Source organism: Delphinus delphis, chromosome 13 (assembly GCF_949987515.2).
Source record: "Delphinus delphis chromosome 13, mDelDel1.2, whole genome shotgun sequence".
NCBI classification, from domain to species: domain Eukaryota; kingdom Metazoa; phylum Chordata; class Mammalia; order Artiodactyla; family Delphinidae; genus Delphinus; species Delphinus delphis.
The window spans coordinates 18,178,029-18,242,278 of NC_082695.1; the positions used below are offsets into that span (position 1 = coordinate 18,178,029).

General features: G+C 48.3%; 3 protein-coding genes across 7 annotated transcripts; 1 reads left to right on the forward strand and 2 right to left on the reverse strand.

Annotated features, from left to right (window-relative positions):
- Nucleotides 1-9,971: 9,971 nt before the first annotated feature.
- ISCU (iron-sulfur cluster assembly enzyme) lies at nucleotides 9,972-16,196 on the reverse strand. Its single transcript, XM_060028252.1, has 5 exons — nucleotides 16,018-16,196; nucleotides 14,377-14,490; nucleotides 13,383-13,493; nucleotides 11,754-11,832; nucleotides 9,972-10,237 (listed from the first exon to the last, which is right to left on the reverse strand). The coding sequence occupies exons 1-5, from the start codon at nucleotides 16,129-16,131 to the stop codon at nucleotides 10,152-10,154; spliced, it is 504 nt and encodes a 167-aa protein (XP_059884235.1). The 5' UTR covers nucleotides 16,132-16,196; the 3' UTR covers nucleotides 9,972-10,151.
- Nucleotides 16,197-17,325: 1,129 nt separating this feature from the next.
- On the forward strand, nucleotides 17,326-51,277 carry SART3 (spliceosome associated factor 3, U4/U6 recycling protein). Of its 2 annotated transcripts, none has more exons than XM_060028254.1 (19): nucleotides 17,326-17,892; nucleotides 26,129-26,255; nucleotides 27,717-27,821; nucleotides 29,795-29,979; nucleotides 31,236-31,341; nucleotides 32,850-32,974; nucleotides 37,504-37,659; nucleotides 38,356-38,494; nucleotides 38,979-39,086; nucleotides 39,776-39,853; nucleotides 39,972-40,030; nucleotides 40,980-41,089; nucleotides 43,912-44,024; nucleotides 44,945-45,021; nucleotides 45,633-45,801; nucleotides 47,428-47,888; nucleotides 48,412-48,564; nucleotides 49,399-49,589; nucleotides 50,242-51,277. In XM_060028254.1, the coding sequence occupies exons 1-19, from the start codon at nucleotides 17,581-17,583 to the stop codon at nucleotides 50,402-50,404; spliced, it is 2,937 nt and encodes a 978-aa protein (XP_059884237.1). In that variant the 5' UTR covers nucleotides 17,326-17,580; the 3' UTR covers nucleotides 50,405-51,277. The 2 variants fall into 2 exon arrangements, with proteins under 2 accessions (XP_059884237.1, XP_059884238.1); XM_060028255.1 differs by having other exon boundaries at nucleotides 17,327-17,892; nucleotides 31,290-31,341.
- Nucleotides 51,278-51,455: 178 nt separating this feature from the next.
- Nucleotides 51,456-57,520, reverse strand: FICD (FIC domain protein adenylyltransferase). 4 transcript variants are annotated; one of them, XR_009521688.1, is made up of 6 exons: nucleotides 57,459-57,520; nucleotides 56,890-56,982; nucleotides 55,702-56,048; nucleotides 53,324-54,909; nucleotides 52,075-52,205; nucleotides 51,456-51,982 (listed from the first exon to the last, which is right to left on the reverse strand). XR_009521688.1 is itself a non-coding variant. In XM_060028256.1 (4 exons), the coding sequence occupies exons 3-4, from the start codon at nucleotides 56,000-56,002 to the stop codon at nucleotides 53,834-53,836; spliced, it is 1,377 nt and encodes a 458-aa protein (XP_059884239.1). In that variant the 5' UTR covers nucleotides 56,003-56,048; nucleotides 56,890-56,982; nucleotides 57,459-57,520; the 3' UTR covers nucleotides 52,198-53,833. The 4 variants fall into 4 exon arrangements, 1 of the variants encoding a protein (XP_059884239.1); XR_009521689.1 differs by having other exon boundaries at nucleotides 52,070-52,205; XR_009521687.1 differs by having other exon boundaries at nucleotides 51,456-52,205.
- Nucleotides 57,521-64,250: the final 6,730 nt, after the last annotated feature.

Below are 64,250 nucleotides of genomic sequence, written 5' to 3' on the forward strand. Positions count from 1 at the left end.
CAGCTCATCCTCCTTGCGGTTCTATCTTACGTTAGGGGAAAGGGCGGCCCTGGCGTAGGGGACTCACACCTGGGAGTCACCTGTTTGAAGTGTGAGCCCAGACTTCTGCTACCCGGGCTCCAGGTATCCCTAGAACAGAGCCAGTTCAGGGTGCCTCTGGGTCAGGTGTCGGGCAGAGTGGGACCTGGGCGAGCTGGAGAACAGGGATCACAGGCGGCAGAGCTGGACGGCCCTTGAGTCGTCACATGGTTCCCAGGCCATCCTGCACGTGGGTGTCTTTGCAGACGCCAGGTCCTACTGGGGGGCTTGCCGAGGCAAAGGGTACCAGCATTGCGTTTTCAGAGTTGTTGCCAAAAGACTTTTCCAAGATGCGTCACCAATTTCCATCCCTGTCTTGGTCTAAGGGTGGTTCCGTTTCCCCATACCCTTGACGACACTGTGAGTTTCCAGTCAAAGAGATGAGAAGTGGTATTCCATTGTTGTTTTCGTTACGGTTCTCTGATTACAGGTAAGAGAGGAGCTTTTAACCTCACGGAGTTCCTCTCCTATGAATTACCTGTTTCTCTCCTTAGTTTCCACGTGTATTGGTGGGGTACCCACTAATTTTCAGCTTTTTGAGCTGCAGAATCCTGTGTTTGAACAAACTCTTCCCAGGAATCCTAAGTTAAATGAAAGCAGAGCTGCATCCTGGAAGGGGGGGTTGGGATACCCAGAGGGCACCTGTTTGCCCCCTTTTCCGCCTCTGCAGGGGCCCCTAGGGCTCAGTGGAGCAGAGTTTGCAAACAATTGGTATAGTCCTACCACTCCAGCTACAAATGGGGAAACAGACCCAAAGCCACCCAGAAAGGTAACGGCCGAGTCTGGTCTCCAGCGCAGATCACCTGACTCTGTCAGTGTTCATTCAAGAACGATCTCTAGGTAGATGATCCAGCCATGAGTGACAGTTTCCTCACTTCCTGTCTATGCCCTTCACTTGTTTTTTGTGTGATGCTGGTGGTAGATGTGGAAATGATGGCGGTGGGGATGGGGTGGTGGAGGTGATGGTGATAAGGTGGTCATGATGTTGGTGGGCGTGGGTGGAGATGGCGGTGGTGGAGGTGGCGGAGATGCTGGTGGAGGTGATGGTGGAGGTGGCGGAGGTGATGGTGGAGGTGATGGTGGTGGTGAACATCCTTGCCTTGTCCCTGTCTTCATGGGAGTGCTTCCAAAGTTTTCCCGTGAGCATGATGTTTGCTGTAGTTTTCTGGTAAATGTCCTCTTTTCAAGTTAGGGAAATTCCTTTCTATTCTTAGATTGCCAGGATTTTTGAGTTGCAGATGGGTATTGAAGTTTATCAAATGCTTTCCAGTCTCTACAACGATGAGACAGTTCTTTTCTCTTGACGTGGGGCACTGGATGGAGACACCCCTGGGACAATCTGGGTGAACTGATTTTGCCTCAAGCCCGGAACCTCGCTCGCTCTCGTCCACGTTCCCTGTCCCTTCTTTCTCTCTCCCTAAACACAGACACTTTTCCAGGCCCGAGGAGCCTGACGGTAGAGGAGGGTGAGGCATCAGAATAGAAATGATCTCCCCGTGCTGGGTCAGCGCTTTCCGCCTGCCTGACTTCTGCTGCCGTTTCCTGTGCTAATCCCAGGGGGGACCAGCCCCCCTCCCCATCTGGTTCCAGACATAGCTCGAGACATTCTGAGGGTGCATTAAAATGCTGGTGGCAGACAGACAGGGGAGGATCTTGAAGCCCCGCATTCCTCTCTGGGGTGCCGGAGGAGGGGTGGGCGCGGGGCGGGTGTGTGGTGAGGCAGGAATTTGTCTTGGTTGGGGGCGGGGTTGGTCCGGGGTGTGGGGAGAAGGGCCGGGTTGCTAGGCAAAAGCGGCAGAGATGAATCATGTTCTGGCGTGAGCTGGTTATGGGCTAAAATGAGAAGTTATCCAAGGATGTGGAATCTTTTTGTTTGAGCTGGAAGGGAATATGGAGGCATTGGGTTCAGCCCCCTGGTTTTGCAGACAGAGGAACCGCAGATACAGAGAGGGAGAAAGGTTTGCCCAGAGAGTAAGGAACGGGCGTCTTGCCTCCTAGCTTTTTCCAGGGACTGTGGCCAGAATAAGGCTTTGGCACCAACTCCTGTATTGTACGCGGTTACCGTTCTAGGCATCCGAGCTTTCATGAATCCTCAGGCATGCTTTCCCTGAGGAAGAGAAATCCTGAGCGATACGCTCTGGGACGGCTATGAACAGTGTGATGCCAGGGTGGGTGGGGGAGGCCTGTCCGGGGAGGTGGCATTTGAAGTGAGACCTGGATGCAGGCAGCAGCCCTGGGAAGCTCTGGGAAGAGGGCTGCAGGCAGAGGGACCAGCCAGTGCAAAGGCCCTGCGGTGGGAATGAGTTTGAGGGACAGCAGGGAGGCCAGTGGGCTGAGGGAGGCAAAAGCGGGGACAGGCAGGGCCTTGGAGGCCAGAGAGAGGCTTGATGGGAAGCTGCTGCCTGACATTAATCAGGGGGAGAGATCCCCCTCGTGATTCCTTCTCCTGCCCTGTGTTGCCTGCTAAGGGCCTGTCCTGTGGATTAATGAGCATTTAATAAGCACCTACTGTGTGCCCGGCTGTCCTGGGCACTTCGCCTGTATGGTCTCATTTCACCCTGCAACGGCCCCTCCCAGGCTGACCGTCGGAGGGGGACAAATGGGAGAGGCCCACACTTGCCCATAGCCGCTCTGCGCAGGCCTCGCGGACCCAGGCTCTGTCCCTTGAGGCCCTCTGCTCAGCCAGAAAAGGACTGGCCTGCACGAGCAGCTTGTCCTTTGGTTCAGCTTCTTAGGAAAAAGAGTGGGAAAGGTCGAGAGGAGACTCAGATCCCGGCGGCCGCCCTAGAAGACTTGCCAGGAAGCAGGGCCACGCTGGCCCGAGCCTTCGGGGTTGGAAGGGATGAGCACCCACTTGAAGGGAGATGGTCCCCAGGGGCCTGCTGTGGTGGGAAAGTGAGTGAGAATCCGGGGCTGAAGGGCAAATGAGACAGTGTGAGAAACTCCCCCAAAGCTCCTTTGCCGCCAGATGGTAAGCCCAGCCGATGCCTGGGATTCCACCATTAATGGTTTACACTAAGCCTGGCTTTTCGCTGGTCTTCTTGTAAGATGCAAATCTCCTTTGGAAGAAAGAGTGAGAAGATGAAGTCTCAGACCCAATATTGTGATGAAATTCAGAGATTGTAAGTGGTAGGGGCCTGGACGACGCCGAGGGGCCATCAGATTTAGAGCTCCCCACGGGGTCAGCGGAGACTTTTGGTGGGGCTGCCCTGCTGCCCACCTTCTCCCTCTGCCCACTCCTGCTTTCCAAACCAGGCTTCCACAAGTGTTGATCCCAGGAACACTCCTGGATGAACACCCTGCATGTTAACTCCATCTAAGAGTCAACTTTCTGGGGAATCTGACCTGTAACAGTGAAGGTGATCATGGTGTTTATAAAGTTGATACTGATGATAATGACCGTGATAACGATGGTGTTGATGACGTTGGTGATAAATGTTGATACTGATGAGGATGACGATGGGGATGATGATGGTGATGGTGGATGAATCAGCCTGCTCGGGCTGCCATAACAAGATACCACAGATGACGCGGCTTAAACAGTAGGAATTTCTTTTCTCACAGTTCTAGAGGCTGGAAAGTCCAAGGTCGAGGTTCTGACAGGGCTCAGTTTCTGGTGCGAGCTCTCTTCCTGGCCCGTAGATGGCCGCTTTGTCCTCACGTGGCCTCTGAGTGCGTGTGGAGAGACCTCTGCTTTTAAGGTCTCACGCTTATGACCTCATTTAACCTTAATTACCTCCTACAGACCCTATCTTCAAATATAGTCACAGTGAGGTTTGAGCTTCAATATATGAATTTGGGGGAGGGGGGTGCAATGGAGTCCATAGCAGTGATGTTGGTGACAATGATGATGGCAGTGACCGCGATGGTGACAGTGTTGCCGCCGCTGATGTTGGTGATGATGATGTTGCTAATGATGATGGCGATGGTGGTGGTGATGATAATGACAGTGACAACTGTGATAGTATTGAGGATGGTTATGGTGACGATGATGGGGGTGGTGTTGATGATGGGGGTGATGGTGGTGATGACAGGGACGATGATGATGGTGATGATAGCTAACATTTATTGAGTGCTTATTACATGCCTGGCACTGTGCTTTTTTTACTTTACATGGGATCATTCTTTTAATCCTTACAACAAACCTCTGACTTAGGAGCTAGTATCCTGCTGATTTTTCAGGAAGGGAAATCAAGGCTCAAAGAGGTTAGGTACCTGCCTACAGTCCCATAGAGAGCTCATGACAGAGCTGGGATTAGAACCCATGTCCCTAGGTCCCCGTCCAAGGTTGTACCTTCATATCCTGTGGTTCGGTTCAAAGGGGCCGTGTGTGATGGGAGGTGTTTGGGGGGGTCCAGCCTGATTTCCCCACTGGGGCTCCCTCTGATCCATCAGCCTGAGGCCCCGGGGGGCAAGATGGAGTTCCCTGGAACCTCTTTTGCACCAGCAGCTCTGGGGCATTAAGGGTTGTCCTCAGCTGTGGGGCCTGGGCCTTCTGGAGTTATTCCGGGATCTGGGCTTCTCTGAGATGAGGCCAGGGGCTGGAGTGTCTAACACGACATTTCCAAAGATAGCTGGGCGGGGAGGGTGCTGGTGGTATTTGAGGCTGTGCCCTGTGTCTGACCAAGCACTGTGGAGTGAGCTTGCCCATCAAGCCACGTGTGACAGAAGTCACGTCTGTGTGTCCCCTGCACAGGGGCAGCCAGAGGACGACTTTCTGTACTTTTGGAGGCCTTGCTGGGAGGGTGCGTCTCAAGGCAAAGACATCATAGATTGGAAGCCTGGAAGTTATAGTATTTTACTTTACATTTATTTTATTGTATTGTGTTAATTTCATTTAATTTTTAATTTAATTTAATTTTGTCATGCTGCGTGACTTGCGGAATCTCAGTTCCTGACCAGGGATTGAACCTGGGCCCCGGCAGTGAAAGTACCAAGTCCTAACCACCGAATCGCCAGGGAATTCCCTATAGTATTTTAAAAACAGTAATAGTAGCAGTAGTAGTGACAATAGTAGTAATAGTAACAGTTGCTATGAGGAATAATAAGACCAATGCTAACAATAATAACGATAACAGCAGTAGAGAGAATAGACCAGTCGCAAGCTGAGAGCTTGGGCTGGAATCCTGCTGCAGCCACTTCCTGGCTCTGTGATCTTGGACACATCCCTCTACCTTTTAGTTTCTTCATCTGTAAAATGGGATAATCATAGAATTTTAGGATTTTTGTGCAGAATAAATGAGCCTAATCTATATAAAACACCCAGCAACTGTGTCTGGTATGTAGCTAGGGCTGAAGAGTCATGCGTAATCATGACAATCACAGTAACGTCTATGAACTCTTCTTTTTTTTAAATTTGTTTATTTATTTTGTTTGTGGCTGCGTTGGGTCTTTGTTGCGGTGTGCGGGCTTCTCATTGTAGTGGCTTCTCTTGTTGCGGAGCACAGGCTCTAGGCGCCTGGGCTTCAGTAGTTGCGGCACGTGGGCTCAGTAGTTGTGGCTCGCAGGCTCTAGAGCGCAGGCTCAGTAGTTGTGGCACATGGGCTTAGTTGCTCCGCGGCATGTGGGATCTTCCCGGACCAGGGCTCGAACCCGTGTCCCCTGCATTGGCAGGTGGATTAACCACTGCACCACCAGGGAAGCCCTGCACTCTTATTTATTTATTTATTTATTTTTCAATTTTTTTTTTTTTTTGCGGTTCACGGGGCTTTCACTGTTGTGGCCTCTCCCATTGTGGAGCACAGGCTCCGGATGCGCAGGCTCAGCGGCCATGGCTCACGGGCTCAGCCGCTCCGCGGCATGTGGGATCTTCCCAGACCGGGGCACGAACCCGTGTCCCCTGCATCGGCAGGCGGACTCTCAACCACTGCACCACCAGGGAAGCCCTGCACTCTTTTTTATATGCCACATGCTTTACATGCTTCATCTCATCTAATGGTCATGTCAACCAGACCAGGTAGGTACTATTATCATCCCATTTTGCAGATGAATACACGGAGATTTGGGGTGGTTGAAGTCTCTTGTTCAAGGTCACATGGGGTAGGCGCCGTTTGAACCCACCGGCTCTGACACCAGCGCGCCGAGCTCACTCTGCTGTGCCCTGCTGCTGGGCAGAAACAGTCTTCTCTGGGGAGGTTGGCTGATATCATCTTGAGGGATGGAGGAAACAAGTGGACAGGCCCCAAAGCCACCAATGAGAGATGTGCTCCACATCCATCTTCCGGTTGGGGCTGGGGCTCATCTGCGGGGTCCCCCTAACTCTGCCAAGACACAGTGGGACCCGAAAGTCTTCTGTCCCATCACGAGGATGGACACAGAGTCTACTCTCTTGTCTCAAGTTCAAGGGGCCTTAGTCATCAAAAGTCACCCCTCATTTGCTTGGCCTTTTAAGAAGATGCCATGATAGAGACAGCTAGTTTTGACAGGACAGTTCTTAATGGGAAGCTGTGAAAGTGCATTTTGATGTGGTCCCAAGTGGCCAGAATCCAGGAATAACATCTAGGAAAGGTTAAATTAGAGATGTGGTCATAGCCATGGTGGGGGTGGGAGGTGGGCAGAGGACCTCAGCTGGAGCTCTAACCTACCACTTCCTTGCTGTGTCATCTGAGGCAAGCCGTTTCACCTCTCTGAGCCTCTGTTTCTCCATCCAGCCATCCTCCCACCCACTCACCCATCCATCTACCCACCCATCCATCCACTCACATACCCTCCATCCATCCATCATCCATCCACTCAGTAAGCATTCATGGAGCCCCAGTAAGTCAAGAGCTGTACCAGAAGCTGGGTCCCGTAATTGAATTGCTGTCATCAGTAGAAGACTAAATTATGAACCATCATACATGGAATGCTGGGTAGCTATTAATAAGAATGAGGCAGGTCTACAGGAACTGATATGGAGAAATACAGCTAAGAGGAAAACAGAAAGATATAGAAGTATATGTAGTGTGCTACCATTTGTGTAAAAAACAGGGTCTATTTAAACACATGTATAGTTGGATATGCCTAGAAAATTTCCAGAAGGACACCTAAGAAACAAGTACCAGAGATTGCCGCTGAGGAGGGAGATTGGGGAATTAGTAGGGGTGGCAAGGAAACTTACGTATCATCCTGTTCCCTTTCAGGCTGTTTGAATTTTTGAAAATAGTATATTATCTGTTTAAAATTGAAAAAAAATTATTAAAAAAAAAAAGAGTCTCTGAGTAATGATGTAGAAAGATAAGAAAAGAGCAAAGTACAAAACCCATCCATGATATTTACGGGCTCAGGGAAGGACAAGAGACTGTAGGAACAGAGAGGGCACCTAGCTCAGCCTGGGGGAATCAGGGGAGACTTCCCGGGGGAGGTGGGATCTGAGATGAGGCTCCTAGGCTGAGTGGAGGTTAAGGGAAGATGCCCGGCGAGGGCATTCGGGCGGGGGGTGCAGCATAGGGCCTGAAGGGAAGGTTCAGTGTGGCTGGAGCTAAGTGATCGATGTGGTAGGAGGTTTGGAATTTGTCAGAAGGACAACGGGCAGCCATGGACAGGTTTCAAAAAGAGGAGGGACAGGGTCAGAGTGGGGAATGGATCCCAGCAGTGAGGCTGGAGGCAGGGAGGCCAATGCGGAGGCTAGGAGAGAGACGATGGAGGCCCAGACTACGGCAGATGTGTGGGGTGGGAGGGGCAGAGAGGGAGGTTGGAGATGGGAAGTGACACCTTCTCCCAGGACCTTGAGTCCCCACGGAAATCATTTCAGCAAACTGCTTTGCAGAGTGCAGAGCACTTCACAGTGGTTCTCACTCAAGGCTGCACCCTGGAAACTCCTGGGGAGCTTTGAAAAAATGCCAGTGCCCAAGCCCCACCCACACAGCGTCAGATTTAATCAGGCGTTGGAGTTAAACTGGGCTCCTGGATGACTGAGGCGCAGGGCCGTGGCGCGTGGAGGTGGGTTGGCCAAATGAATGGATCCGGGCTCACCCGGCGTGGGCGTTCACCTTCCCGCCAATGCTCAAGGCACAGGTGAGCCCCGGACGGTGTTGAGTTCTGCCAGAAGGAAATGAGGCAGAAGCATGGCCTTTGGGTCACCTAGCCCAAGCCCAACCTCGTGGCTTGGGAGTTGCTGACCCCCTGAGCCAGCTTCCTTGTTTGAAATAATGCCCACCCCAGGGGGCCATCCCGAGAATGGACGGGATTACAAATATGAGTCTGGCTCAGAGCACGGGTGTGCGAGCCTGCTGTGAGTTACACGGCGGGGTCCCCCGTGGAAGAGTTTATGTGGAGGTGCTGAGGTCCACAGGATGCCAAGATCTCTAGACCTGAGCTCACCCAAGGAAGGGGCACGGTGCCCTCACGTGGTTGAAGCTAGCTGTGTTCTTAATGGAACTTCAAACAGAATATTCATTGCTTTTAGCTGCACGACCACGTATTTTGAGGTTTGGGCTATTCTGGTGATAGTGCCGTGGCTGTTTACAAGCAGCTTCTGATGTGTAGAGTTTAGCCTCAGCTCTCAGAGGATGTAACCCGGACAAAAATGTCTCATTTAAAAAAGTCACAAAGAACAGCGGTGGGGAATTGCAGGGCGGCCACATATAATAAAGAGAGAAGCACAGCCTTAGAGGGACTGTGAATTAAACAGTAGAACACGCCACATGGGACAATGTGACATGGCTCCACCCAGCAGCTCTAATTTGAGATTCTGATGAAGGCCCTGCTCTGTGGGCTTCCCCGCAGGCTGGGGGGTGGGGTGGGGGAAGGGCCTTTGAAGTTCAGTGTCCTTCCCCAGAACCCAGAGTTTTTTTTTTAAACAAAGAAGGTATATTTAAGAGAAGAGGCAGCCAGCCTATGCCTGAACATCGGGAAAAACAAAAGCATCTTACTTTTGAAGTTGGAGATTTGAGCCTTAGCTGGCATTTTGAGATCATGTTTCACTAGAAAATTGGGCCTTTAGTGGGGCTTTTAGCTGGTGCGTGACTGTGGGCGCCTCAGCATGGCACCCCCTGCCTGTCCACCCTGGGGCCAGATGGGTAGGAGGAACAGTGGTTAGAACAGCTGTTACTTGTCCCTGAGCCAGGGACGTATGTTTTTAAACTTGAGGTCACTGTACTCGTAGACAGTTCACAGTGAACTATTTGTCACAGCTGTGCAGGTGTGGACAAAAGAAGGTTCTTCCCAGGGACCTCGCTCACCCACCTCCACCCAGAACCACCCAGGAGGTTCTCAAGAGTCGGGTATTGGAACTACTTGACCAGACCTGCAGCAGAGCCCTGGGCCTAGGAGTCGGCATCTAAACCTCACCCCTCAGGCCTCTGTGGATTTGGTCCACAGCTTTAGGGTAGCGTCCAAGCCATTGCTGCTCAGATTTCAGGATTTCACAAACTAGTGAAATTACAGACAGAATCTTCTGGACTGACTTTGAGTTGTCAGCCTGTTATATTGTAAAGAATGAAAAGTGATGGCCATCTCCTTTCATCTTCCGCCTTGTTTCAGAAAACATTATCGACATCTGGCTTTGTTAAAATCTCCATGCCTGGTCTTTACTGCCCAGTTTGCTGGGAAAGGTGCACGAGTCATCACCGTCCAGCATCTGTGAACAAACCCCAAGGGGCCGAGGGCAGCCCTGTGAGGTGAGTGAGGGACCCAAGAGACAAGGCTTACCAGAGGCAAACACTGCCTTATATTCCTTTATTTATTATATATATGCAAATCTGTTTTATGTACAATATTTGGTCCTACCAAATAATCTTAACCAAGGCATTCTACTGGTAATCTTCCCCAAAATAGATTCCGGTAAAATCAGGTATCTGTGCACTTCACGACTACCCAAACCTACTGATTTCAGTTTGGGGGCCATATGCATAATTCAAAATAGACATACGCTAGATTAAGGCGATGAAAGTGAGCTGCAGGAAACCACAGGATTCAGAACAACTAGACTGTGTATTTTGCTTGCATTAGAGTCACAACGTGAACAGCAAATGCTGTGCGGATCTCATAGTGCTTTTATTGTAGTGCGAGGGCTTCTGAACACCTACGTGACTGCACGGCGTGGGGGTGGGGGTAAGCAGCCCACGTGACCTGCGAGAAGCTTCGCCGGGAGCTCATTTCTTTTCCGCCTCTCCTTTCTTGGGTTCTTGTTTCAGTTTGAAATCAGCCAGGGCGGCCTTGATGGCATCTTCGGCCAGCACTGGAAGTAAGAGAACGAAAGAGAGCCTAAGTTTCTAGAATCTGCAGGAACAGTCTTAGGAAGAGAATCTTTAAGAGCTGAGGTAGTGGTGCTGGGACAGGCTTAACAGAGTCACCTCACCAGGGTGCTGGGCGAGGAGCAGGCCTGCAGGCCGATGGCTGTTTCCTGAGCCGGATCCCTCCTGCGGGGCGGCTCTGGGGACAGACGGTGCGGCAAATACCCGAGATTCTAGGGTAGTTCCTTAGCCTCTTGGACGATCATGTTTTCTTGCTGGGATAGGGTGAGGGCTTTATACATAAGTGTCTGATGCACAGGAGAGACACAACAAATGTTGGTTCTCAGCTGCTCTCAGGGAAGTCAGGATAAATGCGGTGGGTGCTGGTGGCGCTGGATGGCATTACTTAGGTCGTGCCAGTTTGTGCCTGGGATGGCATTTGCCGGCACTCTCTAGTGATCCCAAGTGTGGAAACTTTTATTTTGGAGTCGATATTAAAAGGGAGGCTTTGGGGAAAATAAACATTGAGAGAGCTGGAATGACAGCAGAGAGCGTTGGCTAAAGGTTTCAGTATCCGAGAAGGCCTAATGAAAAGGCGGGGGGTTCCTCTGAAACCATGTGAAAATGTTTACAAGCTATGGCCTTTATTCACGGCTATTTGAAATCCCAGCGCAAGTGGAAAGAACTCGGGTCTCAGCAGACCTCCATCCCTGCTGCGGCACTCAGTTCTTCTCTTGTGAGTCCTACCCTGGCAGGAGGCCTGGCCCTCTGCTGATTTTTAACTAATTTGGTCAGTAAATCTCCATCAATAAGTTTAGGCTACTGTTTCCCATAACCTCCTTGCCCTAGAAGGCTGAGATTTGAAAAGTTTTAGACTGAAATGGAAAGCCAAGTACAAGCCTTAAGGCATCTGGACTTTCTCTCAGGGAGAGTGCAGAGGGGGACATTGCACAACTGGGCTTAGTCACTGCATATACACAGATGCAGACCCCGACAGCGATGGCATCTGGAAAGGAAGTGAGGAAATGCACAACAAACAGGATTATGGTAAAAGCGGCATTTTCTCCTTTACTGGTCCCAACTTCACCACAGCCGGGTGAACAGCACAGATTCTGGAATCAAAGACTGGGGTTTAGACTCTGGCCCTGCCACTGAGGAGCTGTGCGACTGGAGGGCTTTAACCTGAGCCCTCGTTTCCTCCTCTGTGTGGGGAGAGGTAATGACACCTCTGGGGACTGGAGGATGTTCCTGAGGGTTAGAAGTGAGGCCACAACGTGCTCGGCACGATGCTTGGCCCACACCACCCCCGCAGGACTCCCCTGGAGGCCGCAGTGAGACCCTGGGCTCTAACCCTCTGGAGACTGTGAGAACGGACTCCATCAGCTGTAACCCTTGGAGGCTGTAAAGGTGGACTCCACGACCCGAAAGGACTCGCCATTCCCCTGTCACAAATCAAGTGGATGCCATTACAAAACTGCCCTAACTGTCCAAGCCCATCGCCATCCTGGAGGGGACACTTACTGGAGCAGTGCAGTTTCACAGGCGGGAGGCACAGCTCCTTGGCGATGTCCGTGTTTTTGATGGTCAAGGCTTCCTCCACCTGAGAGGCAGATGGGACAGACAGGAAGTTTTAGTGATGCTCTATCTGGTGGGACAGAAAATAGAAAGGGCCAAAGAGGCCCCCACGACAGGGTAGTGGTGGGGGACGATTTCCATTTAATAACCCCAGACAGAGGACTCCCACTTCCACGTCCAGGCTGCAGCTGGGCTCCTCAAGTACGAAGTATACGCACCGGCATTGCTCAGCTGGGGTGAGCCAGGCCCGCAGAGATGCTGCCACGAGCCAGGAGTGGACCCCGGGAGGAGTCTCTGAGGGATCTGCTTGAGGCCAGCAACTTGAGCCTTTTTTAAAAGGCAGTGATGTTCTACGCTGGTTTTGTGACTCTCAGCTTCTCTGGTGTCCCTATACTAAATGTTCAGAATAAATCCCGTCAACCCTAAGTGCTAGATGGCGTCAGGGAGGCAGGAGGGGTGGCACCCAGGCTGGCAGCACCTGGGCCAAGGGCACAGACAGCTCCTGGAAGGAGAGCTCTTGGGGCTCATCCCCTGCCCCAAGGAGAACCTTTCTCCTCTAGGCGGACTAAAAAGGATGCCTGGGGTTTGTCGAGAGCCCAGGGGCATAACAGGAGGCAGGCCTACATGGAACGGAGCCCCGCTGCCTTAAGGAAAGCGATTTCCCCCCCTGCCCCCCAATCTCCCAAGTCCACTAACTCCACTGAATTATGCTTCAACTTCTGTTGCTGGAAACTCAGATGGGAGTCTCTCAGGGTCAGAGAAAGGCCCTGTCCCCACTTTCTGATCACATTCACGGGGCCAGGCCCTGGGAGCACAGGTGCCCTGTCTCCTCATTTCCTCTTTCCCTGAGGATAGTTCTGGACAAATCACTTCACAGCCACCTCTGGCCAGAACAGGTTAGGTCTCTGCTTCCCCGGCCCTGAGGACCTTGCCGGCCAGGAGGCCCTGAGCCACAGGGAGCCGGCGGCATGTGGCCTGGCACACACCTCTGTGACTCAGCTCCCAGAACCTGGGCCCTTGGGGCTGCAAAGGTGAGCACCTGCAGTTTGGTTTTTCTGAGAGGTTTTAATGGCGACAGGATTTTAGAAAGGCTAGTTTGTTATTTCATGAATCCTTGTAAGCCACCTGCACTCCCTCCTGAAGCACAATGGGAGGAAACAAACAAAACAAACCACAACGGAACTGCCCCAGAGCAGACTTAGACTTCTAAGAAATGGTAACAGCGGTGACGCTGGAGAAAGCCGAAGATTTCTTTTCACTTCTATTGTGTTAGAGGGGGAAGTGAGGATCTTTTTTCGATTTAGTTAAAAACAAACCACCAAAACCCCCAAATAAAAATGATCAACAACAAAAAACCCCAAACTAAAAAACACTTAAAATTATCTGTAATTCCCAACGTGGAGAAGAATTTAATAAAAACCTCGGTAAGCAAAATTAAAAAGAAAATTCTTAGCATATTTAGAAAAAAAAAATCTTAGGTTTTTGGTTTGTTTGTTTACACTCACTAGACCCTTCCCTTAACCGAGAGCCAGGTTTGTGGAGAATGTGACTTAATTCTAGTTTGCAGGAACCTACCGTCTTCCCCTTTACCCATTCGGTGGCTAGCGAGCTGGAGGCGATCGCAGAACCACAGCCAAATGTTTTAAACCTGGCGTCCACGATCTTCCCCTTTTCATCCACTTGAATCTAGAAAAGAGTCAGGAGTTAGCAGAGGTTCTGGTGTGCCCCATAGAACCTGGTGCTCATGGAGGCCCACGGGGCGCTCCCTCCCTGACAGCTTTGGTCCTGCTTTCCGCACTTAAAAGTTTGGGCACTAATTACTGAGTTTCCTCTATTCCAAAGAGCTCAGTGACGAGAAGATAAAAGCAGGAACTATACAGAATTATACAGGCCTAGCTAGTAAAGATCAACCAAAAAATATGCCTCCTGCCGCCCCCAACCCTAGCCTGATTTTTGGCTCTGAGGTTCTCCTCCCAGCTGCTGGGTCAATGAGCGTCTTTAAACACTGGGAGAGTCTGCAGTAAAGGTCTCTGGATAATGCTTTTTCCTTTGGTGCCAGACCGCATGTAGTAGTTCCCTCCTGCCTTGTTTCTGTTTTCCAAGATAGTCATGAAGCTGTCTGGCGAGCTGCCCACCACGGTGACGAAGGAGATGTGGAGAAAGCTATGGTTCACCCAGAGCGCCGGGCACTACCTGCATGTCATCTCCAACGTGGGGGAGGTTTGATTTATTGCGTTTCCTGTCTCTTTGGGGATTGCTAACTGAACAGTTGTGGTTTTCCTTTGATTGGTAAAATTCACAAAAGATTTCACTTAGCTAAACTGGAATTTAGGCTGGTACAGTGAGCACAAAGGTGAGATCAGTTCACTGTGTCAGAAAGGGTCAGCGTAGTTTACTAGTATGACTAGCATTCAGCCCCTGCTCGAGTCATTTATAACACTGACTTGTTCCATCTCACAGGAATTGAGATGGGGACCAGATGCAATGTTGTACACTGCTGTCAACTATGGAGCACTGTACAAGCAAAGGGGTCACCGTTACCACCAGTAAAGATGGGAACCAGGGGTACCTGTAATTTCATGACATCACCACACGCTGGAGCTCCCACCAGTCCGGTTCCAACATTTTTAGATGTCTTATCAAGGGACCCCACGTTTCGGGGATTTTCATAATGATCGACAACCTGAAACGAGAGGGTGAACAGAAATCACAGTCACTCTTTTTTGCTGTTGGTCTCCCCGACTTTGATGGCAAAGTCCTTGAAGTCAGCAAGCTGAACCTGGCAGGCCATCACTAAATACCAAATTTCACCTGGGAATGAATTCAGAGATTCCAGAGAGTGGCGAAATATCAGCAAAATCCTGTCTTAATTCCGCAGGGTTTTGAACCACAAATAATTACTTGACCTTTAACCACCCAAGTCACCAGAGTTGGGCTCAAACAGCATTTTTGTAATTTCCAAAGAAAATCTGTTCTCAAACGATAATGATTACTATTCGAAAATCCTAAAAGTAAGTATGGTCCAGAAATGGAAGGGTTTCCCAGAAGCCTCAAGGAGACTGTTACAGGAGGAACAAGGCTATGGAATACGTCCCTTTGTGTGCGAAAATAAATAAATATCTCATTACTGTATTTCAGGGCCCTGAAATCTCTCTGGTGCAGCAGCGCACCCTGGTGGTAGAAAGGCTTGTGTCAACAACACACATCCCTGGGGCGGGGAGGAGTGAAGTCCGTGGGGAAACGCGCGGAAGCCAGAACAGAATAAACATCTATTCAAACTGGCACACGGAAGGCTTTAAAAACCTTGAGGTTTGTTTACTAGTTAGCAGTAAGTATCCCGATCTTTCCAGTCCCCTCCCCCACCTCCACCCCAGCTATCTAACCACGGATTTTGACTCCAAGCCCAAGGACCTACAAGATAATGTCCAATCTGGACTTTCTGCCCCGGGTTGATTCAGCGCATTCTTTAGTCAACCGGTTCCCGAGTGAGAGAGTCTCATGTTTAGGGACTTTCCCTATGCACCTATCTCTACTCACAGCTCACCACCACTCCAAACAGAAAACAAAAATTAAAACGTTATGACTGTTCGTTACATGTCCATCTCCACTCGGAGGCTCTGAGCTCCTGCAACAGTAACATCACCCTAAGTGGCCTCCCTGTGCCAGACACCCTGCCGAGGACTCCGCAGGCATGGTCTCGAGTACGGGGGGCTGCTAAGACCCCATTTGACAAGAGGGGAAACAGGTTCAGCGCAGGGCACTGACTTGCCCAAGGTCACCTGGCCAGGGCGGTAGCCTTGGCTGAAGCCGGACCCCGCGCCGCTGTGTGTCGGGCTGGCAAGTCATTGCAGCACCCTGCTTCCTGGGCTGTTGGGGGTTTAAAGGCTGGATGCACGAGATCGCGGCCAGAGGCCGGGCCCACGGGCAGTGGCCATTAGATGAGCAGGAGCTGTCATTTTTATTTCAGGCGCGGTTAGTGCCCCTGCGCAGGAAGGAAAAGTTAGTCCAGGCGGATTCGCGCGAGGGGCGGCCTCTCCTTTGGGGCCCGGGGCGGCCCGTACCCTAGGTCGCAGTGGGGCCTCTCGGGCCCCGCAGTTCCCAGGCCCCGCAGAGTCTTTCCTAGGCCGGGCCTCCGCTAGGATGCCCGCACTCTCGGTTGTCCTCGCACTTCCGCCGCCGCCCGGTCCCGCCCGGTCCCGCCCGCTCCTACCTTCTTGTGATAGAGCCGAGCCGGAGCTGACAGCTCTCGGACCGGCAGACGCGGGGCCCGGAGTAGCAGTGCCGAAGTCGCCCGCCTCAAACGTCCTGCTCCAGCCGCCGCCATCTTGCGGGCTTGCGCCTGCGCAGGCCGAGTGCGAGACCGAGGCGCGTGCGCGAGTCTGTTCCTCGCTTGGAGCGCGCTCCCTCTAACGTCCCGGCGACTTCGCGCCTGAGCCCTTCCGCTCCGTGCACGTGTACGCGCTTTGGTCCCGCCTTGACCACGCCCCTCCGGGGCGGGCGGGGCGCGGAGCCCAAAGGTCTGGAGTCGCAGGAGAGTTTGTCCTCCGTGATGGGTTCCGGATCTGAGGGGCTTCGGGCTGGAGTTCGGGACCCAAGTTTGCGTTCACAAAGTCCACCGCCGGAATGCGGAGAGGATCAACCAGTCCACCTTTCTTAGCCCTGTTTTGCAGCTTAGGAAGTTGAGGATCAGAGCGGTGTAGTAGCTTGTCCTAGGTTGCCCGGAGAGTTAGACTCAGTTGGGATTCAAACTTGAACAATCCTGAGTTGGAATCCCGTTTCTGCTCCTAACTGGCTGTGTGATCCTAGGTGAATGACAGCGTCTTTCTAAACCTCGATCTTCCCTTTTGTACGAATTCAAGGACAGTTCTTTCATCCATTGAGCAAATATGTGTTGAGTATCTACTTTTTGTCAGGGTGCTTTGGGAATCCAACGGAAAGAAAAACATATAACTTCTGACATAATTAAGCTTGCTAATGAGGGAGAAAGGCAATAAATAGACACACCAAGGCTTTCCTGCGTCAAAGTGGAAAGCTTAGCTAAACGAATACTTTGCCCTGATTTTAAAAAGTATGTATGTTTGACTCTATTTCTCTCTATATAAAAAAGCAAACTGTCACAATTTATATGACAAGGCATGGCAATGAAGAGATTCTAAGTAAATGTTTACTAATGTAGTTTATTAATATTGGTTTGCAGAATATGATCCTATAAAACCAGAAAACGCACATGTGTTTTTAACTGATAGGCACCAGGCATTACATAAAGGGGAGGAATCTCTTTGGGAAGTGAGTTTTTCTCATGAATGGTGCAATCGATCCTTCCCCGAGGACTTAGACTTTTCTCTGCATTTGAGGCTCAGTTACTGGGGAGACTGAACCACGCGCCAGGTCAGAACAGGTGGTTAAGGCATTAATTCCAAGAATCATTTTGACCTTCTCAAGATGGCGGCAAACCCTTAATGTCAATCATCACGCTCACTCCATGACTTCCTCTATGGCTTCCACTTCCTGTCTAAGGACCCAACTTCTGTCCGAAGTTGTGGCGAAACACATGCCCTGTTAGCGAGTTCTTTTTCCTCCAACAAGAACTATTAAAAGTAATAAAATAGCATGAGTTTCGTGTATTTCGAGGTTTCGCCGTCATCCGTGGCTCACAGTTTCTCTCTAGGTGGCAGGGGAGCGCGGTTTTGATCAGGCGCGCGCCGCGGGCAGCTTCTATTTCAGTGGGTCTTCGGCGGCAGAGTGAGGACCCGGGAGTCACTGGAAGCGCAAGATGGCGACGGCGGCAGCAGCATCGGCTTCGGAAGCGGAGGCTGAGCCCAAGGCCGGACCCAAGGCCGAGGGGGAGGAGGCTGAAGCTAAGGAGGCTAGGACGAGGAGGAAGGTGTTATCGCGGGCCGTGGCCGCCGCGACGTACAAGACCGTGGGGCCGGAGTGGGACCAGCAGGAGGAAGGCGTGAGTGAGAGCGATGGAGATGAGGAGTACGCCATGGCTTCCTCGGCCGAGAGCTCCCCGGGGGAGTACGAGTGGGAGTACGACGAAGAGGAGAAGAACCAGCTGGAGATCGAGCGGCTGGAGGAGCAGGTGAGCGCGGGGGTGGGCGGCGGGCTCCTTCCCTCAGGTTCCCAGGCCCCGGCCCGCCTCCCTTGTCCTCGGCGGTAATAAAGCCGCCAAGGCCGCCAAAGCGCAATTCATCAGCGCGTCTCCCGTCCTTCGAACGCTTACTGCTTGCCAGGTGATTTGCAACCGTTATCCCATTGAACCCTCGCAAGAACCCGCTGAAGGAAGTAGTGTATTTCCCGTTTTATGGGAGGAAACTGAGGCTCTTGGTAGAGGGAATTCTCTTGCTCAAGATTACAATTCCTGCAAATGGCGAGACAGGCTTTTGGCGAGACAGGCTTTGAACTTTGAAACGACTCCAGAACTCCCGCTTTTAGCCACACCGTTCAGCTGTCCAGCACGAGAAATACAATTTTATTTCTAAAAGAGAGTTATTTGCCTGTAGGAATGAAGACGCTGATGAACTATGGCGTGGTCGGGAAGATATTAATGGTGACGGTGATAATAGAAATGGAAAGGGAGCGATTACAGCGTCTGGAGCCTAAGGCCCCAGTTCTGGGTCTTCCACCCTTGCGTGCGCTTGGGCGAATTTCTTAATCTCTCTCAGCCTCGGCTTCCTTATTTGTAAATTGGGAGAAACGATTTCCGCGCATAGGTTTGTTATAATGGTAATTAAAGCTCGGGGCCTGGCCCTAGTAGCTACGTGATTTCTAATCTGTAACCTTATGAGATACAGGTGGTGGTATCTCTTGTGTAATCTAGGATTCCAGCAAGAAGTAGGTGGCACATTCAAATTAAGAAAGTTTGAGAAAAGGTCAGTAAAGGGACTACTGTGTCTAGAGCAGGGAAATCAGGAGTAAAGGTTCGGTACCCCAGGGCTAGTAGTAGCAGTACCTTTAGGTGTCCACCTTTAGGCCTGAAGAGGTGATGGGAGGGACTGGTTTTCCAAGTAGTTGTGTGGAGACAACACCTGAGAGGAGGTGAGACGTTTGTTCCAGGGGTGCGGCCCCAGTTTCCCATCAGGGATTGGGGTGGGGAAGAAGTACCCTGACCTACTGCTCTGCCTCTCTCCAAACAGTCTGCTGGTGCCGTCTGCTGGAAGCAAGACAGCCAGAGACCTCATCAGTGTGGTCCACACAGTGGGTCACAGGACGGGGAAGAGAGAGGGTGGAGTGGATTTGGAGGGGCAAACAGATGGAGCACATTCTCATTTTACAGATGAGGAAACTGAGGCACAGAAGGAATGATGAAATGATTTGCTTAGTCACTCGTAAGGGGTTTTGAATTTTTCAGGGTTGTCTGTGGACTGAATGCCACACTGGCTATGAAATTACTTAGTGATGTGAGGTTGTTAGCCTGGGTTTCTCACTTTGCTGGGTGTGAGATTCCTTATAACGTCCTCTCTCGAGGTGATGTTTTTGTTAAGTTGTGAAAGTTATATTATCTTTTGGTATATCTGTCCCACTTGTCATTGCATCTGAACCAGCTGGGGGTAGGCAGGTGGTTACCATTTCTGCTTTTTATAAATAAGCACGCCGAAGTCCATTCAGTCTTTTATTCATTCAGCAGTGTAACAGGAGGTGCCAGGCGGACTGTGTCCCTGTCCTGGTGGAAATCTGTTCTTCTGGAGTTGGGCCTTTCAATGAGCCATTAGCTTACTCGGTAGGGGAAAGAGGATTACCTTTTTAGGGGAAGGGGAGGCTTGGAAGCAGAGCGATTAAGTCCTTGATGAGGTGAGGGTACCCAGCTTACTAGAGAGGAGGGTGGGTCAGGGCAGAGGCCACCGGCCTACTGGTATTGTGCAGTTGCCAGCCCTGCCTCAGGCCACCAAAGGTGACCACACAGGATGGGATCTGGCAGGTGATGGTGAATTGAAGAGCCTCTGGCTTTATCCTCTTTTCCGGAGGGTCTAGAAATGGACTTTTCCAATTTTTCCAAAACTCCCTCCCACCTCCTCCTAATCCCACAGCCTCTAGTTCCTGCTGTAATGACTCTCCTGGTGGAGCACGATGGTCGGTAACTTCCAGAGAGGTCTGTGAAACCCTCGGCCTTGTCGTATTTGCAAATTCCAGTTCTCGCCTTGAGTGTGTTTATGAAAGCTCGCAGTTAGTAGTATCTGTCCATGTAACAAAAGCGGAGATTTCCCACCATTTGTGTTTTTGGCCTGAAACTAAAAGTGGCACCTCGGTGTCTTACAGGTCATGTCAGCGCTCTGAGCCTGCTGTGCCAGTTGGTAAAGGGAGGGCTGTAGTAGCGCCTCCCTCACAGGGCTGTTGTGGAGCTTGAGTGACAGGTGTGTAAAGCTCCAGGCACAGTTTGACACACAGTAGATGCAGTGATGGGACCTGCTCCCTTCTCCTTCCCCCCCTCTTTCCTGTGATTGCAGCTAAGTGTCCTCTCCACCAGGCCTCTCTGTCACCTCTCCGCCCCCAGTCCAGGGCCAGGTTGTGCTGTTAGGGAGTTAGGAAATTTAATTCGCAGAGCGCTTGCACGTTGGCTAAGCCTTCTCTTTCTTTAAAGCATCCTTTGTCGTTAACAGTGTTCTGAGACCAGACTAGACCGGCACACGTGCTCGTCTGTCAGTGCTGGTTGAACACTCTGGAAGGTCTCTTAAATGCATGTCAGTGTGCATTTAATGTATGTGCTCTCAGAGCACGTCTCCATATATAGTATCTTCATTATTTGGGCCTAAAAATCAGAAATTTAGATCAAAAACCATCCTAGAGACAGTTCCTTTACTTCAGTGAGTTTTCTCCGTTTCTCTTCTGACCTCCGTCTGGTGTTCACGGGAGGGCCGCTTGCATAGACATTACTCAGCCTGGCTAGGCAGGACTTGCCCACCCCCCTTCACGCTCAGAAAACACATTCAGACCCAGGTGAGTTGCGAGTGATGGGGTGACAGGGAGAACTGCGCCTGCTCCTTCGTGAGGAGAGTACATCTTCCATGATCTTCAGTTCTTTCACTGTGGTTACTTGCGTGACACACTTGACAGCCAATTTTGAGACATCAGTGCATCATGGCAGTCCACTTGAGATGCAGAGGTGTACTCCAGTGCCTTCCGGTACAGACGGGGAAACAGAACCCGTGGACGTTAGAACACTTGTGTCCTGACCTCGTCCTGTCCTTTTACAGCCTATCACATAATCATGGGGTGGGTTCAGCCTGTCAAGTTTTATAAATCATGAGCAGGAGAACATTGCTAAAAGATTTTTTTTTAAATTATAGGTCATGAGCTTACCTGATACTGATTCTTCTTTGTTACCTACTTGTGTGTAATTTGATCCGTACAAAGCAGTTCACATCTGTAAATTGTAAAGGATGGTAATGAGATGAGCACCCTTGCTCTGCCCCTTGCTCTAAGAGTGGGGACTTCATCAGTACTGCTGCCCGTCCCCGCGGCTTCTCCCCGGTGCCAGTGCCCTGCCTTGACCCCATCCCCTCCTCAAACCCAGGTAACTGCTTTTTTGAATCATGAGTGCTTCCTTCTCTTTTAAAACATGTATAGTTTTATCCTCTAAGTATGCATTCCTAAGCATATATTGTCCACTTTTGTTTGTTTTTGAGCTTTTAAAAAAGTGTATCATGCAATGTGTAATCATCCGGGACTGCTTTCCACTCAGCAGTGTGTTTCTAAGATTCAGCCGTGTTCTTGCAGTTGCAGGTTATCCATTTTGACTGCTGTGTGTTCAGTACACCAGCGTGTGAGTAGCCCACAGCTTATTGGTGGTTCTGGCATTTGAATTGCTTACAGTTTTTTTTTCCCTATTACAAACAAGCTACAAGGAACATTGTTACTGTTAAACTGTGCTAGTCTCAAACCCTGTAAGAGTTTCTCTAAGTCAGTATTTTTCAAACTGGGGCCATGGTCATGGGTCATGAATTCATTTTAGTGGATACACCCAGTGTCCCTCTGTGATATACTTTCTGGTTGCGTGGGTCTGTTTCTGGGCGCTTTCTAGCGTTCTGTTGGTCAGTTTGTCCCGTGTCAATTCCGTGGTCTAACTCATTACTGCTGAGACTTGCTACCTGCTGAGACAGATCCTCCTGTGTGCAGTTTAATGCAATAACTAGGGTCTAGATTACTAAGAGTATATTGTCAAATGGCAGTGTTAGTCGAATGAATTGTAGGTCATCTGTCATCTCTGGAAAGGGAAATATTTATTGCTGAAATGTGGCAGACGTTGGAAGAGTAGATACTAGTCTAGTCGTGGTGTATAGACTTAATGTAACCCCATACCCCAACTTGTTTGAAAGCTTTTTTTTTTTTTAAAGATTTATTTTTGGCTGTGTTGGGTTTTCGTTGCTGTGCACAGGCTCTCGCTAGTTGTGGCAAGAGGGGGCTACTCTTCCTTGCGGCACGCGAGCTTCTCATTGTGGTGGCTTCTCTTGTTGCAGAGCATGGGCTCCTGGCGCGTGGGCTTCAGTAGTTGTGGCTCATGGGCCCTAGAGCTCAGGCTCAGTAGTTGTGGCGCATGGGCTTGGTTGCTCCGCGGCATGTGGGATCTTACCGGACCAGGGTTCGAACCTGTGTCCCCTGCATTGGCAGGCGGATTCTTAACCACTGCACCACCAGGGAAGTCCCTGAAAGCTTTTTAAAAAATTAAACTTTTCATTTTGAGGTAATTGTAGGTTTCCCTCCAGTTGCAGGAAATAATACAGAGAGATCCTGTGTACCCTTTACCCAGTTTCCCCCACTGGTGACCTTTTGTAAAACTATAGTACAGTCTCACAACCCACGTATTGACGTTGACAAAGTCAGCACACAAATTGGCTCTGTCACCTCAGGATCCCTCCTGCTGCCCTGATAGAGCCACAGTTCCTGACCTCTAGCACCCACTAATCTGATCTCCATTTCTACAATTTTATCATTTCAATAATGTTATGTAAATGGAATCATATAGTATGTAACCTTTGGGGATGACCTTTTCTCACTCAGCATAATTCCTTCAAGATTCATCCGAGTTGTGTGTTTATTTGTTCCTTTTTATGGCTGAGTAGTATTCCATGGCGTGCGTGTTCCATGGTTTGTTTACCCATTCACCCATTGAAGGACTTCTGGGTTCTTTCCAGATGTAGCTGTTAGGAATACAGCTGTTATGCACATTCCTGTACAGATGTTTGTGTGAACATAGGTTTTATTTCTCTGGAAAAACACCCAGGGGTGCAGTTGCTGGGTGATATGGTACTTGTGTGTTGAATTCTATGGGAGACTGCCGAAAACAGTTTCCTGAGTCGCTGTACCCATTTTATATTCTCATCAGCAATGTATGAGTGATCCAGTTTTTTTGCATCTTCTCTGGCATTTGTTGGTGTCACTGTTTTTCCTTTTGGCCGTTCTGATAGGTGTGTAAGGATAGCTCATTGTGGTGTTAGTTTGTATTTCCCTGACCGTTATTCACGTGCACTCACTTGCCATCTGTGTCCCCTGGATATATTGGGTTGGCCAAAAAGTTCATTCGAGTTTTTCTGTAACATCTTACGGAAAAACCCAAAAGACCTTTTTGGCCAACCCAGTACATGTTGGTTCATGTCTTTTGCCTACTTTTTATTTTATTTGGATTGTTTGTTTCTTACTGTTGAGTTTGGAGTTATATCTTTTAGATATTATTAGTCCTTTGTCAGATATGTGGTTTGTAAATTTTTTTTTCCAGTCTGTAGCTTGTCTTTGCATCCTCTTAACAGAGTCTTTTACAGAGCAAAAAGTTTTAATTTTGATAAAGTTCTAACTTTCTGAGTGTTTTTATCGTGAATGGTTGTTGGGTTTTGTCAAATGCATTTTCTGTATCAATTGATACCATGATTTTTGTTCCTTAGCTTGATATATAGTGGACTACAGTGATTGCTTTTCAAAGATTGAGCTAACCTTGCATACTTGGAATAACTCCCACTTAGTCATGGTGTATAATTCTTTTTGTACATTGAATTTAGTTCTGTAAGTTTTCCTGTCCACTCTGCTAGCTGCAGTCCACTTATTTTAATTTGCTGTGTTTGCATTTTCATTGAGTTCTGTGTATTTTAAATTTTCTTTGAGATTTCCTCTTTGACTCATAGATTATTTAGAAGTGTATTGCTTAATTTTCAAGCATTTAGAGATATTCCTACAGTAATTGATTGTTGTTATCGGAAAACATACTCTGTATGATTTAAGTTTTTAAAAATTTGTTGAGGTTTGTTTTATGGCCCAGGATGTGGTCTCAGTGAATGTTCCTTGGGCACTTGAGAAAAATGTGTTATTCTGTTATTGTTGGGTAGAGTGTTCTATATATAGCAATTAGATCATGTTGGTTAATGGTGTTGTTGAGTTCTTTTATATTCTTGCTGATTATCTGTTTGGTAATTCTTTTAGTTGCTGAAGTGGGGGATGTCGAAATCCCCAATATAATTGTGGTTGTGTCTGTTTCTTCTTTTAGCTCTATCAGTTTTTGCTTCATCTATTTTGAGGTTCTGTTGTTTGGTGCATGCACTTTTAGAATTGTTTTGTCTTCCAGGTGGGCTGATCTTTTTATCATTATGTAATGTCCCATTTTATCTCTGATAATTTTCTTTGCTGTAAAATCTACTTGATGTGATATTAGTATAGTCACTTTTTGCTTCTTTTTGTTTAATGTTTGCATGCTGTATCTTTCCCCATCCTTTTACTTTGAACCTACCTACATCCTTGAATTTGAAGTGAGTTTCTTGTGATCAGCATAGAGGTGAGTTGTGTTTTTATCCACTCTGCCATTCTCTGTCTTTTAATTAGTATGTTTAGATCATATGCTTTGAAGGTAACTATTGATACGTTAGGTCTAAAGCCTGACATTTTTAAATTTTCTGTTTGTTTCCTGTGTTGCTTGTTCTCCTGTTTCTCTTTTCTTGCCTTCGTATGGGTTATTTGAACATTTAGTATTCCAGCTTGATTTATTTATAGTGATTTTTAGAGTATTGCTTTATATAGTTTCTCAGTGGTTGCTTTGGGTATTTCAGTATATTTGACTTACATGGTATCTATGTTTTACCCCTGAGTGAAGTGTGGAAATCTTCCTATTTAGGTCCCTTTACCATTCCTCCTTTGAAATGTCATTGTTTTGAGTATCAGATAGCCTTAAAATTTTTATTTCCATTATCATACGATTTAGAAGACTCATGAAGAGAAGGATCATCTATTGTATTTAGCCATATTTCTGCTCTTTCTTCCTTCCTGATGCTCCAGGATTTCTCTTATCATTTGCTTTCTGTTTGAAGAAATTCCTTTAGCTATTCTTTAAGAGTAAGTCTGCTAGTGACAAGTTCTTTTAGTTTTCCTTTGCCTCAGATGTATGATAGCTTTGGAAGCAGTTATCTTAATTTATTAACTTTTAACTTGAAATATAAACGTTTTTGTACCTATCACTCAGCTTCATCAGTCTGTTGCCATTCTTGTTTCTCCCGATAGGGATTTTCATTTGTTTGTTTGTTTAGTAAAAGAAAAGAGCTCTTACTGATGTACCTGGCACGTGCTTCAGCGTGATACTAAATTACCTTTCAGTGGGATAACAAGGGTAGGAGGGAGGCTCAAGAGGGAGGGGATATGGGGACATGTGTATGCATATGGCTGATTGACTTTGGTGTACAACAGAAACTAACACAGTATTGTAAAGCAATTATACTCCAATAAAGCTCTATTAAAAAAAAAAAACCTCACAAGAACCTTACGAGCTAGAACCTAGTGGTGTATACCATTTTACAGATGAGGGAATGGAGACTTAGAAAAGTTAATAACTTGCCTCAGGTCATACTTTGTGTTTATTTATTTGCTTCATTAGAATGTTTTCTGTATTTCAGAGAGAACCCACATGTGTTCTGACAGGAATTGAGAGCGTTTATTATAAAAAGCTCTTTCTTGTGGATTTTTCTCCCTCTTCCTGAAGGTAAACGTTGCCTTGCCCTTTTCGTGGCTCTCCCACATTGCACATATTTTGTGCTTGTGGCAGACATGTGTCGTCACCAATGGTGAAAGAAGCTGAGTGGTTTTTTTTTTTTTTTTGGCGGTATGCGGACCTCTCACTGCTGTGGCCTCTCCCATTGCTGAGCACAGGCTCCGGACGCACAGGCTCAGCGGCCATGGCTCACGGGCCCAGCCGCTCCGCGGCATGTGGGATCCTCCCAGACCGGGGCACGAACTCGTGTCCCCTGCATCGGCAGGCGGACTCACAACCACTGCGCCACCAGGGAAGCCCAAAGCTGAGTTATTTTGATGATGGCATTCTAAATTTCAACTTCTGTTCCTTTTTCTTCTAGCTGTCTATCAACGTCTATGACTACAACTGCCACGTGGACCTGATCCGGCTGCTTCGGTTGGAAGGGGAGCTTACCAAAGTGAGGATGGCCCGCCAGAAGATGAGTGAGATCTTTCCTTTGACCGAAGGTAAGACTTCCACAGTTGGGCTGCTTTTATAAACACAGAGAATTGAAGAGTGTCCTTTTTTTTCAGTGCTGAAAGTGGGACATGCTCCTTATAGAAAATTTGGAACATATAAGTATAGTGGAAAGAAGAAAACCCATCATCCAAAGTCAGCGGTTTTTAGTTTATCCTCTTCTAGTTTTTGCTAAACATACTTGTGGTCATGCGATACTGACTCATGTTTTGAATCCTAATTTCTTTATCCTAACTTTATCATAAAATATTTCTATGTAATTAAACTTTTCCCCCATTTCCTTTCTGTTTCCTGTTCTAGTATTTGTGTATTTAATCCATTCTCAGAAACAGATAACTGTAAATGTATTATAACTAAACTTTCACAAATAATTTTTAATTTAAATGTTTCATACCTTATTTGTTCCACAGTAGTTGGGCATTTAGGTTATTTCTGCTTATTTGAAATATAATTACACTGAGCATCTTTGTAGTTAAATCTCCGTGAATATACATAATTGATCTTTTAGGGAGAAGTTGGAAAACACAGGTCCTAGATCCAGTTCTGTCCCCTTCTCCCTCCCACAAAGCATAACTGCAGAGCATAGAAGCTGAAATCAGATTGCCTGGCTATATGTCTTTCTAGCTGTGTGACCTTAAACAAATTATATAAACATTCTAAGACTCAGTTTTGGAATTCCCTGGTGGCGCAGTGGTTAGGAGTCCGCCTGCCAGTGCAGGGGATGCAGGTTCAAGCCCTGGTCCGGGAGGATCCCACATGCCACGGAGCAACTAAGCCCTGCGCCACAGCTGCTGAGCCGGCGCTCTAGAGCCCGCGAGCCACAGCTACTGAAGCCCTGCGTGCCTAGAGCCTGTGCTCCGCAATGGGAGAGGCCACCACAGTGAGGGGCCTGCGCGCTGCGGCAAAGCGTGGCCCCCACTCGCCGCCACCAGAGAGGGCCTGCGCTCAGCACGAAGACCCAGTGCAGCCAAAAATAAATAAATGAATAAACAAATTTATTAAGACTCAGTTTTCCCAGCAGTAAAATGGGGATAACAGTAGTTTCTGCCTTGTAGTACATTGATTGGAAGAGCCATTCTGTGCACAACATTTATTAACACATGCTTGGCATGTTGTAAATGCTTAGATAGATGCCATTGTTACTAATGTCCCTGTCACCTACCTCATAGGTTTTTGACAAAGATTGAATGAGAAAATACATCAGTGCTTCGCAAAATATAAAATGCCCAGCCACTCTAGGGATATTATGACTTTAGTGATTGATCTTCTTTGGAAGCATAAGCCTTCTATGTGCTTGGTGCAGGTTTTAAGAATTGAATTTCTGTGAACTGGGCCAGGTTGTATAAGGTGGATGAACCGTATTCGTGCTGATGCCTCACGGTGCAGTCCCTGCTTTCAGCCCGCCCTTTGGTGCTGGGGGTGGTAACGCAGGGGACCCTGGTGTCTTGTAGAGCTCTGGCTGGAGTGGCTGCATGACGAGATCAGCATGGCCCTGGACGGCCTGGACAGAGAGCACGTGTATGACCTCTTCGAGAAAGCGGTGAAGGATTACATCTGTAAGTTCCCTGCGGGCTCTTCTGAGGGTGTCAGGTGGGCTCATCTAGCATCACTCTGCCTCCGTGGATTGTACTGTGAGGTGTTGCTACCCAGTAAAGAGCATTCGTCCAGCGATTGGAAAGATTGGAGTTCATTTATTATTATCATTGTTTGTGGTTTTCAATTGAGGCTTTAGGTTTTAAAATACAAGTAGAAGAAATATTTGAAGGAAGGAGGTGAATATACTCACCCCCACCATTTATCTGGCAGGGAGAACTTACCTGGTATTTCCAGATGACTAAGGGTTACCTTTTACACATTGTTTGGATTTTTAGAAGCTTTGGACAGAAGGCTTTTTTTTTTTCCAGTACTAAAAAACTTAAACATTTAATTTTGACATTTTTATAGATTTATAGGAAATTGCAAAGATAGTACAGAGAAGTCCTATGTACTTGCTTGATCCGGTTTCCCCCAATATCTTATGACTATAGTACAAACTCAACACCGGGAAATGGACCTTGGTACAATGTGTGTGTATACACACATTGTATACACACAATGTGATATTTTATCCCACCATTGCATCGAGATGCAGAATCTTCCGTTACCATGGAGATCCCTTGTCTGCTGGTCTTGACATTTTACCAGTGAAAGTGAAGTGTGGATGCCTTCCCTCCTTTAAAATCCCGTTTGATGGGGGCTTCCCTGGTGGCGCAGTGGTTGAGAGTCCACCTGCCGATGCAGGGGACGCGGGTTCATGCCCCGGTCCAGGAGGATCCCACATTGCCGCGGAGTGGCTGGGCCCGTGAGCCATGGCCGCTGAGCCTGCGTGTCAGGAGCCTCTGCTCCGCAACGGGAGAGGCCACAGCAGTGAGAGGCCCGCGTACCGCAAAAAAAAGAAGAAAAAAAAATCCCGTTTGATGGTATAAGTCTCTAAATATTTTCTCTACATACATCGAGGACTATATCACACAATGCTATGGACAGAGTGTTCTTAAAAATTATTTTAAAATGTTTCCAATTTTTAATTAAATACCCTTTTTCCTATCTGATTTTCCTTACTCCCTCTGTGGACATTTCCCCTAGTGAGAAGCATAGACCCTCTGTAAACTAGGCTAACCCTCACTAAGGGCTTCAGCTCCAAGAGCTAGTTCATTTCCATTTTCGTTTTGCAGCCCATATGGCAGCTCTGTACTGGTGAGCAAAAACAGAGTAGCTCACAAACCTTAGCTAAGTTTTTAGAAATGACTTATTTCATTGAGAAAGCAAGCCTAAGGAAAACACACAGTAATTCTCATGTTGGCTTTATCTTTCTAGTATTTTTATTTTACAAGGTTAGTGTATGAGCATCAAAAATTATTTTCAGATCTCTGAAAAGTGACTTGATAGGCACAATATGTACAGTAAGAATCGATGCATTCATAAAGAGTTTAATTCAGTGGTCTTAGTGCTGCAGGAGTGAGTATATAGAAAGTTTAAAAAGTGAAAGAAACAAGGTAACCAGGTCTTTTTTGTTGTGTTTTAGAGATTTAAAATCTCTAGTAACAGGATTGGTGCTTTTAATTTTGTGTTTCACTTTGATCAGAAGGCTTAAAAATGAATCAAGATTTAAAAGTTGAAAAATTCTAGGCTTTGCAGTTTTTCTGAAAAGTCACTCAGATTTGTAACTATTTTCATTTAAATCTTTACTGGATTTTTTCAATTTTAACAAATGAGCTCTATAATCAGTCGTATTACATATTACCACTTGGCATGTACTGTTTATGGAGTCAGATCTCAATGGTTATACCTAGTAGGGTCATTAAGATAGACTTTCTTTTCGGGCTGCAGTGTTGGTACAGGGAACCTGGGATACTTGTTGGTGATGCTCTTCCCTTTCTCCATGAATGAGTACTTTTTTGGTGGGCTCATTTCTTCTGTTGTTCATCAGAACAAAAGTTTTGATGTTTGGGCATATCGTATCCTGAACTAATAGAACACTTCTCATTTTTAGGTCCTAACATTTGGCTAGAGTACGGCCAGTACTCAGTCGGCGGCATTGGTCAGAAAGGTGGCCTTGAGAAAGTCCGCTCTGTGTTTGAAAGGGCCCTCTCGTCCGTCGGGTTACACATGACCAAGGGACTCGCCATCTGGGAGGCTTATCGGGAGTTTGAAAGTGCCATCGTGGAAGCTGCCCGGGTGAGTGACCAGTGCTTGCCTTGGCCACCCAGGGCTGTCCTCGTAAGTGGTCTTGGGGAAACATAGTTAACAAAACGGTCTTTGCCTGTCACTTAGTGGGTGGGCAGTAAATAAAATCACGAGTCTTTGTGGAGTAGCAAGAATGTCTTCTTTGACTAAAAAACAGATGACCCTACAATTTTTTCCTGATATTTAAACATACTCCTGTTTTAGTTACTGGTTTCAGGTGAGAGTACAAGGATAACGAAGTCATTCCAAAAAAAAGATTTTGTATGCGTGTGTGTATACATATGTATGTGTACATATATATGTATATATACATCATGTCCCATAGTAACTGAGAGATTTGATCCCATCATAATTGCGTTTTTTAGACTAGACTATGATTTATAGAATTTTACAGTCCCCTCCCTAGTGTCTCTTTTCCACTCTGTGTGTGACCACAAAGTTGTTGTTGGTACCGTGGAGCCCTGTCCTTAAGTTAGATCACTGTGGTTAAAGTAGCTCAGTCCCGTCTTGATTGTGTCCCTGTTGAGAAATGTGCGGTGGTGCTCTCCGCTTCCCTGGACTAAGGCATTGGGACTGAGCCTCTGGCTGACACGTGCGGCTGTCTCGAGTGTCAGTCGTGACCCCACGTGGAGTCTGCTCCCACGCTCCGCTCGGTGTTCATGCACTTTCTGGCCACTGTACTTGTACTCTTGACCTCCCTTCATCTGGGAGTCTGTTTTCCTCTCTCGCCAGCTCCGGAGAGCCTGTAGGAGCATCCCTGGTGCCAGCTCCTCCAGGAGCCTCTCCTTGATTCCCTCCCTTCATAATGACAAACGCAGCCCTGAAAACCAGCTTGAAGCAAGCCGCCATCCTTTGATACTTGTGACGCTTCGCTTTTGTGATGCTTATGCTGTATCTTGTTGTAGTCATTTGGGTACATTTCTTTTTTTTTTTTAACGTCTTTATTGGGGTATAATTTCTTTACAATGGTGTGCTAGTTTCTGCTTTATAACAAAGTGAATCAGTTATACATATATATATGTTCCCATATCTCTTCCCTCTTGCGTTCTTGGATTCCTTCTTGCTCTCCCCTCATAAACACTTGCTAGGGAAAACATTCACTTTTGAGCCTCGTGCAGCATTTGGCACAATACCTCGTGTATGAGAGGTCCTATGAATTTTTTTAGTGTGAACTAAAGATGTGCTGAAATATTTTTTGAAGTAGGAAGAACCAGAGTTTGTCATTTACTACGAATTTGCTTCTTTAGCCCATAGCTGGCTTCCTTTCCCCTTTTGACCGGGAACAAACCTTTGATTCACAGCTGGAGAAAGTCCACAGTCTCTTCCGGCGACAGTTGGCGATCCCACTCTACGGTAAGAGAAAGTGACCCATCCACAGCCAGTCCTTCGTCGTTCTTAGAATGCTTTGGAGCATGTCACGTGATTAGGCCTTTCCCAGCATCTCGTGAGGTGAACGTGGCTGGTGTTCGTATTTTCCTTGGACAGTATCACTGTGGACAGGGCCCTGGGGAAAAACATATCTTGAATTGTTCATGCTCAAGTGGGTTACGAGGGTCAGGGGCAGGACTAGAAGCAGACTTCCTGACCCCTAGTTTCCTGTATTAAGATATTGTCAGGGAGGCAGAGAGAGGGTCTCTGAAAGGAATAGGGAAACTGACTCCCTGTGTTTTCTGGGGGAACTTTATTGAGTAAGAGCTCCATTATGAGCATTTTCTCTTCAGAAGTAACCTCCATAACAGTGTGGGGCTTGTAGGTGGGCTAATATCCTCCTCCTGTGGAGGTGAACTGGTGGCCCAGGAGCGCAGTCGATTGGAAGTGTTCCTATCTGAATTTCTTGGGACTTGGGAAGGAGTCTCCTTTTGTGTGAACATATTTTGGCAAGCCAAGCCTTTGAGCTTGAACATGAGCAGCGCTGGGAGGACTTATGAGCATGGGAAGAATTGGGTGCTGCCATCTTGTTTGTTCCCCAGGTGCGGTTATGCGTTGCACACCCTCAGAACCTCTGGCCAACTTTTTTTTTTTTTTTTTTGCGGTACGCGGGCCTCTCACTGTTGTGGCCTCTCCCATTGCGGAGCACAGGCTCCAGACGTGCAGGCTCAGCGGCCATGGCTCACGGGCCCACCCGCTCGGCGGCATGTGGGATCTTCCCGGACCAGGGCACGAACCCGTGTCCCCTGCATCGGCAGGCGGACTGTCAACCACTGCGCCACCAGGGAAACCCCCTCTGGCCAGCTTTACTTGAGCCCAGGTGTTATTTCTTTTTACTTCCTGGTTTATTTGGATTGGATTTGACAAATTATGAAGTGGCTCTCCAGTTGAATCTTTGGGTGACAAGCAGAAAAGGCTAGAGCTGAGCTGGCTTCTATGTTTAATCTCACATACCAGTGTGAGGCAGTACAGCTTGGTGAGCAGAGCATGAACTTGAGTCAGACTGCCTGGGTTCAAAGCCTTGTTCTCCTGTTAACTGTGGCCAGTTGATGTAACCCTCTGCTTACGTTTCCTGAACTGCAAAGTGGGAATCATGGTAGAACCTCCCTCGTAGAGTGGTGAGGATCGAATGAGGTGATGGATGTGAAGTGTTAGAACATAGGGAGCAGTAGGTAAGTGTGGTTAGAGCGTTGCTATTAGTTTCATTTACTCTGATTGATTAACTAGGTGGTAGGGCTGCCCAGGATGGTGCTTTGAGACAGAGTCTAAGACCAAGTCAGGGCTCAGCAGAAGAGCTCAGGATTCCATCAGTAAGAGCCCTGTGGCCACAGATGTGGGAGGGGCCAGTGGCACCTGAGTCTCAGGGTTTACTCTGTGTTTGAGTTGATAAAACCCAATGGCAAGACCCATGGGCTGAATCCATCTCTCAATAGATATGGAGGCAACGTTTGCAGAGTATGAAGAATGGTCAGAAGACCCCATACCAGAGTCAGTAATTCAGAACTATAACAAAGCACTACAGCAGTTGGAGAAATATAAACCCTATGAAGAAACACTGGTAAGTGTTCGTCTCTTTTACAGTAAACGTCTCTCTACAAACTTTTCCCTAATTGATAGTTGCAAGTAAAACAGTATCTTTAACATTTGTTTTATTGTGAAATATACTATAGAGTGTATAAATGTGTACATTCAGTTTACATCCTAATAATAAAGTGAACATCCATGTACCCACCACCCAGGTTAAGAAATAGAGCATTGCCAGTACCTTAGAAGTCTCCTATGTGCCCCTCTCCGATAGCCTCCTCTTCCCTCTCCCGAGAGGTAATCACTTTCCTGACTTTTGTGATAATCATTCCCTTGCTTTTCTTTATAGTTTTACAACTTATGAACGTATCCTTAATTAATATATGGTTTAATTTTGCTTGTTTTTGAACTTCTATATAATGGAATCATGCTGTATATTTTCTTTCAACATGTTTTTTGGGTTTTACTCATGTTGATAAGTATAGTTTTAGTCCATTTGTTTACACTGCTGTAAAGTTGTCTGTGTATAAACAATTTATTTATCTGTGTTCTTAGGTGGTTGGGTTGTTTCCAGTGTTTTGCTAGGAGGAGTAGTTCTGCTCTGACCGTTCTTGGACGTATCTCTTGGTACACATGAAAAAGAGTTTCATTCCATTACGTCAGAATGGAATTGCTGGGTCCTAGGGTGATGCTGAACTGTTTTCCAGGCTATCAGTTGCTACTCCCGCCTGCAGTATCTGAGAGTTCTCATTGTTCTGCCAACCTGGGGTATTGACATACTTAAATTTTAGGCAATCTGATGGATCTGAAATTATAGTTTTAATTTGTACTTCCCTCATAACTAATGACGTTGAGCATCTTTTCACACCTATTGGCCATTCAGATTTCCTTAAAAATTTTTTTTCTTTGAAGTACCTGTTAAAGTCTTTGGCTCATTTTTTTTTGATTTGTCTTTTTTCTAATTGATTTGTAGGAGTCCTGGGTCTTAATCCATACTTTTGGTTGTATGTATTACAGTTTTTTCCTCCCAAGTTTGTGGCTTGTCTTTTCCTTTTTTTTTTTTTTTTTTTTTTTGCTGTACGCGGGCCTCTCACTGTTGTGGCCTCTCCCGCTGCGGAGCACAGGCTCTGGACGTGCAGGCTCAGCGGCCATGGCTCACGGGCCCCGCCGCTCCACGGCATGTGGGATCCTCCCGGGCCGGGGCATGAACCCGTGTCCCCTGTATTGGCAGGCGGACTCTCAACCACTGTGCCACCAGGGAAGCCCTGAAGACCAATTCTTAATTTTAATCTAATTGGATTTGTCATTCTTTCCCTTAGGGTTTGTGCTTAATAAATCTCTCCATGCTCCGAGGTCACTAATATACTTCGTTCTGTTTTTCTTCTGAAAGTTTATATTTTGTCGTTCATCTTTAGGTTTTCTTCTGGAATGGATGTTCGGGTATGGTCTGAGGCAGGGTCCAGTTTCGTTTTTCCATATGGAGAAACAATTGTTCCAGTGCTGACTTTGATAATTCCATCCACCCTCACTCATATGCTGCCCCACATCTGTCATGGGTTAGCTTTCCATTTCTGTGTGGGTCTATTTCTGGGCTCTCTGTTCTGCCCCACTGGTTTATATTACACTGCCATAATGACAATAGTTTTATAATTAAGTTTCGATCTTTGGTAGCATGAGTCCCATCCATGTTGTTCTCCTTCAAGAGGGTCCTGGCGTTCTTTAGCTCTTAGTACTTCCATTAAATAGAGAGTCAGCTTGTCAAGTTCTACTAAAACAAACAAACAAACAAAAACTTGATTTTTTTTTTTTTTTTTTCCTACACTGCACCACATGCAGGATCTTAGTTCCCTGACCAGGGATCGGACCCGGGCCCTTGGCAGTGAGAGCATGGAGTTCTAACCACTGGACTGCCAGGGAATTCCCTTGAATTTTTGATTGGAATTGCATTGAATCTGTAGATCAATTTGGGGAAGAATTTATATCTTTTAAATATTGAATCTTCCAATCTGTGAACATGGTATAGACCTCTGCTATTTAAGTCTTGTCTATAAAGTTTTATAAATTTATCCGGTGTCTTGAACACATTTTTAGATGTATTTCTAAGTTTTTTTTTTGATGCTATTATAAATGGTATCTTTTTAAAGATTTCCTTTTCTAGTTGTTTGTTCCTGGTATATAAAATGCAATTTTTTAATATTAATTTTTTAATCAAACTTGCTCAATCCTTATTAATAATTTATAGATTTGGGGAGATTTTATGTGTTGACAATACACACACAATATTATTTGTAAATGGCATTTATTCCCCTTTCTTGGTCTTAGAATACTTTTAACTTCATTTACCACCCCTCAGACTTATGCTTTGTTTTCTTGTATTTCTTGTCTTTTAGTTGACCCACAGGCATTGTTATTAATGCTGCATTTTGCAGTTCCAGTTTGTTTACATTTATTGCATGCATTTCCCATTTTCTTTGCTCTTTCTTCTCACGTCATAGATCTTTCACCTGCAATCACTTTTCTTTTGCTTAAAGTCTGCCCTTTAGCATCTCCTGCACTGGATATTTGCTTGTAACAGATTTTCTCAGTTTTTGTTTGTTTTAAAAGGTCCTTACGGGGCTTCCCTGGTGGTGCAGTGGTTGAGAGTCTGCCTGCCGATGCAGGGGACATGGGTTCGTGCCCCGGTCCGGGAAGATCCCACATGCTGCGGAGCGGCTGGGCCCGTGAACCATGGCCGCTGAGCCTGCGCGTCCGGAGCTTGTGCTCCGCAACGGGAGAGGCCACAACAGTGAGAGGCCCGCGTACAGCAAAAAAAAAAAAAAGGTCCTTACTTTGCTCTCCTTGAGAGTTAATTTCTCAGGATACAGAATTCTAGGCTGACAGTTCTCTTCTCTCGGCAGTTAAATATATCTTTTTGTCTTCCGGCTTCTGTGGTGCTGCTGAGTCAGCTGTCTGACTCTTGCTTCTTGGAAGGAAAGCCTTGTTTGTTCTGTGGCCACTTGTAAGGTCTCACTGGTTTGGTTTGCTGTCTGGCAGTTTCACTGCAGTGGGTCCAGATGTGGATTATTTTGTATTTATCCTGCTTGAGGTTTGTTGGGCTTCTTGGCTCTGTTTCTGGTATCTTTCATGGCCTGGTGAGTGAGAACACAGGCTCTGAGAGATGGGCTGCCTCAAGTCTGAATTTTATCTCTGGGCTAGTACTTAGCCTCCTTGTGACTCAGTTGCCTCGAATGTAAGATGGTTATAGAAATGATAGCTGCTTCCTACGATTATTGTAAAGATCAAATTCTTTAAATTTATTTATTTATTTATTTTATTTTTGGCTGTGTTGAGTCTTTGTTGCTGCGCACGGCCTTTCTCTAGTTGTGGCGAGCGGGGGCTACTCTTCCTTGCAGTGCGTGGGCTTCTCATTGTGGTGGCTTCTCTTGTTGCGGAGCACGGGCTCTAGGTGTGCAGGCTTCAGTAGTTGTGGCTTGCGAGCTCTAGAGCTCAGGCTCAGTAGTTGCGGTGCATGGGATTAGTTGCTCCACGGCATGTGGGATCTTCCCGGACCAGGGCTCAAACCCGTGTCACATGTATTGGCAGGCGGATTCTTAACCACTGTGCCACCAGGGAGGTCCCAAGATCAAATTCTTAATATTATCTCTTAAACTGGCAAAAGCTTAACCTTCCCTTAGCTTAACCACTTTCACTTAGATTTTGTTTGCAGTATTTCTTGTTTCTTGGCCAGTTTGTTGTTGATTTGCAAGAAGCTTTTTTTTAATATTTAATCTAGTATTTTCAGTGGCACAGTGTGTCTGGGTAACTGATTTTGTCATTATTAGTAGAAACTGAGTCTCTCCAATATCATCTTTCTAAGTTCAGAGCATGCGTGCTCTCTCTCTGGTCTGCATGTGCTCCCTCTCCCTTTTTCACATGTAAATGATTGGTATTTAGTTGCATTTCACAAAGCTTCATTCATGAAATCCTCAGGCAGTTGAATTTTGTTTTGACCTTCAGCAGAGTGTGGCTGAGGAGAAAACAAGTTGAATAAGAGGATTTTGTTTAAAAAGAATTTTAATTGTATGCCTTTGGATCAGTAAACATTGAGCATAGCCTCCTCCATCTCCTGCATATACCTGTACTCTGGCAGGAGCTGGTATTTGGAGTGACGAACCTGAAATAGCACAGGGCACCAAGTAACTCTGGTATGGTTGCATTCACCCCACTCAGTAGGCCCAGAAAGTGATATCTGTTTTGAAAGGATGGTTAGCAGTGGTCGTTGGCAAAGATGTTTCTCTTTCATTCAGTTCCTGATTGATGGGAGATTTAAATTCCCTGTGGTCTGGGGATGGAGTTTAAAAAGGGTTTACGGAGCCTTTGTAACTATTGCCATGAAGAGGCACTTTGGATTCACTTTCTGCTCATCAGTTTATAGACCTGATATGCAGAGGTTCTGAGAGTGGGGATTGGTGATTCTTATCTTGGTGTGGCCGTTCTCACCAAAATTTACTACGGAGCTGTGTGTGCTCTCTGACAGTGTCACATAGCTCATTGCAATTTCACTGCCATTCTCCTTTGCCCCAGTTGCAAGCCGAAGCACCCAGGCTGGCTGAATATCAAGCATACATCGATTTTGAGATGAAAATTGGAGACCCCGCCCGCATTCAGCTGATCTTTGAGCGCGCTCTGGTCGAGAACTGCCTTGTCCCAGACTTATGGATTCGTTACAGTCAGTACCTAGTAAGATAACCTACCTGTTCTAATCTCACTTTATTTTTTACCAATTTAGGTTCCATTTAAAGAAAATCAGAAAGAGTGCCAGTAGTTAGCTGCATGCTGCTTCTCTCTGCTTTACTCACTGAGGAAGTCTCCTGGTGTTTTAAGTTATTTTAAACTGATAACTGTAAAAAAATTCTTGCATAGCCTTACTATTGTGGACTTTATAACATATTAATTTTTCTTTTAACTTATTATCATGGAAAAACGTAAATACATAAATGTAGACACATTAGTAAAATGAAACTGCAGTTAACCATCACTCAGCTTCAACACTTAATTAATGGCACTAGTCTAGTTTCATCTACAGTCTTACTAGGTTCCTTACCTATTTTCCTCCCTTCCATGTTATTTTGAAGCAAATCCAGAAATCACATTTTGATGGTAAATATTTCACTGTGCATGTATAACAGATTTGAATCGGGATCTAAACAAGATCCATACATTAGGATTGGCTGGTGTCTCTTAAAGCTCTTTGATCTGTAGGTTCCCCTCTCCACCTCTCTCCTCTTTTCCCTCAAAACCCCTTGTGATTTTTTTGTTGAAGAAACCAGTCATATTAAGGAAATGTCTTTTGTCGGTTGTGCTGGGAATGTCTCATGGATGGTGAAGTCTTAACAATAAAATTTTCTCTCCTGACTCTGGCATTCTTTATCATAGGATCGGCAGCTGAAAGTAAAGGATTTGGTTTTATCTGTACACAGTCGCGCTGTTAGAAACTGCCCGTGGACAGTTGCCCTGTGGAGTCGGTACCTCTTGGCCATGGAAAGACATGGAGTTGATCATCGAGTGATTTCGGGTGCGGATGTTTTTGTGGGAAGACTTCTAAGCTTTTTGTCCCGAGTCAGAAACATTGAGCTGTGACAGAAGTTATTAAATCAGCGTTCCCCAGGCGGTTACTCTGGGATATTGGGTATTAGTGACAAGAAGGGCTCTAAATGGGAGATATGAAGTAGTCGTATTTTTTGACTTATTAGAACTTTTTAACGTCTTAATATTCATTGTGATTTTCCAGGGAGTCATGGTCTTTTCACCAACTCACTTGACCTGGAGCACTTTAATGCAGGGCACCTTGTGGGTTGTGCCCTTCCTAGAACACAGTTTGTACACCACTGTAGTAGCCTGTCTTTTGAACATTTCTCTCTAGCTCATTTCACTTTTGTTGCATCCCATTATTACTATTTAAGCCATATGGAATTTTATAGTCAGTAGCAGTTTTTATAATCATCTTGATAACTTCTTTTTGAATTGGCAACAAATCCTGGCTTTTTCTTCGACTCCAGTGACCTTCGAGAAAGCTCTGAGTGCTGGCTTCATTCAGGCCACTGATTACGTGGAGATTTGGCAGGCGTACCTTGATTACCTGAGGAGAAGGGTCGATTTCAAACAAGGTATTGAAGTTTATGTGTTTCCTATCAGAACTGAGTTTTTCCTTAACGTGTTTTGGTAGGATGTCCCAGTTGCCCAGGTATCTCATGGTGGGGCAAGTGATATTGGTAACTTTTTTTTTCTCAGAAATTTTAGCTATTTCAGTTTGTAACGAATCATGCTGTGTATTGTAAAGGGAGAGAGTAATGGTCCTTATGGTTTACACTGGCTCCTGCCAACTTCTTTAGTCTCATTTCTCCCTTCTCTCCCTTCTGTGTATCCTAAATAGTTCTTTACATGGGACTGCTGCGTTCCTTTTAAATCATTGAACGTCCATGGCATCCCCTGCCTTCCTCTCTCCTCCTTCAAAAAAGAAAAAAAAAAAAAATGAGCAACCAGAACCACACGCCCCCACCCCTAATTGGTGCTTGCTTCCTCATGCAGGGGGCTTTTAGCCATTCTGCCGGCTCGGGGAGACCCCCTCTGCTGTGGTCCCGCACATGGCGCCCGTGTCACTTTTGTCCTCGTACTGTCTGTGATGTGCTGTCTTCCTGTATCTGCCTCCCCCCACTGTGTGATGAGGGCAGGGCCTGGCAGTTTTATTTCCGTGTCCCCAGCATGATGCCAGGGAGCTTCAGTGTAGGATTGAAAAGAACAAACCAGACGTGGCATGTGGCTTCCTCGAGCCGAACCTCTCTGCACTTTCTCACAGACTCCAGTAAAGAGCTGGAGGAGCTGCGGTCTGCGTTCGCCCGCGCCTTGGAGTACCTGAAGCAGGAGGTGGAGGAGCGTAAGTGGGCCTCCCGCCGCGGCCGCTCGTGCTGCCTCTTCTGCTCCGTGTACCTTTTTAGTCAGAGGCGCTTTGCCTCTCAATTACTTTCTGATTTCGTCTACTTCTGTTCTTCAAGGTTTCAGTGAGAGTGGAGATCCAAGCTGCCTGATCATGCAGAACTGGGCTCGGATTGAGGTAAGTGTTTTTGACACATTGTCAGTTTCATCCCCCTTTGAGGGACCTTTGTCCGATAGTGTGACCGAAGCTGAGTCAGAATCCCAGGTGACGGTCTAGGCCCTGTAAGGATTCATGTTTATTTCCTTGCTCGACACACATTCGTTTCTATCTTAGGGAGAATCCTAGCTCCCAGCTCAAAGTTGCGCAGCGGCTGTCTGAATGCCAGGCACTCACTTGTGTGTTCCCTTCCCGCGCTGTGCCCCATTGATGAGCACGTTCCCAGCATGAGCCGCTTGCCAGGCCTATCCCTGTGTGCCGGGGGATGAGATAAACCCTGTCCCTGTGCTAGTAAGGCTTTAAGCTAGTGTGGAAGACAGACAGTTTCACAAATAATCAGAGGATAAAATGAGTTGAATGTTATTGCTGAACCAAGGACCCCAAGGTGAGTAAGACGTGAACCCTGCCCATAATCAGCTCGTAGGATTGTAAAATTCTAGCGTTTTGTCCTCTGGGGGAGAGTCAGGTATCAGGTAGTTGGTGGGTGGGATGGTTGTGTGGAGACCATGTTAACGATGCAGCAACTGCGGCTCAGAAGTTAAGAGCCGGCATCTGCTCCTCGATCCATCTTTCTTTCTCTGCCTTGCCCTTCAAATAAAACACTTACAGTTAAGCTCGTTAAAAATAAAAAACGCCTGGCCAGTACTGTCGTGAGTGCCTGTGGGCTCCCAAGTGTGGTTCTCGAGGTGAACATGGGCAGGCAGCCTGAGGCTTGTCGCTGCAAAAAGGCTGACATGCTTGGGCTGGGCTGTTATCGTGGGGGGTGGCCCATGAATGTCCAGGGAGTTAAGTAACGCTGATAGTTTTGGGGTGGGAGGTTTTTAGCCATGTGCGTCTGAAGTGTTTTGTAACAAGTGTCACCATCATAAGGTCTGAGTCCTCTCCTAACTCAGTCTGCTAATGCGTGCAGGCTCGACTGTGCAATAACATGCAGAAAGCCCGGGAGCTCTGGGACAGCATCATGACCAAAGGGAACGCCAAGTATGCCAACATGTGGCTTGAGTATTACAACCTGGAAAGGTAACCGGCCGGGATTGGGGGCGGTGCTTGTCAGATGTGACCCGCACGCCCCCTGCCTATGCAGCCTGGGCCTGCTTGCAGTACACTGCTTCTCTTTATCTTCCTGTCTCTCCTCGGTGGCGGGGGTTTATGGGACAGGGCTACAGAGAACCAAAGATAATATTCTGTGCCTGGGCTCTTAGAGCCATGCATTACTTTTTTTTTTTTTTAACATCTTTATTGGAGTATAATTCATTACTTTCAATTTATTTTGGTTTGTTTTGATTTTTGGACATGAATGTTTTATTTGACTTTCGGGGGAGCTGTTTATTTTTTGTATTTGCGTTGTCTATAAAAGTAGGAAATACTAAAAAGCAGAGAGGAAAAAACCCAGGTTTTTTTGCAGTGACAGGCCCTCATCCAACCACCATTAGTTAATGGTTTGGGTATGTTCTTTGAGACTTTCCTATGCTTAAATTTTTAAGAAATGATGATGCAGTTATAGTATACATTTTCTAAACCTCTAAAATTATTTTAAATAATGTTTATAACATGGAGAAGGTATAAAGAATATGACCAGCTTTTAAATTCAGTATATCTTGGACATTGCATGTCTATAAATACATCTTTTTTCTGTTCTGAACATTTTGGTTTTTTATCCCTGATTTAAAAAATAGTATGTGGGCTTCCCTGGTGGTGCAGTGGTTGAGAGTCCGCCTGCCGATGCAGGGGACACGGGTTCGTGCCCCGGTCCGGGAAGATGCCACATGCCACGGAGGGCTGGGCCCGTGAGCCATGGCCGCTGAGCCTGCACGTCCGGAGCCTGTGCTCCGCAGCGGGAGAGGCCACAGCAGTGAGAGGTCCGCGTACCGCAAAAAAAAAAAAAAAAATAGTTATGTGCTCAAGTTAAAATTGAACATTTAAAAAAATGTGAGAAAGAAAGTGAAAGTCTTAAAATCCTTCCCCAGAGAAGATCACTGTTAAAACTTCTTGAATATTCCTCTAGATCAGCGGTTCTCAAATGTTTTGGTCTCAGGACCCCCTTTACACTCCTAAAATTTGAGGACCCCCTCAAAAGCTTTTGTTTATGTGAGGTATATTTATTAATGTTTTTACCATGTTAGAAAATAAAACCGAGAAATTAAAAAATATTCATTTAAAATTCACAATAAATTCATTACATTTAACATTTTTATGAGAAAGGGCTGCTTTCCAAACTCCAAAATAATGCAGTGAGAACGTGGGCTGGTTTTATACTTTTGTAAGTATCTTTAGTCTGGCTCAGTAGCAGACAGCTCGATTTTCACGTCTGCTTCTGCGTCCCCTCTGTTGTGACGTTTTCATTGAAGATGAAGGAAATTTGGCCTCACACAAATAAGAGGTTAGGAAAGAGAAGGGGATATTTTTCAGATAATTGCAGATATTCTTCTTTCACACTACAGCAAAATTTATTAACAAGTCATAGTCATTTGCATTCTGGAATCTGAAGCCATATCAATGAATTTTTCACTCTGTTGCATTAATATCCATTGGTCTGTTTTGCACTGAGCAGACCTTTTACGCAAGCATGATTCTGTGACATGCGTTGTGTGTGTGGAAAATGCTGACTCATTAAGTCCTGCAGCTCTTCCAAATATTGATGCGTTTCATTATCCCATTTGTTATATCTGCACTGATCTTTGTAGAAAAGCCTTACAAGTAGGAAGCTGTCAGACTCACGGTGACAGATACAAATTTTCCAAAGCTCTACAGATACAAATTTTCCAAAGCTCTAATTTTCACTTGAAAGCTCCAGTCTTATCACCATCAACAAAAACTCTTAAGTGGTTTTCCTTGAACTTATAGCCTCACTTCGTTAATTTTTGAAAATGTCTAGCAAATACCCAGGTCTGAATCACCATAGTTTTTGTCACTCAGCTGTTCTCTCAAGTGAAAATGATGTTCCATGAAAAAAAGTAACTAGTCCAGCTTGCAACTCAAACAGTAGCCCATTATTTCTTTGCTACAGCCACTGTACTTGGGTATAAAGAGGTGCTTTGATGTGTGCATCCCATTTGTCGCACAGAATATTAACGAGCTGTGCACTGTCTTGGTTTGTGCTAAGAGCCACTGTAGCTTTTGCACTCTCAGTGCAAATGTCAACACAGTGGAAAAAGTCCAGTAAATGTTTTGGTATTATTATGAAAGTAGTTTTGACTTTGCAGACCTCCTGAAAGGGTCTTAGAGACCCTCAGGGGTCTGAACTGCTGCTCTAAATTTTTTCTGAGTGTCCTAACATGTATTTACAATGTTTATGTATATTTATAAAAAATTTTAAAACAGAAATGAGAACATAAGTATCTCATAACTGCTGGGATGAACAGAATGTTGTTTTAGATATACTATCCTGATGAGCAGTATATATTTCCATGTCAGTGTAGGAAGATCTGACTCTAGGCATGAAATCTGACAGTCCCCTCTGTCAGTGTCTCTCCCCTCGAGTGGGACCGTGTCCTAGAACTTCTCTAGGGACTTCATCAAGTCACCCACAGCTCTTGGATTGCCCCATGTGTTGCACATGTGAATGCAGTAAAGGCAGAACACCTGGCTGAGGACCACTGTCCCCAGTGCGTTCCACTAGCACTGACTTGCTAAGGGAAAGAGTGGCTTAGAAGAAAGCCTTCATTTTTGACTAGAGGGGCTCTCTGGGAAAAGGAGAAAGCATTAAAAGTATCAGTAGCACAAAGAGCACGGCATCTCAGAAGCGGTGGGCTTTGATGCATGGTAGCTGTGTGAAGACAGCCCTCCCTCTGCGCCTTCCGCTTTGTGTGCTGGTGTCCCCAACTGTGTGTTTTCCGCCTTAGGGCCCACGGTGACACTCAGCACTGCAGGAAGGCTCTGCACCGGGCCGTCCAGTGCACCAGCGACTACCCAGAACACGTCTGTGAGGTGTTGCTCACCATGGAGAGGACAGAAGGTGGGGACCTCGGCGCGCGGCCTCTGGCTTGGGGTCTGTCCCTTTTGCCATTTGGTTTCAGGTCTGTAGGCTTAAGGACAGACTGTGTTTACGGCTTCAGCCCCTCAGGGGGCCTCTCTGATGCGACCGTCACGCGGTGCTCGCCAGTGAGAGGGGCGAGTCCTGTAGCCCTCCTCAGACTCCACGTGCCAGGGGGCCCGTGACGATGCTCTAGCGCAGGCCTCTCAAGGCTATCTTTGGTGGGGGCTGTTGTGTGCGGCATCCCTGGCCTCCCTCTACCCACTAGGTACCAGTAGCGCTTCTCCTGCCCCCAGTCCTGACCACCAGAACCACCTGCAGGCGTTGCCAAGGGTTCCCTGGGAATCAGGAGAGACTGTGCTCCAGCACAGCGCCGAGAGGCACACGGCGAAATGCGCTCCCTGGTCACGTGTGCCTCTCTTGTGAATTTCAGAGCCTCAGTGTTGAGTTTCCATGGGCGTTAGTCTGGATTTCAGGGTATGAACCCCTCAGAACTGGAGATAGACACCCAAACAGCAACAACAGTAAGAAAACACCCCAGCATTTCTCATTTGAGGAGCTCTTAAAATCTTTCGGTCTTAGTACAGGTGTCTTGTACCTTTTGCATTAGAATGTTTTCATAATCTTTGCCACAGAGAGCCCATAATAGAACCTATTCTGGTTTTCAAGTCTCTTTTCTAAAAGAGAACGGATGTTCTAAACACACCTGGAAGGACTATTTGAATTCTGAAACTTGAAACCTATACTAATGAAATCTTCTTAAACGGGGAGCCGGTTCTCCAGTTGCTACTGTTCGATGGAAGAGCTTTCTTCTGGAGGTGCGGGACAGTGAGAAAATTTTATATTATTATTATATCCTTCAAAATCTGAAGAAGTGAAAGTTTGCTTCTCTTCCTCTCAAGGTACTTTAGAAGATTGGGATATAGCTGTTCAGAAAACCGAAACTCGACTGGCTCGCGTTAATGAGCAGAGAATTAAGGTAACGATGCTCTTTATTTCAAGTCTTTGAACCTCTGAAAACTATTTTGACTGTGTTTGGTATGAATGTTCCTTGTCAGAACCTTTGGGGTCGTCCTGAGAAATGTCTTTTACTCAGAGTATTAACTATGAAATGTTTGAATCAACATTTAAGCCTGTCTTTTTAGATCGGCTTAAAACTTTAGCCCCAACGATAGATACAAATCCAAAACAGGAATTTTGGCCCTAAAGGTTATTGGAATAGACGAAGAAGCTAAAAAAGGAGCCTGACATACTTAGCCTAGCGATTGGAGCTAGGCTCCAAATAAATAAGGGCCTCCAAATAGGCCCCCAAATAAATCAGGACCTCAGTTTCATAGATTTTTTTTCCTTTCTTTTGGTGAGTCACTCATGGGGATGTTGTGAGACATACCGTAGACTTGAGATGCGGCTCCCAAGAAGCCTAAAGGGGCTGGGGAGGTTGGGAGCAGCCCTCCTCCTCGTCCTCTTCCTGGTCGCCTCCCTTCTCCCGGGCGGTGGCCATCCTCCCTGTGCTCCCACCTCTTCCATCACGAGTCAGTAGACTTCATGTAATCGCCACGTACAGTGATGCGTCATATCCCGATTTTCCAGGCTGCAGAGAAGGAAGCAGCCCTCGCCCAGCAAGAGGAAGAAAAGGTTGAACAACGGAAGAGGGCCCGGGCAGAGAAGAAAGCGTTGAAAAAGAAGAAGAAGACCAGAGGCTCGGACAAGAGCAAAGCTGATGAGGATGATGAAAAAGAGTGGGGCGACGATGAGGAAGGTGAGGCCTGGTCGGACGTCACCTGGGACATCCCGGAGCTCCAGACAGGGCGCAGAGCAGCACGGAGAACCTTCTTGCATTTGAGAATAAGTTGCTTGCAAGGTGCCCACCACCCTCCCTGTCCCTGCCTGCCCTCTACGTGGGTGCCGTCTTCCCCAGCTTGACTCCAAGAGACACACCCCTGCCTGCACTCCCTGGGCTTCGCTCCCTACCCTGTTGCTGACACCACTGCCCTTTTCCTGAGTGGTGCCTCCTCTCCCTCCGTGGGCTCCCACACCCCACCCTGTCCCGTCACTCCCCGAGCATGGACACTGCCTTATCCTCAGGCCCTGGCGCCCCGCACCGCCGCCGCAGCCGGGCCCTGCAGTGACACCAGCCTTACTTGTCCCCACCTGATGGTTTTGACAGGTAGAATTTTCCAGCCAGTGTTTGTCACCCCTGCCATTTCAGGCGTGGGCAGGTGTGGGTCAGATTTGTTTCAGCAAAACCAGTCAAGGTAAAGAATTGTCTCTAGACACTAAAGGACACTAAACATTTTTCTAGTTCAGAGTTGTCAACCAGAGGGAAATAGTAATGGAGTCATTGTTCAGTTGACTAAGAATTTCTCCCCGAGTCTTTTTGGGGCCTTCAGAAATGATCGTGGGTAGCTCACCGCGCTTTGGGGCTTCTGGTTTAGCAGGGGAAGGCAAACGCGACCTGTGACCGCAGTGACGTGTAATAGGGACTTGGGGAGATGTAGGTGTGAATCATGGTGAAGGCCAGGGAATACACTAGGGGCCCTGCAGGAAAGACTTTGTGGGGAAGTGATGCTGCACCTTGGCATCTGGGGGAGGAGTGTGAGAAAGAAGGGAAGGGGCTAGCCAGCCAGGGTCAGCAAAGCACAGGGCACAAAACAGCCTGGCATTTTCTCCGAGCAGCAAGTGTCTGGCTTTGGGCCCTGATGCATGGCAGAGGGCTGGGTGCTGGGGTGGGTGAGGCTGGGGCAGCAGGCAGGCCAGCAGGCCCAGTCAGAGTGCCCTGGAGTGCAGCGTGCCACGGTCAGGCTCCATCGGGAAGGCAGTGGGAAACTGATGGGAAGGTCTGGAAGCAGGGGACCCTCACCAGTTGGGTTTCAGTATTGTCCCCCTGGAGGCAGTGGGAAGAGTGGGTTGGAGTATAATGTTAAGTTCTGTTGAAGGACAGAAGACAATCGTGAACGTGGGTAGGAACTGTAGCACCACTTTGCACTGCTTCCCGGGGAGCACATACTTCAGTGTCACCGGAGGTGCTTGTTTACACGCGGTCCCCAGGCTCTATCCTCCCCTTGCTGCCCTGGGCTGTCTAGGATGGGGGTCCTTGGGATTTGCCAGCCCAACTTGGAGACCCACTGACCTCTCATATGATTAAGCGTGGCCGATGAGGACTTAGGTTATCACTTGCACCTCAGTTCGTCCCCTCACACGAATGTTAACTGGGGCCCAGAAGGGAGTGGGATGAGTCGGGCGGGTCAAGAGAGACCTGGCAGAGGGCGGTGGGGGGCGGGGCGTATAGGGGGGAAGAGCCCTTTCCCTGCCAGCTGCTCCGCTTACACTGCCAGGAAGGGGTTAGTTAACTAATAGTCACTGCTTTTCTCCCGACCTATTGTAGAGCAGCCTTCCAAGCGCAGGAGGGTGGAGAACAGCGTTCCTCCCACTGGGGAAGCTGAGCTGGGCCCAGAAGCCGACCCGGGCCTCTCTGGGAGCAGCGCCCCTGCGGCCGCAGAGCCTCCCTCTGAGCAGAAGGAGCAGCGGGCGGCCGCCCGAAGGAGGGATGTGCCCAGGGTGCTGCACGACAGCAGCAAGGACGGCGTCACCGTGTTCGTCAGCAACCTGCCCTATGGCCTGCAGGAGCCTGCCGCCACGCTCCGGCCGCTCTTCGAGGCCTGCGGGGATGTGGTCGAGGTCCGCCCCATCTATAGCAACCGCGGCGACTTCCGGGGCTACTGCTACGTCGAGTTTAAAGAGGAGGCGGTGGCCCTGCGGGCCCTGGAGCTGGATCGGCAGACCGTTGAGGGGCGGCCAATGTTTGTCTCCCCCTGTGTGGACAAGAGCAAAAACCCAGACTTCAAGGTAGGTTTGTGGAATAAAGCACGCCTTTACGTAGGGTTGCGGTAGGACGGGGTAAGCGCTCTTTTCCTGCAGCAACTCATATTTAGAATACACGTGGAACATTTGTTAAGAACGAAACTTCCGCGTTAACCGGGTCAGTTCTGTTCTGGTTCACTGAGGTCTCAACTCGGGGCTGGGTCACTTCGAACCGGCATTACTTGACAGAGGACGGTCCAGTTAGGGACTGTGTGATGGCTGCTTGCCGCTGGAGGGTTAGGAGTGACGGGACTGTGCCAGGTGTTTTGTATGTCACCTCATTGGGTCGTCACCCAGGCTCTGGGAAAAGTGGCTTCACTTGCCATTTTACAGAGGAGGAAGTGGAAGCTTCGAGAAGTTGAGTGACTTGCCCAGGGCGAGTTGACAGTTCCCAGCACCCGGAGCCGGCTCTGGCTGGGCCAGACCTGTGGACGAGGCCTGACCCTGTGTCGTGGGGAGCTGGGTTGGGCCTCGGGTCATCATTTCCTCTCCCCACTCCTCCCTGTAGGTGTTCAGGTACAGCACTGCCCTGGAGAAACACAAGCTGTTCGTCTCGGGCCTGCCATTCTCTTGCACGAAAGAGGAACTAGAAGAGATCTGCAAGGCCCACGGCACTGTGAAGGACATCCGGCTGGTCACCAACCGGGCCGGCAAACCCAAGGTCAGCGTCTGGGCAGACGGCAGTCGCCTCCCGGAGTCTGGGCGAGCCTTTGTTCAGAGGTTACTTGGTTCTAGAGTGGGTTCTGATCTGTCTACTAGGAAGCAGACGAGAAGTTAACAGAAGGCTAGGTGCACTAGGCTCTTTTTCCATATGGAGTCAGATGAACCTGATGTGGCTCATTGTACTTAAAAGAATAGGGTGTTTGAAGAAAAACTACCACGAATTAGCAGGGGCTCCAGTGCAGCTCCCAGGCTGTGGGGCCTTGGGGTGAGGTGCCCCCCCTTGCAGTCTCCTCCCTCCTGCCCGGACCCCACTTTTCACTAGGCCTCTGGCCATCTCCCCAGGTCCCTGCACTGGCTTCCCCCTTACCACGTCCTCCCCTTCTCTGGTCCCCTCAATCTCTTGTGAAATCCTTGACGACGTTTTGAGTAGTTGTTTAAGAAGAGTTTGGTTGACCTCTCAACCCCCGTCCCGTTTATCCAGGTTAATCGAGAGTTGAAGAATATGAGTAAGGGCGTCCCCAGGCACAGGGACATCGGGGCTCACCTGTGTCCAGGACACCTCATCCATTTGCTAGATTTATGCTGGTCCCTCTCTCTCTTTCTTTTTTTGGCTGGAGCAAGCACAAGATGCACTGAACTTAAAAAGTTATCTGAAGTTAGTCAGTTGCAGAAATAGGGAGGGAGACTAGGGCTGTGAGACCTATAGACAAAGGATGGCGGTGGTGGGGAGGGAACCCAAGGGTCGGGGGCCCGCCCTGAACCGGCCGGTGGACCTCAGGGAGGAGGTTGTGCCCTGCAACACTCACCTGGCCGGGCTTTTGCAAACTTCCAGGGCCTGGCCTACGTGGAGTACGAAAACGAATCCCAGGCGTCTCAGGCCGTCCTGAAGATGGATGGCATGACTATCAAAGAGAACGTCATCAAAGTGGCTATCAGCAACCCGCCTCAGAGGAAGGCTCCGGAGAAGCCAGAGGCAAGGAAAGCCCCGGGGGGCGCCATGGTGCCGCGGCAGATCTACGGAGCGTAAGTGTTGTGTGCTCTGTGTGCTCGTTGGTGCAGACTTCGTCCTGGCCTGCACCACGGTGACCGAGTTTCCCCTTACCACAGTGAGTTCAGATGGGAGGTCAGGGCCTGGCGTCCCTGGGGCGCTCACGCTCGTTCCCAGGGCAGGGTGTCTGCAGCAAGTCCACGCTGAGGGCCAGTCTGGAAGTGGGACCCTCTCTCGTGTTCGCCGGTTTACACTGGTGATTGATTTTTACGTTAAAGTCCCCTTTGGCAGGTGAATCCATGTGTAGGTTCCATACCTGACAGCCATGTGCTTGCCGTGCTAATCTATATCTCCACCTGTAATCCAGATAGAAGCTCTGTTCCCACCCGACAGGGATGAGGCAGCAGGGTGCGAGGTTATTTGGTGAGGTCTGCAAGTTTACAGCCATTTTTATCCACCCTATGTGTGACGGTATTACACAGACGTGGCCCTCGCCAAATTGCGGAAAAGGCGAAGTTGGTTAAAGTGATTTTTACCTGATAGCCGAAGTCAGGGAGAACAGGGCTCGTCTTATTACCCTTCTTGGTTTTTGTTTTTCACCTTTTACCTTGCGGTGATCTAAGACCGTCCTGGCTTATTTTCATCAATTGTCGCCTCAGAAGGTCCGTGCATTGTTTGCTCTTCCAGGCGGGGGAAGGGGAGGACCCAGCTCTCTCTGCTGCCCCGCGCCCTGCAACGCCCAAGCGCCACCGCAGCCCAGGCTGAAAACGGCCCTGCCCCACCGCCGGCGGCCACCGAGGTACCCAAGATGTCCAATGCCGACTTTGCCAAGTTGCTGCTGAGAAAGTGAGTGGGACTGTGCGAGAAGGGAAATGCCTTACTTGATGCTGGCCGGGAAGACGCCCGGTGCCCAGCTGTGCCCTGGCTGTGCAGGACCCAGTGCAGCGCCTGTGACCACACGCTTGCTCTGGTTTAGGTAGGACGGGAAAAGGGTGTCCAAGGAAAAAAGAGGCTTTAAGTGCTCCCTCATATTGAGGGCGAGAGGATGAAAACGGTCACTCCACAGGCTGGGCGCAGGGTGCAGTTTCCTAAGATGTGTCTTAAAGAGTGAGAAACAGATGTGAAACGCGAACACACCGTTTTGAGACCCCCCTTGTCCAAATATTTTTGGCCACCTCTGGTCCCCTTTTTATAAGACACTTCTCTTACACCCTGCACAGTACATGTGCCCGTCACTCTTTTAATTTTTAAAAGACAGAAAGGCAGATGTTAGTAATTCACCAGAATGGCCTATTTTAGTAAAGGGGTGGGGCAAGGGGCATCACATAAAACATCTGATGGGCTTTTGTTCACGGGGGCGGTGCGTTTTTATATTACGTATTTGTAAATGACACGTCAACCCACTGTTTTGTTTCCTAAAAGCAAAATACTTGTGACATTTGTATAGGAATTCTGTGCGCCATCTGCTATGGACGTTTTTCTTTGCCTAGTGACTAGTGAACTGTGTCTTTGTCTAAATACTGAGTTTCAGCCCTATGGTTTTGTTTAAATAGCATTGTCAAGTGCAAACTTAAATTCTCCCCATTTAGCTTTGTTTATTAAACTGAAGTTCTCTTAAAAACTTCTTGTCGAAAGGTACTCAGATGTGCATTCAAATATGTATTTTGAAATGGGTGTACCTTGGTTTACCTAATGGGTGTGTAAATAGAACTTTTGTAAGTCAAATCCGCTTGGCACTTTGATTTAAACCATTTCTGCTGTGATATCTTCGGTTTTAAACTTCAGTTTACAGCAGTTTGGCACTTAACAGCTTTCAAGCTTTTTTACCCACATCTTTTATCCAGTATTTATTGCTTTGAAAGTGAGCAGTTCAGTAGGGAAACTGACTTTATAAAAGGCACTCTGGGGAAAAAAATCGGAATTCTTTCCTATGTCATGAAAATCAGCTCATTTATCTGTTTCTAAAGGTTTTATGCATCATTCAGGCTTTCCTATATTTTTTAACTTAACAATTGAAACAGATAAGTAGTAAACTAAGCCCCGTGTGCCTGTCATCGAGCTTCAGCATTGCTCAGCTCATAGCCCGTCTTCATCTCCACCTCCTGCCCCTCTTGTATCCTGTGTTCTGGAGGGATAGTCACCTAATAATACTGTAGCACGTATCTCTAAGGACTTAAAGGCCTTGGTTTGTATCATTTCTAGAAACATCAGCAGTAACACCTTAATGTTATCAACCATCCAGGCAGATCTCCAATTTCATGTTGTTTTGTAAATAAGTTTTTTAATTGATAGGTTCTCTGTACCTCATCTTTATCTTCTGCACAGAACGTTAGGTGTTTTTGAATTCAAGCAGCGGCTGTGGAGCAGTCAGAAGAACCTGTGTTCTCTGGGGTGGCCGGCCATCCACTTCCCTGCAGAGAGGCCCGTTCTGTGGGTGAGAGGATGTGGGTCAGTTGGGGACCAAGGGGCCATGGACCTTTCCTTAGTAATCCAGGTCACGTGGTAGACATCTGACCTCACCCTCTCAGATGTCCACAGGGGCTTGTTACAGAGGTGGACCTTTCAGACTCGAGCAGGACCCGATTCAGGTGCAGGGTGTTGACTGTTCCAGAAATAGATTTTCAGAAACCTAGGAGTGGGTTTATGTAGTCCTGGGGGGGAAAAACTGATGGTAAATAGATACATGAAAAACCATTTCAGCTACTCGTGTCTTAGTGCAAGATCAGCGATACATCCCTGTCAACGTAACCAACCAGTTCTGTCTCGGTGTCTTGTTGAAATAATTACCATCTTGGATCTGTTTTTCTCCCGGAACAATATAAAGAATACCGCTAAAGTTCTGAAAGAATCCCTCCTTCCCCCTCAGGATAGATGGGTGGGAACAGCTCTTGAATAAGGCAGCAAAGTCTCAGGCATTTATGTAACAAAATACTTTACTTTATTAGTAATTTGTTAAAATAATACCCTTCACATAGCTAAAGTGCAAATTTCTCCCTCTGGTACAAAGCAAGCACTTCTGTCAGGCTTCCTTGGTGTGCTTATAAAGAGCAAGACGATTAGAAGAGTTAAGGTTTAAGAAATACCTTATGGCAGCATACAAATACAAAAATATTTTTTATCAAGGTTTGAATAACTATCAATCACTTGGGGCCATTTCATACATCTTTTCACTTACTAATCTTTCAGAAAATTACTCCGTGCTCCTTCAGACTAAGCAGCAGCAGCCAACTTGGAAGCTTGGCTTTAGTTACATGTAACAGTTTATCTTCTAACAAGTTGCTAGGAACATAAGGCCACTCCAAGGCAATCTGCTCTGCTTCCCTGAGGGGACAGTGGCTGTGGGGCAGGTGAGTGGATTAAAGGGACGCATCCTGGCTGTGGTCAAAAGTGTTCTCAGCTCCTGTGAACTGGCGCTCTGACTCCTCACAAATGCTTGTTGGGTACTGACGAGGCGTCTGTCTTCAGATTTGCAGCAGGATTTAATTGTTAGGTGACAAACCCAGAAGAACCTTTAGACTGAAACATCTGGTCTGAATTGCTGCAGATGTGAGAAACATCAATACGAAGCACCCAGGCTAGCCACGCCCCTGTTCTTAATTAGAGAAACGGCCGACGTGGCAAAGTAACAGCCTCTGGTACCGGAGTTTGCAAACTATGGCTCAAAGAACCTTCCTCAAAATAAGCGAGGTATCTAACTAGATATACTGTAAGCGTTCATTTCATCTCTCAGAAATTTGCTCTACCGGTAAGGATTAGTTACAACACTAACCTCTTGGTAGGGGAGCCAACGCCTGTACGAAAGGAAGCTTTCAGTCACTTCTCACAACTGCGACCGGGTTCTCCTCAGCCGTGCGGACTTCTCTCAGGTAGTCACAGACCCTCGCGGCCGGTTCCAGAAAGGGCTGCAAGGGGTTACTCCTCCGGACCCCACCTCAGTGCAGATTCTGCTCCAGAACCTGTGTTCTGGTCACACAAGGAGCACTGATGCCCCCAAAGCCTGCTGGGGCCACCCCAAGGATCGGGGCCACCAGCACAGACAGCACACATTTAACCAGCTCTGAGGGAAATAAATAACTGGGCTCAATTATAAGTTATCTTAGGGACAAGGCTTAATAACTTAGTTTTCGTCTTTAAAGAAGCATTTGGAGGTAAAGAATGTTTAGGTTTCTTACCCATCTTCTTTTACTCTGGGAGATGACTAGGTTTCTAGAATTGCTGAGTTTCTTGGATTTATTCCCCCCCCGGGACATCCTTTGCCACCAAGGGAGGATTTAGAGCGTTAGGGCTTCACAGGCAGCGTCTCCTTGAACCTAGAGTGGTTGGGTCTGGCCTCTGGCAGTGCCACAGGGTACTCTGTGGTGGCAAAGAGCAGGGTGTCCAGGGTTGTCTCCGTGCACTTGGCAATGAAGCGGATGAACGGCCTCACGTCGCCCTCGTTGGCCACCTCCAGCACGTGGTAGTACTCGGACCTCTGCTCCTTGCGGATGGTGATGGGCGGGTAGCCCGCCTGCATGAGGATGAGGTTCATGAGCAGGCGCGAGGTCCTGCCATTGCCGTCGATGAAGGGGTGGATGTAGACGAGTTTATAGTGGGCCAGGGCCGCAAACTCCACCGGGTGCAGGTTCATGGCGTCCTCCGAGTTGAGCCATTGTATGAACTCCTGCATCTGCTTCTCCACCTCCTGAGGGTGGGGCGGGACGTGGTGGCCCACCAGGACCTGGGTCGTGCGAAAGCGGCCAGCTTCCACGGGATCCACGTACCCCAGCACCCGCCGGTGGATCTCCAGCACGTCGCTGATGCTGACAGAGCCGATGCGGGAGAGCAGCGTCGTGTTGACGTACTTCATGGCCGCGTGCATGCCGATGACCTCATTCTGCTCCTCCAGGCTCTTCCCCGGCACGGCGTAGCGGGTCTCCAGGATGTGCCTGATCTCTGAGAGGGTGAGAGTGTTGCCTTCGATGGCCACTGTGTGGTAGATGTGGTGGTAGTACGTCTCCTCCATGACCCGGCGCAGTGCCGAGTTGCCCTTGGGGATGGACATGACCTTCTTCACTTTGCTGTCGATGATGCTGAAGTACCGCTGGTCAATCTCCTCCACCAGCGGCAGCGTGCGGTCGCGGTTGACCAGCGCCTTCTTGTGGTGGGGCGCGATGGTCAGTGCTCTGGTGTACAGGTAGTCAGCCTGGATGATGTCCCTGTCCTCTTCTGAGAAGATGCCGAACTCATTGAGCGCGTCCACAAAGCCTGGGTCCATGTTGAGGGCGTGCAGGAAGAGCTTGTGGGCTTTCTCCCGCTTGCCCTGGCGTTTCATTTCCAGGGCTTGGTTCAAAGCTGCTTTGGCTTCTAACTTGCTGGCTAGAAAAGAGTCAAAGAGGCGTGGGTCAGGGAGGGGCAGAGGACGTTCAGGGGCGGCGTCACCCCTGACAGCTGGTCTTCTCAATGGCCTCAGGGGGCTCTATCCAGCCATGTTGTACATGCCCTTCCCATACCTGTATGTGCAGACAGGTTTGTTTCCTACAGCCCAGTGGGGCCCTGTGCTGGTCGCTGTCCACTCAGCCCCAGAGCTGTTCTCTACCGTGGGGGCAGCAGCCGGGCTCCTTGGCCCCCTCCTCTGGCCTGCCGTCGTTGAGTGGCTGTGTTCTCCTACGGCCGCAGCTCCTGTCAGGCGGGCCTCCCCTACCTCTGCTCCAGCTCGCAGCCGTTCTGGTGATTTCTTCTGGAGGTGCGGGTCCCTTCTTCCCCCTGCCTCCACCCCTGCCCCTTTAGGCCCTGGTTTTCAACTGGACCCTGCGGTACCTCTGGCCCTTTTCTGCTGGCCCTCCCACCCCCAGTGCCAGCCACACCTCCTAGACTTCTTTTAGTTCCTCAAGTGCCCAGGGCTCTCCTACCTTGTGGTCTCTGCCTGGAACACTCTCCCCTCAAACCTTTTTCCCTTGGGTCTCTCCTCAGGCATCCCCTCCTCCAGGGAGCCTTCCTGTGTGCTCCTACGGTTCCCTCTGCTTCCGTATCACCACATGTATCTCAGCCAACTATCACCTTGTCTGGCTAGGAGCTCAGGGCTGACCCTGTACCCCGCACACACGACATAGCTGGCCCTCTAAGTACCTATGGGATTCACGAGCGTCGAGGCGAGATGGCCAGTCTTACCTGCAGAGGCCTTGGTCTTGACCACCAGCGGTGCTGCATCCCTGGAGGTGACACTGAGCTCCGTGGATGGTCTGGTGCACTTGGTGACAGTAGGCTGGGCCCTGTCCAACTTGCTCCTGAGCAGGTAGAAGCCTTTGAGCACAGCCAGACACTGCTCCTCCATGGCCCCCAGCGGCAGCAGCAGGGCCATCAGGGAGCCCAGCGCCATGCTCAGCAGTATCACCCACAGGAAGCGGCCCCAGACTGAGACCCATTTTGGTTCAGTCACCGCCATCACTGAAGCCATCGACATGAGTGTCATCTGGACCCAGGGGGGGGCCCCTTGCACATGTCCACGGTGGCTGGATCTGCAAGGAACCAGGAGTTGCAGGAGGTGAAGCAGGGGAACCGATACCTTGATGACACATTTCTGGCTTCAGGGGAGGCTTGGAGACCCCACGGTTCTTAATTCACTGTGACCAGGGGGTGGGGGTGAGGCAAGGATTAGGTGCTGCCTCCGGGGCGGTGTGACTGAAAAACAGTGCTGCCACCCAACTGCTATGAAACACCTACTGCGCGCCAGACCCTGTGGTAAACCCTAAGGACCTCACACGTACCCTCCTGCAATCTTCAACAGGAACTGAGGCTGCCCCATTCTCCAGCGGAGACCGGCTCAGGGAGGTGAAGGCCCTCGCCCAGAGTCACCCAGTGAGCAAGTGACGGCCTTGGGTTATGGCTCAAAAGCCTCCGCACTTAAGCATAAATCTGTGGCCCCTGACCCCAAACACTGGGTGCCCTAGACACATAACACACATGTCCAGAACAGCTAAGGTAGTTCTGAGGCTCATTCTGTGGTAAGTACAACTGTTTGAAGGCCTGATTTATTGCCACCTGGGCAGTCAGCTCTTCCTGCCCTCACCCTGGTATTAGCTACAATGCTGTTCCCCGCTCTGGCCTTCTTTTCCTGGCCTGTCCAGGAGGCATCCCGCCTAGAGTTTGGGCAGTCTGAGCATCTCAAGAGGAACTCAGGTTGTGGGCCAGAGGGGGTGACCACTTGCCTTCTGTGACAATGAGCAGGTGCTTGGGGCTGGCAGTGGGAGTGGAGGGATCGGGTCTGCAAACACCATCATACTAACAATAGGCATTTATTAAGCAACTACGGTGTGCTGGGCATTGAGCTGAGCGCTAGCAATGCCTTATCTCACTTACCCCTCACCACCTCACGGAGGAAAGCAGCCCCTAGGCTCCACTTTACAGACGAGAGAAACTGATACACAGAAAGCAAGTCAATTCCCAGACAACCTGCAGGGAATAAACAGCGGCATTCGGGAACGAATTCCCAGTGCACCTGGGTCCAGAGTACCCAGGTCTTCACCTCTTTTATCATAACCAGGGCCCAAGCACCCGATCCCGTCTGCTCCTGGTACTGGACCAAGACCCAGGACTGACTGATAAGGTTTCTGGGGGAGCCTGGCCGGTTGATACAGAACATCTGAAAAGGCGCGATACGAGCTCTAATGGGGAGGTACGGAAGAGGATGTGGGTCACTGCTTCGTCCAGGTGGTCGGCGCGGGCTCCTCGGCGGGGCTGGAGTTCTCCCGAGGAGGACGAGCGTTCTGGGGGCACGAATCTCTCAGCCCTTACTAGCTAGGAAGGGGGAAACAGGCTCCAAGAGGCGAGGACACTGGACTAAGGTCATTCTGAGAAGCCGCCGCTTTCCGAACCTCACCCAGGGCTCGCTGCCCCGCTGCACCCTTCCCGGTTCACCCTCTCCTCACCTCGCGCCACTACCGGGCCCTGCTCTGCTGTCGCCTTCTCAGCACTCGCAGTCTCGGCTGGCCGCCGGCTCCGGAGACCTTTGCCGTCAGCCCGTGGCCCCGCCCTCGGCGACTCGCCATTGGCCGGCCCGCCATCTTCTTCGCAGCGTATTGGCTTCCTCACTTTGTCTGCGCCTCGCATTTCCGGGTTCCCGCTCTGCCTCCGCTTTCCCGGGAAAGACGCGCCGTGGGCCACTCCCATTGGCTGACTCCTGTATTGGTCTCGTGCCCGAAAGGACCAATAAGCAATAGGAGAGGCGGGGCGTGAGCGACAAGCGGGAGCCCCAGGTGCGGAAAACCCCCGCCTATGCGGTTTTGGGGCGCTCTGGGTACGGCCTGAAAACTCGAAGTTCCAATTGTCTTTCCCTTAAGTTTCTTCCTTCCGCGGGCCCCTCTCGCAGTCCCCTGGGCCTCAGTTTCCTTAGGTGTAAAGTGAGAATGCTGATGGTTTACAGCTGTCCACCCTGTTAGTCTGACTTAACACCCCGCGTTCTCAGCCTCCTCTCTGTCCTACCAGGGTTGCCCTCTTCCCCCGTCTCTCACCTTCTTTTCCTCCTGACTTTTAAATTTACATCCTCTTGAGAAGAGCCTGGCTGGTTCTCTTGCTTCCCGGTGTGGGCAAAGAATGTTGCCTGCCATTTCAGCAAGCAAAGAACTTTGCCTGCCATTCTGGTAGACAATGGATTATGGCCATCCCTCAAGCCATCCTACGTTGCAGCTGCCCAGAGGGTTTGTGTGCCCTAGGTGGAACTCAAGATGGAAAAAAACGGGATACTGGTCCTAGATAATTAAGATGCATATCAAAGGAACAATTTCAATGAGCCTACATTCTTCCATCTTCTTATAGAAAGGCACTAAACTCATTCACTTGAGATGCTTTTTGTGATTAGCAGTAATCTTCTGAGTGTTCAACTGCACCCCCGCCCCCCCCCGCCCCCGCCCCCCCCCGCAAAAACTCATATCCTGGCTCCTCCCTTACCTCTTTGGAACAGTTCTTCAGAGTTGAGAAGACTCTGCAGTCGTCAGTAATGTCCCTGAACAAGAACAATTCAACTTTCAGGTTGTATGTTTTGTTTTTCAGTCGACAGTGAGAAGTTTTCTCCTTGAAGCAGAGAACTGAAAGCTCCATTTTAATTCACATTTTTTTTTTTTTTTTTTTGCGGTACCTGGGGCTCTCACTGTTGTGGCCTCTCCCATTGTGAAGCACAGGCCCTGGAAGCGCAGGCTCAGCGGCCATGGCTCACGGGCCCAGCCGCTCCGCGGCATGTGGGATCTTCCCGGACCGGGGCACGAACCCATGTCCCCTGCATCGGCAGGTGAACTCTCAACCACTGCGCCACCAGGGAAGCCCTAATTCACAAATATTGACATTAAACATCCAGGACACGCCCAGAAATGCTACAGTACATGAGTTAAAAAATATATATATTAGCAGTACAGATTCTGTAGTCAGGGAAACCTGGGCTTAAATTCAGACTTTGTCACCTTGGCTGTGTTCCCTTGAGCGGGTCACAGTTTCCCCATCTGTAAAATGGGGGCAAACAGCCCACCTCACTTTTGCCCTCAAGTTTGGGATTTGCAGAAGGCCTGACACCAAAGTAAGCTCCTCTTGTCCGATGCACAGCAAGCCAAAATGCTGAGAAACTGAGGTTTGCAACGAAGAGGACCGATTCGCAAGACAGCCAAGCAAGGAGACAGGAGAACAAATCTCTGATCTGCCTCTCCTTGAAGGCAAGGGGCTCCGGGTATTTAGGAGATGAAGAATAAAGCTGCAAGGCGGAGGCATGGGGAGCAGGGGGCAGGTGATTGGAAAAAGGTGTGATAATTATCCTGCACAGGCCTAAGCTACAGGCCTCTGCAGGTTCAAAAGGTCACCGACGGACCCCCGCCCATGCCCAGGTGAATGGTGGATGGACCCCTGCCCACTCCCAGGTGAATGGTGGGTGGTCCTATCCAGTCTCAACCAGCTCAGCTGAACGAGACACAGCTGACTCCAAGTTCCTAGACAACAACTTGGTCAAATACCTTATTGTTTAGCTATGGGCTGCTTGGAGGACAGGCAAGTCTTAAACAACCTTAGTGGAAACAGGTGAAATGGATTTAACTCACGGTGGCAGTTCCCCCTATTTTTGATCATTCCTTAATCTTGAGGAATAAAGGCAAAAACCATTCTGGCTACTTCCTGCTGATAAGAGGTGCAGCTTGTGGAATCAAACTGCTTAGTACTCAACTCGAAAATATTCTCTTATTCCTGGATTCAAGTTAACATTTTGATTTTAATAAACAATTACTACCTACACACCAGCTGTCAAGGCACTTATAGGCCCAAGATTGGTAACTGAAACCACAGACGAAGATGTACCCTGAGGGGGGCACACAGAATGTCAGACATCTGACATTCTTAGATATTAAATATGGAAGGGACATAGCCTGGGAAAATTAAGTACAGTTTCTACAATATCCTGACAAAGTAGAACCTTGCCAGGGGTAGACAAGAGCTCTTTAAAAATCCAAGGACATGAGGAGAGGACCAAATTTCAGCTTAGTCAAGAAAAAACAGGGGACAGGAAATTCTATTAGCCTAATCTGATATGTTACATCTGAAGACACAGTGAAGATAGGGAGAGTCAAAAAATTAATGACAGGCACAGTCAAGGGATCCAATACAGAATGATCCAATACAGAAAAAAGGTTTTGGATCACAAGTCCAGCAGCTAAAGGGATTAGCACTTCTCAAACTTTGGCAAAAGTAGGTAATCACTGAATTGTCCTTCCAAGCCTGGGAGGTTAGAAGCCAAGAGAAGGCATAACAAAAGAGAACAATCATTCTGGTAATCTAACAAGTTATTTAAATTGCCTTCTGAGAATTACCAAAGCCACCTCTGCAGCAATCCCACTCACCTGGATTTCCTTCTTGCAGCTTCTTTCTGAAAAGAAACTTAAGATCCATGAAGGGGTTCACCTGCCCCCTTGGAGAAGTCACTGTTGGGGGTCTGGAACCAGCCAAGGTTTGGATGATCTTGGTTGCAGTTTTTCTTCTGCAGCAAAAGCATGGTTTCTGTTTCCCCATCATGTTCCTCATAAGGTCTGGTCCAGTGAGGATGGAGCTGGTTTTCCAGATGTTTATTCTTCCAAGATTCCAGTCTAGAGGTTCCTCGTCTCCCCTAAGAGCTTCCTAAGAGGGGTTCTGCTATGAGTCCAACGTTGGGGATCCACATGGGGCAGAACCCGGCCACCCCCAGGAATCCCCGGGGGTCTAGAGTTTCCATTCTATCGGGGAGCAAGTCTCTCTATCCTTGTGAGAGTTCAGAACCCAAGTATTTAACAGAGGGCTGAGAACTCTGCCTTTTTTTTGGACCCATGATAGCCTCTTTCAGTCAAGAAGTTCAAAGTCAACACCGTATTCTGGTCCTAGGTGGCTGTCTTACTGGAAATCAAAAGACCATCCACAATACTGGAGCAGGGATCCCTTCTTTAGTGGAAGCTCCCTCAAATCTTTTGCCAGGATTTCTCCCAACATCGTGGGGGAATTTTTAAACCATCCCCCCGCCGCCCAGGAAGTAGTGTCCAGGAGCACTGTTTTTTAACTCTTGTATCTAGACCTTCCCATCTGCAGGCAAACAACTCTTGGGAGTCAGAACTCGAGGGTATGCAAAAAGAAAAAACAAAAGCCATCCTTCGACTCCAATATGGGAAACGAACAAAAGCCTCCAGACAAAGTAGTGAGCAGGGTGTGTGGGTTAGGGATCACTGGGTGAATGTCTTAGGCGTAGCAGTCTCTGCTCTCTTCCCAGGACCCCCATCCCCTCTCACCTCCTGGCTCCCCTTCTGCAGTATCTCTTCCGGAATGGTCACAGGCTGTCTTTTGGGGTTGGAACACTAGAGTCTGCAGTGGGCGAGCCTGCTCAGGGGCTACATGAATGTCTATTTGCCCAGATGCAAAGGTAACCCTGGCATTTAGTGAGTCTTGTCCCAGAAGGGGAATGGGGCATTCAGGCATGCGTGGAAAGCCGTGCTTCAGATGCGTTTCCCCATCTGACGGTCTAGTGACTGGAGAAAGGGCTTTTTCAAGGTTTCTCCCATCACCCCAGTCACTAACAGTCTCAGAAGAAAGTCTGGAAGGCCAGGTGTTTAAGACAAAGTAAGTGGTCCCTGTATCAATCGGAAAATCCAAAGGCTGATTCCCCACACAGGCACAGTCATCCGGGGCTCCACATGTGAGATACTGATGGACTCGATGGGATTTAGAAGAACCTCTGTCATTTTTTTTTTGAATTTTATTGTTTTATACAGCAGGTTCTTATTAGTTATCCATTTTATACATATTAGTGTATATATGTCAATCAACCTCTGTCATTCTTCATCACCTGGCACACCAACTGTTTACCTTTAAGTCTTACTGAGGATGGGACGCTTTTCCAGGGTCCCTCCTGTTTACAATATGCACGCTGGTGGGGTCCCACTATCGGATGCACCATTCAAGTGGGAGCTTGGGGCCTCTTACCTTTTGCTGAGTCCCTCGTGGGGCGTCATCCATTTGGTCCGGCTCTTCCCTGTGTCAAGGCAGTCACCAGTGGAGTGGCCAGTTTTATTCTCCGTCGTTCCCTTTTCTCCTGAACTGGTCCCTTCCATGAACAATTCTGAAGGCAATTTAAACAAGATGAGACATAGGCATCCCTAAAGCCCCTTACCTTTTGTTATTTCCTCTGTATATCAGGGGTGCTCTGACCAATAAGAGTTATATTAGCCATCTTTAAATTCCGTGGAGCCTCAGGGTCTATACCTGTATATTGCCTGTAGGCTTTAAAGATCCAGTCTAGGAATTCTGGAAGACCCTCATTCGGTTTCCTTTTTACCTCCTGTACTTCACTGAGGCTTCTTTGGCTTGGCGCCCCTCTTGGCAACCCTCCAAGAATGCAGTCTCCATGCCGTTCAAGTTCTAGCCCATCCCCAGCATTCACCTCCCAACTGGGGGTCTGCTGTTGGTACACTTGCCGTGGCTCATACTGGGTTACCAGCGATTTCCGTGTGCAGCTGATCTGCCTCTCCCGTGGCTTTATCCAGCACCATTCTATGTCCTTCTGAAGTGAGGAGGGTACTTCATAAACTTTGCCTGAACCTTTTGTCTGGGGGGGGGGGGGTGGCCATGCTGCGCGGCACGTGGGGTCCTAGTTCCCCGACCAGGGATGGGACCTGTGCCCTCTGCAGTGGGAGCGCGGAGCGCTCTAACCACTGGACCTAACCACAGGGAATTTTGAACATCTGCCCAGGCTGGGTTGGGGGTTGCAAAGATCGGTGAAAGAAGATCTTCCATTCTCTTTGGGCCGTCTCTGTAAGCTGGCATATGGTTCTCCCAATTAACTAAATCTGAAGTTGAAAAGGGATAGTGGACCCATGTCCGTCTCACAGGCTACCCAGGCTCAGCATCCACACCCCCAGTGGGGACTCAGCTAAGGGAGATTGCCCCACCCGAGTTGGGGTAGCTCCCTGGCAGGTACGGGAGGGGGAGACCATTCCTATCTGTTGACTCTTGGAGACCAGGGGGCGGAACTCGAGCCTGAGGCTGTGGCTCAGACCCTGGCAATGAAAAAGCAGGAACGCCATCGTCTGGGGATAGAGAAGGAGCAGTCGCAGTGTCGGACTGACTTCACGGCAAGTGGTCCTCCCTGCATTTGAATCGAGCAGAAGAGGTTTCTCTGTCTCCCCTTCCTGTTGGACCATAACCCTGTATCTCCTCTGCATAGGTTTATTCTGATACAACATCAGAGACTGTAATATAATGCAGCTCATCCCGTTCTTCTTCCCATTTACAAACTAAATCTAGTTGCAGAATTGTAATTTAAGGATTCTTTTTCAGACCATTTTGCTCCGGAGTCTAAAGGATATTGTGGCCATGCAGTGTCACTAAACAAACAAGACAAACCATTTTTTTCTTTTCCATGGATCCATTACTCAAAGTCTCCCAATTTGGGAGAATGCAGCGAGAGGGCTGCACAGGGGACTTGAGTTAACATTTCTCATTTTGGAGGGGCTTTGCTTCCAGGTGGTTACAGCAACGAAATCCTTCTAAGGGTCCTTGCTACAGGCACCAAGAAGCTCAGTCCCCAGTAGCCCACCTTTAACAGGGCCATCAGACAGACGGACATAGATAAGACCAGACCAGAACAAACAAGACCAAAACCCAGAGCCCCAGGCCTTTCACCCAGGCATGGAGTACCTGGTAGCTGTGAGTCTTTTACGTCGGCTCCAAAATCCTACCAGCTGGGCCTCCAGCCCATGACTGGGTGATCACTGCAAAGACGATCCATGCACAGGTGTGTTTCTTTAACGAGATTAATCACCCCAAAGATGTCTTCCAGACTCCCAAGCCCCCAAACCATCTCTTCGTTGCAAAACAAAAATAAGCACCAAAGGTCAGTGGCACCTCGCTGGGGAGATCCAGGGGAGGGTCCCTGACACGATCAGACTGGGAGCCTGCCGGGACTGTCCACAGGCTCCCAGCACCAGTGAGGGGCTGACGAGTCACAGGTAATAGGTGTGTTTGGACTCACCTCCTGGACGGTCCCCCAAATCTGCTCCCAAACCAGGTTCTTGCCTGACACACAAAAGCCAAAACGCTGAGATGCCGAGATGTGCAGCAAAGAGAGCCCTCCCGGGTCCAGAAGCCTTTCCGTGTCCCTCATTTCTTATGTGTAGGAAAAAGGTTTCAGCCTCCTAGACGTTCCCTAATTAGAGGAAGAAGGGAATGCAGAA

What these genes read in the sequence shown, in the direction of transcription:
- ISCU (XM_060028252.1), bottom strand. Translation starts at nt 16,131, where the DNA reads ATGGCGGCGGCTGGAGCAGGACGTTTGAGGCGGGCGACTTCGGCACTG. An exon ending in GTGATGTCATGAAATTACAG is followed by an intron (nt 13,494 to 14,376) that starts GTACCCCTGGTT and finishes ACTCTTTTCTAG; the next exon opens with ATTCAAGTGGATGAAAAGGG. An exon ending in AATGGGTAAAGGGGAAGACG is followed by an intron (nt 11,833 to 13,382) that starts GTAGGTTCCTGC and finishes TCTGCCTCTCAG; the next exon opens with GTGGAGGAAGCCTTGACCAT.
- SART3 (XM_060028254.1), top strand. Translation starts at nt 17,581, where the DNA reads ATGGCGACGGCGGCAGCAGCATCGGCTTCGGAAGCGGAGGCTGAGCCC. An exon ending in TTAATGAGCAGAGAATTAAG is followed by an intron (nt 45,022 to 45,632) that starts GTAACGATGCTC and finishes CCGATTTTCCAG; the next exon opens with GCTGCAGAGAAGGAAGCAGC. An exon ending in GCAAAAACCCAGACTTCAAG is followed by an intron (nt 47,889 to 48,411) that starts GTAGGTTTGTGG and finishes TCCTCCCTGTAG; the next exon opens with GTGTTCAGGTACAGCACTGC.
- FICD (XM_060028256.1), bottom strand. Translation starts at nt 56,002, where the DNA reads ATGACACTCATGTCGATGGCTTCAGTGATGGCGGTGACTGAACCAAAA. An exon ending in CAAGACCAAGGCCTCTGCAG is followed by an intron (nt 54,910 to 55,701) that starts GTAAGACTGGCC and finishes ACTCTTTTCTAG; the next exon opens with CCAGCAAGTTAGAAGCCAAA.